The sequence below is a fragment of the Orbicella faveolata genome, unplaced genomic scaffold, assembly GCF_042242905.1.
Source record: "Orbicella faveolata isolate gen_17 unplaced genomic scaffold, um_ofav_v1 contig_46, whole genome shotgun sequence".
Lineage (NCBI taxonomy): Eukaryota > Metazoa > Cnidaria > Anthozoa > Scleractinia > Merulinidae > Orbicella > Orbicella faveolata.
This window is the reverse complement of record NW_028301576.1, coordinates 34,142,043-34,212,181: the sequence shown is the minus strand read 5'-3', so window position 1 is coordinate 34,212,181 and position 70,139 is coordinate 34,142,043. Positions and strand designations below refer to the sequence as shown.

General features: G+C 42.7%; 6 protein-coding genes across 6 annotated transcripts; all 6 read right to left on the bottom strand.

The window, feature by feature from the left end:
• Positions 1-24,634: 24,634 nt before the first annotated feature.
• On the bottom strand, positions 24,635-25,413 carry LOC149099958 (uncharacterized). The gene has a single exon (XM_089277600.1). The coding sequence runs from the start codon at positions 25,411-25,413 to the stop codon at positions 24,838-24,840; it is 576 nt and encodes a 191-aa protein (XP_089133726.1). The 3' UTR covers positions 24,635-24,837.
• A 10,505-nt stretch (positions 25,414-35,918) lies between these two features.
• Positions 35,919-36,787, bottom strand: LOC149099957 (uncharacterized). The gene has a single exon (XM_089276955.1). The coding sequence runs from the start codon at positions 36,785-36,787 to the stop codon at positions 36,212-36,214; it is 576 nt and encodes a 191-aa protein (XP_089133081.1). The 3' UTR covers positions 35,919-36,211.
• Positions 36,788-42,006: 5,219 nt separating this feature from the next.
• Positions 42,007-42,785, bottom strand: LOC149099956 (uncharacterized). The gene has a single exon (XM_089276953.1). The coding sequence runs from the start codon at positions 42,783-42,785 to the stop codon at positions 42,210-42,212; it is 576 nt and encodes a 191-aa protein (XP_089133079.1). The 3' UTR covers positions 42,007-42,209.
• A 5,219-nt stretch (positions 42,786-48,004) lies between these two features.
• LOC149099955 (uncharacterized) lies at positions 48,005-48,783 on the bottom strand. The gene has a single exon (XM_089276952.1). It carries the CDS (start codon positions 48,781-48,783, stop codon positions 48,208-48,210), a length of 576 nt encoding a protein of 191 aa, XP_089133078.1. The 3' UTR covers positions 48,005-48,207.
• An 11,127-nt stretch (positions 48,784-59,910) lies between these two features.
• On the bottom strand, positions 59,911-60,779 carry LOC149099954 (uncharacterized). Its single transcript, XM_089276951.1, has one exon. The coding sequence runs from the start codon at positions 60,777-60,779 to the stop codon at positions 60,204-60,206; it is 576 nt and encodes a 191-aa protein (XP_089133077.1). The 3' UTR covers positions 59,911-60,203.
• A 5,219-nt stretch (positions 60,780-65,998) lies between these two features.
• On the bottom strand, positions 65,999-66,777 carry LOC149099953 (uncharacterized). Its single transcript, XM_089276950.1, has one exon. It carries the CDS (start codon positions 66,775-66,777, stop codon positions 66,202-66,204), a length of 576 nt encoding a protein of 191 aa, XP_089133076.1. The 3' UTR covers positions 65,999-66,201.
• Positions 66,778-70,139: the final 3,362 nt, after the last annotated feature.

Here is a 70,139-nt window from a genome sequence, read left to right as displayed (position 1 = left end):
TGTGTTTTTCTCTATGTGTGTACTGCAGGCAACTTTACATTGATTTCATTAGTTTTGTTTTGTAGTTGAAGCGAATGCCTAACAGGAGGTAGTTTTTGGTAACTTTGATGTATTGCTATAAGGCCGCTTATCTTTGTATTGGAACATGACTGTTATCAACATTTGGTGGCTCCTAAAAGAGCCGTTTTGAGTTTGTTATTAAGCTGGGAGCTTAATGTTGTTTCTTCTCCGCCTTCTTGGGTAGAAGCACTGCTTGTATGTTGGGAAGAACTCCACCCTGAGCGATAGTCACACCAGCAAGAAGTTTGTTTAACTCTTCATCGTTTCGAACGGCTAACTGCAGGTGACGAGGGATGATCCTGGTTTTCTTGTTGTCCCGAGCAGCATTTCCAGCTAACTCGAGAATCTCAGCACTCAGATACTCCAGTACGGCAGCCAAGTAGACTGGAGCACCTGCGCCGACACGCTCGCCGTAGTTGCCTTTGCGAAGGAGACGATGGATACGACCAACAGGAAACTGAAGTCCTGCCCGCGATGAACGGCTCTTAGACTTGGTGCCCGGAGCTTTGCCTTTTCCTCGACCTGTCATTTTCACTTTCTGAATGTTCTCTTTGCTTGTTATCTCTGGCAAAGTTGAGTTGAACGATTTTGTTCTAGTCTAGTCAGCCCGAAACTATGACCCGGATTTTTATTTGATTTTTCTTCAAATCAGAGGATCAAAGCGCACCAATCAAAACCGCGCCGTACTCCGAACAAAAGATAATTAGCCGGCAAAATGCGCTGTCGGTAGCGTCGGCCTATGGGTAGTTGTCAGTTAATGAAATAACCAATCGGCGAAAGGCAATTTCGATCCGCATACTAATTAATCCTCCTGGATAATTTGTAATAAATAGCAGTTAAGTTACCGTGGCATGTTGAAAGCTGATCTCATCGGATCATCTAGAATTCCAAACAATTTTTCAGAGAAGCCAGATAAACATGGCACCGAAAGTTCCAGCAGCAAAGAAAGGCGAGAAGCGAGCGGGAAAAACTAAGTCGGCGGCAGTTGATGGTTCGGCCAAGAAAAAGAGGAAGGGAAAGAGAAAGGAGAGCTATGCGATCTACATCTACAAGGTCCTTAAGCAAGTTCATCCCGATACGGGTATTTCTAGCAAGGCCATGGGTATCATGAATTCGTTTGTGAATGATATCTTCGAGCGTATCGCCAATGAGTCTTCCCGCCTGGCGCACTACAACAAGAAGTCGACCATCAGCTCCCGCGAGATCCAGACCGCCATCAGGTTGCTTCTGCCCGGAGAACTTGCAAAGCATGCTGTCAGCGAAGGCACTAAGGCTGTCACCAAGTATACCAGCAGCAAGTAAACATCGACTCCAGCGTTGATTCACAACAAAAACGGCTCCTTTAGGAGCCACCACATGTCATAAAAAGCAATGTCCAACGTGTCAGTTCTTTAGTTATTAACCCCTTCTGCTCCTTTAATCGCCACACTACACAAGGCTTTCTTTTAAGCTTTCAGATTTGAGATAACTATTAGATTTAAGAGAAATATATACATAGAGTTTTTGTGTGTGTGTGTGTGTGTTTTTTTTGTTTTTGCAAAATAAAACTGTTTACAGCAATGAATGGCCCAGTTCAAGTTCTTTATGCTTTTCTTTATAAAGGATAGCTCGGAACGCTGCCTGTCAGTTTTTCACGCAAACTTTCCGTGTGCCGTCAACGTTTATCGTGGACTATTATAAGACTCCCCGCGAAAATCAACAAGCCAGTGGCACCTAATGTCATGTTCTCCGCGCGCGCATAATTTAACAGGCAGTTTCCGCGCGCTTAGCTTCCGTTTGTTACGTTGCAATGAACACTCGCACGAAGTATCATGTAATGGTTTTCACACTGAAGAAAGCCTATGCCCGAAGAGTTTGTGACTTTTCACAAGATGCTGAACCTTTGACATTTTTCAACCTTATCGGTTTTCAGTTTTTATTTTCTTTTGATTTTTTAGGCCGAAGTTCACGGCTAAGTTCACGTTCTCCGCACGCGCTCGAGTGTTTCACTCCATCTCTGGTCAAGCATCAGAGAAACTTATTAAACAACGCTCAAGTTCTCTTTTGTTTCGTTTTTTTTTTTTTTTGCGAGATCTATCTTACGTCTTATTGACAAGAGCATTTTCTTTGCAGCTTTCGGGCGTTGATCTTCGATTGCCTGTTTTTTTTTTTTTTTTTTATCCTGTGTGAGTGCGAGTGTGTGTGTTGCACCTAGTTTTACTTTGTTATTCCGTCAAATATATGGAGGGAAATATATGTTTTGTTTTTTTTTCAAGTTGGTCATTGCTTTTGTTTATTTGGTGGCTCCTAAAAGAGCCGTTTGGTTTACTGGACGCCGGGCGAAGATATCTCTTCGTTTACTTCTTCTTGGTCACCTTAGCTTTCTTGACTGCGGCCGGCTTTTTAACTTCTTTCTTTGTGCTAGGTTTCTTCGCAGCTACCTTCGGCTTTGTTGGTGACTTTGTGCCTGATGGCTTCTTGACTGCAGGCTTCTTGGACGTATCTTTCTTGGATGACGGACTTTTTGTAGAAGAGTTTTTCGTAGAAGAAGTCTCTTTCTTGGCCGCAGGTTTCTTTGTGGAAGCTTTCGTTGTAGCAGCGGGTTTCTTTGGCTTAGCCAGCGGCTTTTTACTCGGCGCAGCAGACTTTCTGGTCGGCTTTTTCTGCTCTTTTGGTAGCTTAAATGATCCTGAAGCTCCCACTCCCTTGGTGTGGATGAAGGTTCCATTGGCTGTACCCTTCTTCAGAGCTGTCTTGACGTGATGAGATGCTGTATCTCCCACCTTGTAGTTGGCCTTAACGTACTTCTCGATCGCTTGGCGTGAAGAACCGTTGCGATCTTTCAACGTGAGAATAGCAGTCTTAATCATCTCTTCGTATTTCGGATGTTCGGCAGGGGTTTTGGTCATCTTTCGCTTAGCGTTGTCTGACATTCTGCTAGTTTCTGTCGGTCTACTGAGCTGTGAATTGTGTGACTCTTTCGAGAAATTCGAGGCACGTTGTTAGCATTGTAAGTTTTTACTTGTAAACGCGGACCGCAGAGAGAACAAGCCCGGCAAAGTTAGTAACGGACGTTGTTATTCTGTGTTTCTTTCATGCAAATACTTGGCAATAAATTGCTTGGTACACAGTTTTATTTGAGTTTTTCATTGAAATACTTTATTAAAACCTTTTTAAAGAGACCGAGGTACAGTCTTTTTTCCAACAACACGATAAAACTCGAAGTGAATCGACCGACATGTAAAGGCAAACGCTGTCTAATGCGAAGAAACGCTAGAAAGAATGATATTGGACTGATGTTTTGTTGACGTTTGGTCAGTTTGTTGGTTGGTTAGTTTCATTGGTTTATTCGTTGATTTGTTAGTTATATCCTTCGTTTGTTCGTTGGTTTGTTTGTTCGTTCCTTCGCTCATTGTTCGTTCTTTCCTTCGTTTGTTGGTTCGTTTATTTGTTAGTTCTTTCCATCGTCTGTTTGTTGACTGGTTCGCGTATTGGTTAGTTCTATCCTTCGTTTGTTGGATTTTTCGTTCATTTGTTTGTTCGTTTTCAACACAGCTTTGGCGTCAGAAAAAGAAATGTGGAACGTGTTAAGACAGAACCTTGCTAAAAGTTAAGGGTACAATTTATTGGTCATTGACTTTATCTTCAAGTGGTGGCTCCTAAAGGAGCCGTTTTAGTTTTAAGTATGTGAAGCGTAAGCTCACTTAAGCACGCTCGCCTCTGATTCGTCTGGCCAACTGGATATCCTTTGGCATAATGGTGACACGTTTGGCGTGGATAGCGCACAGGTTGGTATCCTCAAACAAGCCCACTAGATAGGCTTCACTGGCCTCTTGGAGAGCTAGGACGGCAGAGCTTTGAAAGCGCAGGTCCGTTTTGAAATCCTGCGCAATCTCTCGCACAAGACGCTGAAAAGGCAGCTTGCGGATGAGTAGTTCTGTAGATTTCTGATAACGGCGAATTTCTCGGAGAGCAACTGTTCCGGGTCTGTAACGATGAGGTTTCTTGACACCACCAGTAGCAGGAGCGCTCTTCCGGGCTGCTTTTGTAGCTAACTGCTTACGAGGAGCTTTTCCACCAGTCGATTTTCGAGCCGTTTGCTTGGTACGAGCCATGACTGAAAGTAGAGATTTGACGTTTTGAAAGCGATCAAAAAGTTTTGATTTGTTTCACCACCATTGAGTAAAATCGATTTATAACAGAAAGCCCGTGATCCGATTGGCTGATTAATGACGCATGTGATTGGCTGTGAGAAATTTGCTTTTCTGTTGTGAAGAAGATGCGGCTGAACTTTCGATCTTAGGCAGCTTGTTGCTAGAAATTTGAAAATGACTCGAAAGCATGCGGAATATTACGGAATTGTGGGCACTGTGATATAGATATATATATATTTCCTGTTTAGTTTAAGTCTGACTTTGTTAACAAGAAATGAGAATTTCTCGTAACAGTTTTCCTTAACGGGCAAGTAAGTTATCCAAAGTAAGGCATGCCGAGTATAAATATTCATGAGACTGTCGGCAAAGCGTTCGCCTTTGCTTTGTTTTGAAAGTTATGTTTCCCGAGAGGTACAACTGGACAAACTAAAGCGCCAGCAAAGTCGGCAGGGTTCGTTAACTCGCAGTTTCGCTACTGGATTATCTAAAACAAGTCATGTCTGGACGCGGTAAAGGAGGCAAAGGTCTAGGAAAGGGCGGCGCTAAGCGTCATCGTAAAATTTTAAGAGACAACATCCAGGGCATAACCAAGCCTGCTATCCGTCGTCTAGCTCGCCGCGGTGGTGTGAAGCGTATCTCTGGTCTGATCTACGAAGAGACTCGCGGGGTCCTGAAAGTCTTCCTTGAGAACGTCATACGTGATGCTGTGACCTACACCGAGCACGCCAAACGAAAGACAGTGACAGCCATGGACGTGGTCTACGCTCTCAAACGCCAAGGACGTACTCTCTACGGATTTGGTGGTTAGGGAAGTGCCTGACTACAAGCTCCCCCTTAAAAAAACGGCTCCTTTAGGAGCCAACAAGTCTAACGAAAGTCCCGACCAGCAATAAATGCGATTCATTTTTAACAACAGCAACAAATAGTTCTATGTTGAACTTTAATTTGCGTTACGTTAGTGATGTAAAACAGAAGTTAAGAGTTGCAATAATAGCTGACATTATTTTTGATCAAAGTTCTGTGTATGTAAAGTGTTGGGTTTTAGGTGTCGAGCGTTGATCAAATTAAGCGCTTGCAAACAAGGCCGTCGAGATAAGAGTTAAATTATGGTGTGTGTTTTCAAGACCAATCTGTTAACAATTTTAAGTTGGAATAGTCTTTCAGTAGGCAAATGAGATGACTGAGACAACTATAACTTTTTTTTTTTATAAGAACGTTAAGGCTGAGATTAACCAAGATTTTAAGAACATTCTCCCAGAACATTCCTCGGGTTGAGAGTCGGTTAAGAACGTTTTTATTCCGCTAATCTGTCGATTAGATGACAAGCATAAAATAAGGGTGACAAAAAAATGTAAACTAACCCAACTACTTACGGACACGCTTTGTATAACATTAACAATGGTTTTCCTATTGCATGACACACATCTCGGCTTGTAGTAATCAGCAGTAGTTCTTATTCATAACTGTTGCATTCTTTCTGTAGCACGCGCCAGCGAATATCTAGATTTGCAAACTGCATGATGAATACACCCACATAGTAAATAAGTTTACTGCCGGACATTTGGATTGCTCTTTCGCTTTTGCCGCCTTCCTGGCCGAACCGAGCAGGACCACTAGACAACGTCTCGAACACTCGTAGGTACTTATTAGATCTTGTAATAAAAGCCGTAGAGAATATATATGAAAGTCACACAAGAGATTAACTCGCTAAGACTGTTTTAAGTCACTTTTATCGACTTCCAGCTGATAAATATAATACACTGGACTTTCGGTTTAAAACCAACGCGCGCATGCCTAATTATTGTACGCCTTGTGTTTTTCTCTATGTGTGTACTGCAGGCAACTTTACATTGATTTCATTAGTTTTGTTTTGTAGTTGAAGCGAATGCCTAACAGGAGGTAGTTTTTGGTAACTTTGATGTATTGCTATAAGGCCGCTTATCTTTGTATTGGAACATGACTGTTATCAACATTTGGTGGCTCCTAAAAGAGCCGTTTTGAGTTTGTTATTAAGCTGGGAGCTTAATGTTGTTTCTTCTCCGCCTTCTTGGGTAGAAGCACTGCTTGTATGTTGGGAAGAACTCCACCCTGAGCGATAGTCACACCAGCAAGAAGTTTGTTTAACTCTTCATCGTTTCGAACGGCTAACTGCAGGTGACGAGGGATGATCCTGGTTTTCTTGTTGTCCCGAGCAGCATTTCCAGCTAACTCGAGAATCTCAGCACTCAGATACTCCAGTACGGCAGCCAAGTAGACTGGAGCACCTGCGCCGACACGCTCGCCGTAGTTGCCTTTGCGAAGGAGACGATGGATACGACCAACAGGAAACTGAAGTCCTGCCCGCGATGAACGGCTCTTAGACTTGGTGCCCGGAGCTTTGCCTTTTCCTCGACCTGTCATTTTCACTTTCTGAATGTTCTCTTTGCTTGTTATCTCTGGCAAAGTTGAGTTGAACGATTTTGTTCTAGTCTAGTCAGCCCGAAACTATGACCCGGATTTTTATTTGATTTTTCTTCAAATCAGAGGATCAAAGCGCACCAATCAAAACCGCGCCGTACTCCGAACAAAAGATAATTAGCCGGCAAAATGCGCTGTCGGTAGCGTCGGCCTATGGGTAGTTGTCAGTTAATGAAATAACCAATCGGCGAAAGGCAATTTCGATCCGCATACTAATTAATCCTCCTGGATAATTTGTAATAAATAGCAGTTAAGTTACCGTGGCATGTTGAAAGCTGATCTCATCGGATCATCTAGAATTCCAAACAATTTTTCAGAGAAGCCAGATAAACATGGCACCGAAAGTTCCAGCAGCAAAGAAAGGCGAGAAGCGAGCGGGAAAAACTAAGTCGGCGGCAGTTGATGGTTCGGCCAAGAAAAAGAGGAAGGGAAAGAGAAAGGAGAGCTATGCGATCTACATCTACAAGGTCCTTAAGCAAGTTCATCCCGATACGGGTATTTCTAGCAAGGCCATGGGTATCATGAATTCGTTTGTGAATGATATCTTCGAGCGTATCGCCAATGAGTCTTCCCGCCTGGCGCACTACAACAAGAAGTCGACCATCAGCTCCCGCGAGATCCAGACCGCCATCAGGTTGCTTCTGCCCGGAGAACTTGCAAAGCATGCTGTCAGCGAAGGCACTAAGGCTGTCACCAAGTATACCAGCAGCAAGTAAACATCGACTCCAGCGTTGATTCACAACAAAAACGGCTCCTTTAGGAGCCACCACATGTCATAAAAAGCAATGTCCAACGTGTCAGTTCTTTAGTTATTAACCCCTTCTGCTCCTTTAATCGCCACACTACACAAGGCTTTCTTTTAAGCTTTCAGATTTGAGATAACTATTAGATTTAAGAGAAATATATACATAGAGTTTTTGTGTGTGTGTGTGTGTGTTTTTTTTGTTTTTGCAAAATAAAACTGTTTACAGCAATGAATGGCCCAGTTCAAGTTCTTTATGCTTTTCTTTATAAAGGATAGCTCGGAACGCTGCCTGTCAGTTTTTCACGCAAACTTTCCGTGTGCCGTCAACGTTTATCGTGGACTATTATAAGACTCCCCGCGAAAATCAACAAGCCAGTGGCACCTAATGTCATGTTCTCCGCGCGCGCATAATTTAACAGGCAGTTTCCGCGCGCTTAGCTTCCGTTTGTTACGTTGCAATGAACACTCGCACGAAGTATCATGTAATGGTTTTCACACTGAAGAAAGCCTATGCCCGAAGAGTTTGTGACTTTTCACAAGATGCTGAACCTTTGACATTTTTCAACCTTATCGGTTTTCAGTTTTTATTTTCTTTTGATTTTTTAGGCCGAAGTTCACGGCTAAGTTCACGTTCTCCGCACGCGCTCGAGTGTTTCACTCCATCTCTGGTCAAGCATCAGAGAAACTTATTAAACAACGCTCAAGTTCTCTTTTGTTTCGTTTTTTTTTTTTTTTGCGAGATCTATCTTACGTCTTATTGACAAGAGCATTTTCTTTGCAGCTTTCGGGCGTTGATCTTCGATTGCCTGTTTTTTTTTTTTTTTTTTATCCTGTGTGAGTGCGAGTGTGTGTGTTGCACCTAGTTTTACTTTGTTATTCCGTCAAATATATGGAGGGAAATATATGTTTTGTTTTTTTTTCAAGTTGGTCATTGCTTTTGTTTATTTGGTGGCTCCTAAAAGAGCCGTTTGGTTTACTGGACGCCGGGCGAAGATATCTCTTCGTTTACTTCTTCTTGGTCACCTTAGCTTTCTTGACTGCGGCCGGCTTTTTAACTTCTTTCTTTGTGCTAGGTTTCTTCGCAGCTACCTTCGGCTTTGTTGGTGACTTTGTGCCTGATGGCTTCTTGACTGCAGGCTTCTTGGACGTATCTTTCTTGGATGACGGACTTTTTGTAGAAGAGTTTTTCGTAGAAGAAGTCTCTTTCTTGGCCGCAGGTTTCTTTGTGGAAGCTTTCGTTGTAGCAGCGGGTTTCTTTGGCTTAGCCAGCGGCTTTTTACTCGGCGCAGCAGACTTTCTGGTCGGCTTTTTCTGCTCTTTTGGTAGCTTAAATGATCCTGAAGCTCCCACTCCCTTGGTGTGGATGAAGGTTCCATTGGCTGTACCCTTCTTCAGAGCTGTCTTGACGTGATGAGATGCTGTATCTCCCACCTTGTAGTTGGCCTTAACGTACTTCTCGATCGCTTGGCGTGAAGAACCGTTGCGATCTTTCAACGTGAGAATAGCAGTCTTAATCATCTCTTCGTATTTCGGATGTTCGGCAGGGGTTTTGGTCATCTTTCGCTTAGCGTTGTCTGACATTCTGCTAGTTTCTGTCGGTCTACTGAGCTGTGAATTGTGTGACTCTTTCGAGAAATTCGAGGCACGTTGTTAGCATTGTAAGTTTTTACTTGTAAACGCGGACCGCAGAGAGAACAAGCCCGGCAAAGTTAGTAACGGACGTTGTTATTCTGTGTTTCTTTCATGCAAATACTTGGGAATAAATTGCTTGGTACACAGTTTTATTTGAGTTTTTCATTGAAATACTTTATTAAAACCTTTTTAAAGAGACCGAGGTACAGTCTTTTTTCCAACAACACGATAAAACTCGAAGTGAATCGACCGACATGTAAAGGCAAACGCTGTCTAATGCGAAGAAACGCTAGAAAGAATGATATTGGACTGATGTTTTGTTGACGTTTGGTCAGTTTGTTGGTTGGTTAGTTTCATTGGTTTATTCGTTGATTTGTTAGTTATATCCTTCGTTTGTTCGTTGGTTTGTTTGTTCGTTCCTTCGCTCATTGTTCGTTCTTTCCTTCGTTTGTTGGTTCGTTTATTTGTTAGTTCTTTCCATCGTCTGTTTGTTGACTGGTTCGCGTATTGGTTAGTTCTATCCTTCGTTTGTTGGATTTTTCGTTCATTTGTTTGTTCGTTTTCAACACAGCTTTGGCGTCAGAAAAAGAAATGTGGAACGTGTTAAGACAGAACCTTGCTAAAAGTTAAGGGTACAATTTATTGGTCATTGACTTTATCTTCAAGTGGTGGCTCCTAAAGGAGCCGTTTTAGTTTTAAGTATGTGAAGCGTAAGCTCACTTAAGCACGCTCGCCTCTGATTCGTCTGGCCAACTGGATATCCTTTGGCATAATGGTGACACGTTTGGCGTGGATAGCGCACAGGTTGGTATCCTCAAACAAGCCCACTAGATAGGCTTCACTGGCCTCTTGGAGAGCTAGGACGGCAGAGCTTTGAAAGCGCAGGTCCGTTTTGAAATCCTGCGCAATCTCTCGCACAAGACGCTGAAAAGGCAGCTTGCGGATGAGTAGTTCTGTAGATTTCTGATAACGGCGAATTTCTCGGAGAGCAACTGTTCCGGGTCTGTAACGATGAGGTTTCTTGACACCACCAGTAGCAGGAGCGCTCTTCCGGGCTGCTTTTGTAGCTAGCTGCTTACGAGGAGCTTTTCCACCAGTCGATTTTCGAGCCGTTTGCTTGGTACGAGCCATGACTGAAAGTAGAGATTTGACGTTTTGAAAGCGATCAAAAAGTTTTGATTTGTTTCACCACCATTGAGTAAAATCGATTTATAACAGAAAGCCCGTGATCCGATTGGCTGATTAATGACGCATGTGATTGGCTGTGAGAAATTTGCTTTTCTGTTGTGAAGAAGATGCGGCTGAACTTTCGATCTTAGGCAGCTTGTTGCTAGAAATTTGAAAATGACTCGAAAGCATGCGGAATATTACGGAATTGTGGGCACTGTGATATAGATATATATATATTTCCTGTTTAGTTTAAGTCTGACTTTGTTAACAAGAAATGAGAATTTCTCGTAACAGTTTTCCTTAACGGGCAAGTAAGTTATCCAAAGTAAGGCATGCCGAGTATAAATATTCATGAGACTGTCGGCAAAGCGTTCGCCTTTGCTTTGTTTTGAAAGTTACGTTTCCCGAGAGGTACAACTGGACAAACTAAAGCGCCAGCAAAGTCGGCAGGGTTCGTTAACTCGCAGTTTCGCTACTGGATTATCTAAAACAAGTCATGTCTGGACGCGGTAAAGGAGGCAAAGGTCTAGGAAAGGGCGGCGCTAAGCGTCATCGTAAAATTTTAAGAGACAACATCCAGGGCATAACCAAGCCTGCTATCCGTCGTCTAGCTCGCCGCGGTGGTGTGAAGCGTATCTCTGGTCTGATCTACGAAGAGACTCGCGGAGTCCTGAAAGTCTTCCTTGAGAACGTCATACGTGATGCTGTGACCTACACCGAGCCGTAGTTGCCTTTGCGAAGGAGACGATGGATACGACCAACAGGAAACTGAAGTCCTGCCCGCGATGAACGGCTCTTAGACTTGGTGCCCGGAGCTTTGCCTTTTCCTCGACCTGTCATTTTCACTTTCTGAATGTTCTCTTTGCTTGTTATCTCTGGCAAAGTTGAGTTGAACGATTTTGTTCTAGTCTAGTCAGCCCGAAACTATGACCCGGATTTTTATTTGATTTTTCTTCAAATCAGAGGATCAAAGCGCACCAATCAAAACCGCGCCGTACTCCGAACAAAAGATAATTAGCCGGCAAAATGCGCTGTCGGTAGCGTCGGCCTATGGGTAGTTGTCAGTTAATGAAATAACCAATCGGCGAAAGGCAATTTCGATCCGCATACTAATTAATCCTCCTGGATAATTTGTAATAAATAGCAGTTAAGTTACCGTGGCATGTTGAAAGCTGATCTCATCGGATCATCTAGAATTCCAAACAATTTTTCAGAGAAGCCAGATAAACATGGCACCGAAAGTTCCAGCAGCAAAGAAAGGCGAGAAGCGAGCGGGAAAAACTAAGTCGGCGGCAGTTGATGGTTCGGCCAAGAAAAAGAGGAAGGGAAAGAGAAAGGAGAGCTATGCGATCTACATCTACAAGGTCCTTAAGCAAGTTCATCCCGATACGGGTATTTCTAGCAAGGCCATGGGTATCATGAATTCGTTTGTGAATGATATCTTCGAGCGTATCGCCAATGAGTCTTCCCGCCTGGCGCACTACAACAAGAAGTCGACCATCAGCTCCCGCGAGATCCAGACCGCCATCAGGTTGCTTCTGCCCGGAGAACTTGCAAAGCATGCTGTCAGCGAAGGCACTAAGGCTGTCACCAAGTATACCAGCAGCAAGTAAACATCGACTCCAGCGTTGATTCACAACAAAAACGGCTCCTTTAGGAGCCACCACATGTCATAAAAAGCAATGTCCAACGTGTCAGTTCTTTAGTTATTAACCCCTTCTGCTCCTTTAATCGCCACACTACACAAGGCTTTCTTTTAAGCTTTCAGATTTGAGATAACTATTAGATTTAAGAGAAATATATACATAGAGTTTTTGTGTGTGTGTGTGTGTGTTTTTTTTGTTTTTGCAAAATAAAACTGTTTACAGCAATGAATGGCCCAGTTCAAGTTCTTTATGCTTTTCTTTATAAAGGATAGCTCGGAACGCTGCCTGTCAGTTTTTCACGCAAACTTTCCGTGTGCCGTCAACGTTTATCGTGGACTATTATAAGACTCCCCGCGAAAATCAACAAGCCAGTGGCACCTAATGTCATGTTCTCCGCGCGCGCATAATTTAACAGGCAGTTTCCGCGCGCTTAGCTTCCGTTTGTTACGTTGCAATGAACACTCGCACGAAGTATCATGTAATGGTTTTCACACTGAAGAAAGCCTATGCCCGAAGAGTTTGTAACTTTTCACAAGATGCTGAACCTTTGACATTTTTCAACCTTATCGGTTTTCAGTTTTTATTTTCTTTTGATTTTTTAGACCGAAGTTCACGGCTAAGTTCACGTTCTCCGCACGCGCTCGAGTGTTTCACTCCATCTCTGGTCAAGCATCAGAGAAACTTATTAAACAACGCTCAAGATCTCTTTTGTTTGGTTTTTTTTTTTTTGCGAGATCTATCTTACGTCTTATTGACAAGAGCATTTTCTTTGTAGCTTTCGGGCGTTGATCTTCGATTGCCTGTTTTTTTTTTTTTTTTATCCTGTGTGAGTGCGAGTGTGTGTGTTGCACCTAGTTTTACTTTGTTATTCCGTCAAATAAATGGAGGGAAATATATGTTTTGTTTTTTTTTTTCAAGTTGGTCATTGCTTTTGTTTATTTGGTGGCTCCTAAAAGAGCCGTTTGGTTTACTGGACGCCGGGCGAAGATATCTCTTCGTTTACTTCTTCTTGGTCACCTTAGCTTTCTTGACTGCGGCCGGCTTTTTAACTTCTTTCTTTGTGCTAGGTTTCTTCGCAGCTACCTTCGGCTTTGTTGGTGACTTTGTGCCTGATGGCTTCTTGACTGCAGGCTTCTTGGACGTATCTTTCTTGGATGACGGACTTTTTGTAGAAGAGTTTTTCGTAGAAGAAGTCTCTTTCTTGGCCGCAGGTTTCTTTGTGGAAGCTTTCGTTGTAGCAGCGGGTTTCTTTGGCTTAGCCAGCGGCTTTTTACTCGGCGCAGCAGACTTTCTGGTCGGCTTTTTCTGCTCTTTTGGTAGCTTAAATGATCCTGAAGCTCCCACTCCCTTGGTGTGGATGAAGGTTCCATTGGCTGTACCCTTCTTCAGAGCTGTCTTGACGTGATGAGATGCTGTATCTCCCACCTTGTAGTTGGCCTTAACGTACTTCTCGATCGCTTGGCGTGAAGAACCGTTGCGATCTTTCAACGTGAGAATAGCAGTCTTAATCATCTCTTCGTATTTCGGATGTTCGGCAGGGGTTTTGGTCATCTTTCGCTTAGCGTTGTCTGACATTCTGCTAGTTTCTGTCGGTCTACTGAACTGTGAATTGTGTGACTCTTTCGAGAAATTCGAGGCACGTTGTTAGCATTGTAAGTTTTTACTTGTAAACGCGGACCGCAGAGAGAACAAGCCCGGCAAAGTTAGTAACGGACGTTGTTATTCTGTGTTTCTTTCATGCAAATACTTGGGAATAAATTGCTTGGTACACAGTTTTATTTGAGTTTTTCATTGAAATACTTTATTAAAACCTTTTTAAAGAGACCGAGGTACAGTCTTTTTTCCAACAACACGATAAAACTCGAAGTGAATCGACCGACATGTAAAGGCAAACGCTGTCTAATGCGAAGAAACGCTAGAAAGAATGATATTGGACTGATGTTTTGTTGACGTTTGGTCAGTTTGTTGGTTGGTTAGTTTCATTGGTTTATTCGTTGATTTGTTAGTTCTATCCTTCGTTTGTTCGTTGGTTTGTTTGTTCGTTCGTTCCTTCGCTCATTGTTCGTTCTTTCCTTCGTTTGTTGGTTCGTTTATTTGTTAGTTCTTTCCATCGTCTGTTTGTTGACTGGTTCGCGTATTCGTTAGTTCTATCCTTCGTTTGTTGGATTTTTCGTTCATTTGTTTGTTCGTTTTCAACACAGCTTTGACGTCAGAAAAAGAAATGTGGAACGTGTTAAGACAGAACCTTGCTAAAAGTTAAGGGTACAATTTATTGGTCATTGACTTTATCTTCAAGTGGTGGCTCCTAAAGGAGCCGTTTTAGTTTTAAGTATGTGAAGCGTAAGCTCACTTAAGCACGCTCGCCTCTGATTCGTCTGGCCAACTGGATATCCTTTGGCATAATGGTGACACGTTTGGCGTGGATAGCGCACAGGTTGGTATCCTCAAACAAGCCCACTAGATAGGCTTCACTGGCCTCTTGGAGAGCTAGGACGGCAGAGCTTTGAAAGCGCAGGTCCGTTTTGAAATCCTGCGCAATCTCTCGCACAAGACGCTGAAAAGGCAGCTTGCGGATGAGTAGTTCTGTAGATTTCTGATAACGGCGAATTTCTCGGAGAGCAACTGTTCCGGGTCTGTAACGATGAGGTTTCTTGACACCACCAGTAGCAGGAGCGCTCTTCCGGGCTGCTTTTGTAGCTAGCTGCTTACGAGGAGCTTTTCCACCAGTCGATTTTCGAGCCGTTTGCTTGGTACGAGCCATGACTGAAAGTAGAGATTTGACGTTTTGAAAGCGATCAAAAAGTTTTGATTTGTTTCACCACCATTGAGTAAAATCGATTTATAACAGAAAGCCCGTGATCCGATTGGCTGATTAATGACGCATGTGATTGGCTGTGAGAAATTTGCTTTTCTGTTGTGAAGAAGATGCGGCTGAACTTTCGATCTTAGGCAGCTTGTTGCTAGAAATTTGAAAATGACTCGAAAGCATGCGGAATATTACGGAATTGTGGGCACTGTGATATAGATATATATATATTTCCTGTTTAGTTTAAGTCTGACTTTGTTAACAAGAAATGAGAATTTCTCGTAACAGTTTTCCTTAACGGGCAAGTAAGTTATCCAAAGTAAGGCATGCCGAGTATAAATATTCATGAGACTGTCGGCAAAGCGTTCGCCTTTGCTTTGTTTTGAAAGTTACGTTTCCCGAGAGGTACAACTGGACAAACTAAAGCGCCAGCAAAGTCGGCAGGGTTCGTTAACTCGCAGTTTCGCTACTGGATTATCTAAAACAAGTCATGTCTGGACGCGGTAAAGGAGGCAAAGGTCTAGGAAAGGGCGGCGCTAAGCGTCATCGTAAAATTTTAAGAGACAACATCCAGGGCATAACCAAGCCTGCTATCCGTCGTCTAGCTCGCCGCGGTGGTGTGAAGCGTATCTCTGGTCTGATCTACGAAGAGACTCGCGGAGTCCTGAAAGTCTTCCTTGAGAACGTCATACGTGATGCTGTGACCTACACCGAGCACGCCAAACGAAAGACAGTGACAGCCATGGACGTGGTCTACGCTCTCAAACGCCAAGGACGTACTCTCTACGGATTTGGTGGTTAGGGAAGTGCCTGACTACAAGCTCCCCCTTAAAAAAACGGCTCCTTTAGGAGCCAACAAGTCTAACGAAAGTCCCGACCAGCAATAAATGCGATTCATTTTTAACAACAGCAACAAACAGTTCTATGTTGAACTTTAATTTGCGTTACCTTAGTGATGTAAAACAGAAGTTAAGAGTTGCAATAACAGCTGACATTTTTTTTGATCAAAGTTCTGTGTATGTAAAGTGTTGGGTTTTAGGTGTCGAGCGTTGATCAAATTAAGCGCTTGCAAACAAGGCCGTCGAGATAAGAGTTAAATTATGGTGTGTGTTTTCAAGACCAATCTGTTAACAATTTTAAGTTGGAATAGTCTTTCAGTAGGCAAATGAGATGACTGAGACAACTATAACTTTTTTTTTTATAAGAACGTTAAGGCTGAGATTAACCAAGATTTTAAGAACATTCTCCCAGAACATTCCTCGGGTTGAGAGTCGGTTAAGAACGTTTTTATTCCGCTACTCTGTCGATTAGATGACAAGCATAAAATAAGGGTGACAAAAAAATGTAAACTAACCCAACTACTTACGGGCACGCTTTGTATAACATTAACAATGGTTTTCCTATTGCATGACACACATCTCGGCTTGTAGTAATCAGCAGTAGTTCTTATTCATAACTGTTGCATTCTTTCTGTAGCACGCGCCAGCGAATATCTAGATTTGCAAACTGCATGATGAATACACCCACATAGTAAATAAGTTTACTGCCGGACATTTGGATTGCTCTTTCGCTTTTGCCGCCTTCCTGGCCGAACCGAGCAGGACCACTAGACAACGTCTCGAACACTCGTAGGTACTTATTAGATCTTGTAATAAAAGCCGTAGAGAATATATATGAAAGTCACACAAGAGATTAACTCGCTAAGACTGTTTTAAGTCACTTTTATCGACTTCCAGCTGATAAATATAATACACTGGACTTTCGGTTTAAAACCAACGCGCGCATGCCTAATTATTGTACGCCTTGTGTTTTTCTCTATGTGTGTACTGCAGGCAACTTTACATTGATTTCATTAGTTTTGTTTTGTAGTTGAAGCGAATGCCTAACAGGAGGTAGTTTTTGGTAACTTTGATGTATTGCTATAAGGCCGCTTATCTTTGTATTGGAACATGACTGTTATCAACATTTGGTGGCTCCTAAAAGAGCCGTTTTGAGTTTGTTATTAAGCTGGGAGCTTAATGTTGTTTCTTCTCCGCCTTCTTGGGTAGAAGCACTGCTTGTATGTTGGGAAGAACTCCACCCTGAGCGATAGTCACACCAGCAAGAAGTTTGTTTAACTCTTCATCGTTTCGAACGGCTAACTGCAGGTGACGAGGGATGATCCTGGTTTTCTTGTTGTCCCGAGCAGCATTTCCAGCTAACTCGAGAATCTCAGCACTCAGATACTCCAGTACGGCAGCCAAGTAGACTGGAGCACCTGCGCCGACACGCTCGCCGTAGTTGCCTTTGCGAAGGAGACGATGGATACGACCAACAGGAAACTGAAGTCCTGCCCGCGATGAACGGCTCTTAGACTTGGTGCCCGGAGCTTTGCCTTTTCCTCGACCTGTCATTTTCACTTTCTGAATGTTCTCTTTGCTTGTTATCTCTGGCAAAGTTGAGTTGAACGATTTTGTTCTAGTCTAGTCAGCCCGAAACTATGACCCGGATTTTTATTTGATTTTTCTTCAAATCAGAGGATCAAAGCGCACCAATCAAAACCGCGCCGTACTCCGAACAAAAGATAATTAGCAGGCAAAATGCGCTGTCGGTAGCGTCGGCCTATGGGTAGTTGTCAGTTAATGAAATAACCAATCGGCGAAAGGCAATTTCGATCCGCATACTAATTAATCCTCCTGGATAATTTGTAATAAATAGCAGTTAAGTTACCGTGGCATGTTGAAAGCTGATCTCATCGGATCATCTAGAATTCCAAACAATTTTTCAGAGAAGCCAGATAAACATGGCACCGAAAGTTCCAGCAGCAAAGAAAGGCGAGAAGCGAGCGGGAAAAACTAAGTCGGCGGCAGTTGATGGTTCGGCCAAGAAAAAGAGGAAGGGAAAGAGAAAGGAGAGCTATGCGATCTACATCTACAAGGTCCTTAAGCAAGTTCATCCCGATACGGGTATTTCTAGCAAGGCCATGGGTATCATGAATTCGTTTGTGAATGATATCTTCGAGCGTATCGCCAATGAGTCTTCCCGCCTGGCGCACTACAACAAGAAGTCGACCATCAGCTCCCGCGAGATCCAGACCGCCATCAGGTTGCTTCTGCCCGGAGAACTTGCAAAGCATGCTGTCAGCGAAGGCACTAAGGCTGTCACCAAGTATACCAGCAGCAAGTAAACATCGACTCCAGCGTTGATTCACAACAAAAACGGCTCCTTTAGGAGCCACCACATGTCATAAAAAGCAATGTCCAACGTGTCAGTTCTTTAGTTATTAACCCCTTCTGCTCCTTTAATCGCCACACTACACAAGGCTTTCTTTTAAGCTTTCAGATTTGAGATAACTATTAGATTTAAGAGAAATATATACATAGAGTTTTTGTGTGTGTGTGTTTTTTTTTTTTGCAAAATAAAACTGTTTACAGCAATGAATGGCCCAGTTCAAGTTCTTTATGCTTTTCTTTATAAAGGATAGCTCGGAACGCTGCCTGTCAGTTTTTCACGCAAACTTTCCGTGTGCCGTCAACGTTTATCGTGGACTATTATAAGACTCCCCGCGAAAATCAACAAGCCAGTGGCACCTAATGTCATGTTCTCCGCGCGCGCATAATTTAACAGGCAGTTTCCGCGCGCTTAGCTTCCGTTTGTTACGTTGCAATGAACACTCGCACGAAGTATCATGTAATGGTTTTCACACTGAAGAAAGCCTATGCCCGAAGAGTTTGTAACTTTTCACAAGATGCTGAACCTTTGACATTTTTCAACCTTATCGGTTTTCAGTTTTTATTTTCTTTTGATTTTTTAGACCGAAGTTCACGGCTAAGTTCACGTTCTCCGCACGCGCTCGAGTGTTTCACTCCATCTCTGGTCAAGCATCAGAGAAACTTATTAAACAACGCTCAAGATCTCTTTTGTTTGGTTTTTTTTTTTTTGCGAGATCTATCTTACGTCTTATTGACAAGAGCATTTTCTTTGTAGCTTTCGGGCGTTGATCTTCGATTGCCTGTTTTTTTTTTTTTTTTATCCTGTGTGAGTGCGAGTGTGTGTGTTGCACCTAGTTTTACTTTGTTATTCCGTCAAATATATGGAGGGAAATATATGTTTTGTTTTTTTTTTTCAAGTTGGTCATTGCTTTTGTTTATTTGGTGGCTCCTAAAAGAGCCGTTTGGTTTACTGGACGCCGGGCGAAGATATCTCTTCGTTTACTTCTTCTTGGTCACCTTAGCTTTCTTGACTGCGGCCGGCTTTTTAACTTCTTTCTTTGTGCTAGGTTTCTTCGCAGCTACCTTCGGCTTTGTTGGTGACTTTGTGCCTGATGGCTTCTTGACTGCAGGCTTCTTGGACGTATCTTTCTTGGATGACGGACTTTTTGTAGAAGAGTTTTTCGTAGAAGAAGTCTCTTTCTTGGCCGCAGGTTTCTTTGTGGAAGCTTTCGTTGTAGCAGCGGGTTTCTTTGGCTTAGCCAGCGGCTTTTTACTCGGCGCAGCAGACTTTCTGGTCGGCTTTTTCTGCTCTTTTGGTAGCTTAAATGATCCTGAAGCTCCCACTCCCTTGGTGTGGATGAAGGTTCCATTGGCTGTACCCTTCTTCAGAGCTGTCTTGACGTGATGAGATGCTGTATCTCCCACCTTGTAGTTGGCCTTAACGTACTTCTCGATCGCTTGGCGTGAAGAACCGTTGCGATCTTTCAACGTGAGAATAGCAGTCTTAATCATCTCTTCGTATTTCGGATGTTCGGCAGGGGTTTTGGTCATCTTTCGCTTAGCGTTGTCTGACATTCTGCTAGTTTCTGTCGGTCTACTGAACTGTGAATTGTGTGACTCTTTCGAGAAATTCGAGGCACGTTGTTAGCATTGTAAGTTTTTACTTGTAAATGCGGACCGCAGAGAGAACAAGCCCGGCAAAGTTAGTAACGGACGTTGTTATTCTGTGTTTCTTTCATGCAAATACTTGGGAATAAATTGCTTGGTACACAGTTTTATTTGAGTTTTTCATTGAAATACTTTATTAAAACCTTTTTAAAGAGACCGAGGTACAGTCTTTTTTCCAACAACACGATAAAACTCGAAGTGAATCGACCGACATGTAAAGGCAAACGCTGTCTAATGCGAAGAAACGCTAGAAAGAATGATATTGGACTGATGTTTTGTTGACGTTTGGTCAGTTTGTTGGTTGGTTAGTTTCATTGGTTTATTCGTTGATTTGTTAGTTCTATCCTTCGTTTGTTCGTTGGTTTGTTTGTTCGTTCGTTCCTTCGCTCATTGTTCGTTCTTTCCTTCGTTTGTTGGTTCGTTTATTTGTTAGTTCTTTCCATCGTCTGTTTGTTGACTGGTTCGCGTATTCGTTAGTTCTATCCTTCGTTTGTTGGATTTTTCGTTCATTTGTTTGTTCGTTTTCAACACAGCTTTGACGTCAGAAAAAGAAATGTGGAACGTGTTAAGACAGAACCTTGCTAAAAGTTAAGGGTACAATTTATTGGTCATTGACTTTATCTTCAAGTGGTGGCTCCTAAAGGAGCCGTTTTAGTTTTAAGTATGTGAAGCGTAAGCTCACTTAAGCACGCTCGCCTCTGATTCGTCTGGCCAACTGGATATCCTTTGGCATAATGGTGACACGTTTGGCGTGGATAGCGCACAGGTTGGTATCCTCAAACAAGCCCACTAGATAGGCTTCACTGGCCTCTTGGAGAGCTAGGACGGCAGAGCTTTGAAAGCGCAGGTCCGTTTTGAAATCCTGCGCAATCTCTCGCACAAGACGCTGAAAAGGCAGCTTGCGGATGAGTAGTTCTGTAGATTTCTGATAACGGCGAATTTCTCGGAGAGCAACTGTTCCGGGTCTGTAACGATGAGGTTTCTTGACACCACCAGTAGCAGGAGCGCTCTTCCGGGCTGCTTTTGTAGCTAGCTGCTTACGAGGAGCTTTTCCACCAGTCGATTTTCGAGCCGTTTGCTTGGTACGAGCCATGACTGAAAGTAGAGATTTGACGTTTTGAAAGCGATCAAAAAGTTTTGATTTGTTTCACCACCATTGAGTAAAATCGATTTATAACAGAAAGCCCGTGATCCGATTGGCTGATTAATGACGCATGTGATTGGCTGTGAGAAATTTGCTTTTCTGTTGTGAAGAAGATGCGGCTGAACTTTCGATCTTAGGCAGCTTGTTGCTAGAAATTTGAAAATGACTCGAAAGCATGCGGAATATTACGGAATTGTGGGCACTGTGATATAGATATATATATATTTCCTGTTTAGTTTAAGTCTGACTTTGTTAACAAGAAATGAGAATTTCTCGTAACAGTTTTCCTTAACGGGCAAGTAAGTTATCCAAAGTAAGGCATGCCGAGTATAAATATTCATGAGACTGTCGGCAAAGCGTTCGCCTTTGCTTTGTTTTGAAAGTTACGTTTCCCGAGAGGTACAACTGGACAAACTAAAGCGCCAGCAAAGTCGGCAGGGTTCGTTAACTCGCAGTTTCGCTACTGGATTATCTAAAACAAGTCATGTCTGGACGCGGTAAAGGAGGCAAAGGTCTAGGAAAGGGCGGCGCTAAGCGTCATCGTAAAATTTTAAGAGACAACATCCAGGGCATAACCAAGCCTGCTATCCGTCGTCTAGCTCGCCGCGGTGGTGTGAAGCGTATCTCTGGTCTGATCTACGAAGAGACTCGCGGAGTCCTGAAAGTCTTCCTTGAGAACGTCATACGTGATGCTGTGACCTACACCGAGCACGCCAAACGAAAGACAGTGACAGCCATGGACGTGGTCTACGCTCTCAAACGCCAAGGACGTACTCTCTACGGATTTGGTGGTTAGGGAAGTGCCTGACTACAAGCTCCCCCTTAAAAAAACGGCTCCTTTAGGAGCCAACAAGTCTAACGAAAGTCCCGACCAGCAATAAATGCGATTCATTTTTAACAACAGCAACAAACAGTTCTATGTTGAACTTTAATTTGCGTTACCTTAGTGATGTAAAACAGAAGTTAAGAGTTGCAATAACAGCTGACATTTTTTTTGATCAAAGTTCTGTGTATGTAAAGTGTTGGGTTTTAGGTGTCGAGCGTTGATCAAATTAAGCGCTTGCAAACAAGGCCGTCGAGATAAGAGTTAAATTATGGTGTGTGTTTTCAAGACCAATCTGTTAACAATTTTAAGTTGGAATAGTCTTTCAGTAGGCAAATGAGATGACTGAGACAACTATAACTTTTTTTTTTATAAGAACGTTAAGGCTGAGATTAACCAAGATTTTAAGAACATTCTCCCAGAACATTCCTCGGGTTGAGAGTCGGTTAAGAACGTTTTTATTCCGCTACTCTGTCGATTAGATGACAAGCATAAAATAAGGGTGACAAAAAAATGTAAACTAACCCAACTACTTACGGGCACGCTTTGTATAACATTAACAATGGTTTTCCTATTGCATGACACACATCTCGGCTTGTAGTAATCAGCAGTAGTTCTTATTCATAACTGTTGCATTCTTTCTGTAGCACGCGCCAGCGAATATCTAGATTTGCAAACTGCATGATGAATACACCCACATAGTAAATAAGTTTACTGCCGGACATTTGGATTGCTCTTTCGCTTTTGCCGCCTTCCTGGCCGAACCGAGCAGGACCACTAGACAACGTCTCGAACACTCGTAGGTACTTATTAGATCTTGTAATAAAAGCCGTAGAGAATATATATGAAAGTCACACAAGAGATTAACTCGCTAAGACTGTTTTAAGTCACTTTTATCGACTTCCAGCTGATAAATATAATACACTGGACTTTCGGTTTAAAACCAACGCGCGCATGCCTAATTATTGTACGCCTTGTGTTTTTCTCTATGTGTGTACTGCAGGCAACTTTACATTGATTTCATTAGTTTTGTTTTGTAGTTGAAGCGAATGCCTAACAGGAGGTAGTTTTTGGTAACTTTGATGTATTGCTATAAGGCCGCTTATCTTTGTATTGGAACATGACTGTTATCAACATTTGGTGGCTCCTAAAAGAGCCGTTTTGAGTTTGTTATTAAGCTGGGAGCTTAATGTTGTTTCTTCTCCGCCTTCTTGGGTAGAAGCACTGCTTGTATGTTGGGAAGAACTCCACCCTGAGCGATAGTCACACCAGCAAGAAGTTTGTTTAACTCTTCATCGTTTCGAACGGCTAACTGCAGGTGACGAGGGATGATCCTGGTTTTCTTGTTGTCCCGAGCAGCATTTCCAGCTAACTCGAGAATCTCAGCACTCAGATACTCCAGTACGGCAGCCAAGTAGACTGGAGCACCTGCGCCGACACGCTCGCCGTAGTTGCCTTTGCGAAGGAGACGATGGATACGACCAACAGGAAACTGAAGTCCTGCCCGGGATGAACGGCTCTTAGACTTGGTGCCCGGAGCTTTGCCTTTTCCTCGACCTGTCATTTTCACTTTCTGAATGTTCTCTTTGCTTGTTATCTCTGGCAAAGTTGAGTTGAACGATTTTGTTCTAGTCTAGTCAGCCCGAAACTATGACCCGGATTTTTATTTGATTTTTCTTCAAATCAGAGGATCAAAGCGCACCAATCAAAACCGCGCCGTACTCCGAACAAAAGATAATTAGCAGGCAAAATGCGCTGTCGGTAGCGTCGGCCTATGGGTAGTTGTCAGTTAATGAAATAACCAATCGGCGAAAGGCAATTTCGATCCGCATACTAATTAATCCTCCTGGATAATTTGTAATAAATAGCAGTTAAGTTACCGTGGCATGTTCAAAGCTGATCTCATCGGATCATCTAGAATTCCAAACAATTTTTCAGAGAAGCCAGATAAACATGGCACCGAAAGTTCCAGCAGCAAAGAAAGGCGAGAAGCGAGCGGGAAAAACTAAGTCGGCGGCAGTTGATGGTTCGGCCAAGAAAAAGAGGAAGGGAAAGAGAAAGGAGAGCTATGCGATCTACATCTACAAGGTCCTTAAGCAAGTTCATCCCGATACGGGTATTTCTAGCAAGGCCATGGGTATCATGAATTCGTTTGTGAATGATATCTTCGAGCGTATCGCCAATGAGTCTTCCCGCCTGGCGCACTACAACAAGAAGTCGACCATCAGCTCCCGCGAGATCCAGACCGCCATCAGGTTGCTTCTGCCCGGAGAACTTGCAAAGCATGCTGTCAGCGAAGGCACTAAGGCTGTCACCAAGTATACCAGCAGCAAGTAAACATCGACTCCAGCGTTGATTCACAACAAAAACGGCTCCTTTAGGAGCCACCACATGTCATAAAAAGCAATGTCCAACGTGTCAGTTCTTTAGTTATTAATCCCTTCTGCTCCTTTAATCGCCACACTACACAAGGCTTTCTTTTAAGCTTTCAGATTTGAGATAACTATTAGATTTAAGAGAAATATATACATAGAGTTTTTGTGTGTGTGTGTTTTTTTTTTTTTGCAAAATAAAACTGTTTACAGCAATGAATGGCCCAGTTCAAGTTCTTTATGCTTTTCTTTATAAAGGATAGCTCGGAACGCTGCCTGTCAGTTTTTCACGCAAACTTTCCGTGTGCCGTCAACGTTTATCGTGGACTATTATAAGACTCCCCGCGAAAATCAACAAGCCAGTGGCACCTAATGTCATGTTCTCCGCGCGCGCATAATTTAACAGGCAGTTTCCGCGCGCTTAGCTTCCGTTTGTTACGTTGCAATGAACACTCGCACGAAGTATCATGTAATGGTTTTCACACTGAAGAAAGCCTATGCCCGAAGAGTTTGTAACTTTTCACAAGATGCTGAACCTTTGACATTTTTCAACCTTATCGGTTTTCAGTTTTTATTTTCTTTTGATTTTTTAGACCGAAGTTCACGGCTAAGTTCACGTTCTCCGCACGCGCTCGAGTGTTTCACTCCATCTCTGGTCAAGCATCAGAGAAACTTATTAAACAACGCTCAAGATCTCTTTTGTTTGGTTTTTTTTTTTTTGCGAGATCTATCTTACGTCTTATTGACAAGAGCATTTTCTTTGTAGCTTTCGGGCGTTGATCTTCGATTGCCTGTTTTTTTTTTTTTTTTATCCTGTGTGAGTGCGAGTGTGTGTGTTGCACCTAGTTTTACTTTGTTATTCCGTCAAATATATGGAGGGAAATATATGTTTTGTTTTTTTTTTTCAAGTTGGTCATTGCTTTTGTTTATTTGGTGGCTCCTAAAAGAGCCGTTTGGTTTACTGGACGCCGGGCGAAGATATCTCTTCGTTTACTTCTTCTTGGTCACCTTAGCTTTCTTGACTGCGGCCGGCTTTTTAACTTCTTTCTTTGTGCTAGGTTTCTTCGCAGCTACCTTCGGCTTTGTTGGTGACTTTGTGCCTGATGGCTTCTTGACTGCAGGCTTCTTGGACGTATCTTTCTTGGATGACGGACTTTTTGTAGAAGAGTTTTTCGTAGAAGAAGTCTCTTTCTTGGCCGCAGGTTTCTTTGTGGAAGCTTTCGTTGTAGCAGCGGGTTTCTTTGGCTTAGCCAGCGGCTTTTTACTCGGCGCAGCAGACTTTCTGGTCGGCTTTTTCTGCTCTTTTGGTAGCTTAAATGATCCTGAAGCTCCCACTCCCTTGGTGTGGATGAAGGTTCCATTGGCTGTACCCTTCTTCAGAGCTGTCTTGACGTGATGAGATGCTGTATCTCCCACCTTGTAGTTGGCCTTAACGTACTTCTCGATCGCTTGGCGTGAAGAACCGTTGCGATCTTTCAACGTGAGAATAGCAGTCTTAATCATCTCTTCGTATTTCGGATGTTCGGCAGGGGTTTTGGTCATCTTTCGCTTAGCGTTGTCTGACATTCTGCTAGTTTCTGTCGGTCTACTGAACTGTGAATTGTGTGACTCTTTCGAGAAATTCGAGGCACGTTGTTAGCATTGTAAGTTTTTACTTGTAAATGCGGACCGCAGAGAGAACAAGCCCGGCAAAGTTAGTAACGGACGTTGTTATTCTGTGTTTCTTTCATGCAAATACTTGGGAATAAATTGCTTGGTACACAGTTTTATTTGAGTTTTTCATTGAAATACTTTATTAAAACCTTTTTAAAGAGACCGAGGTACAGTCTTTTTTCCAACAACACGATAAAACTCGAAGTGAATCGACCGACATGTAAAGGCAAACGCTGTCTAATGCGAAGAAACGCTAGAAAGAATGATATTGGACTGATGTTTTGTTGACGTTTGGTCAGTTTGTTGGTTGGTTAGTTTCATTGGTTTATTCGTTGATTTGTTAGTTCTATCCTTCGTTTGTTCGTTGGTTTGTTTGTTCGTTCGTTCCTTCGCTCATTGTTCGTTCTTTCCTTCGTTTGTTGGTTCGTTTATTTGTTAGTTCTTTCCATCGTCTGTTTGTTGACTGGTTCGCGTATTCGTTAGTTCTATCCTTCGTTTGTTGGATTTTTCGTTCATTTGTTTGTTCGTTTTCAACACAGCTTTGACGTCAGAAAAAGAAATGTGGAACGTGTTAAGACAGAACCTTGCTAAAAGTTAAGGGTACAATTTATTGGTCATTGACTTTATCTTCAAGTGGTGGCTCCTAAAGGAGCCGTTTTAGTTTTAAGTATGTGAAGCGTAAGCTCACTTAAGCACGCTCGCCTCTGATTCGTCTGGCCAACTGGATATCCTTTGGCATAATGGTGACACGTTTGGCGTGGATAGCGCACAGGTTGGTATCCTCAAACAAGCCCACTAGATAGGCTTCACTGGCCTCTTGGAGAGCTAGGACGGCAGAGCTTTGAAAGCGCAGGTCCGTTTTGAAATCCTGCGCAATCTCTCGCACAAGACGCTGAAAAGGCAGCTTGCGGATGAGTAGTTCTGTAGATTTCTGATAACGGCGAATTTCTCGGAGAGCAACTGTTCCGGGTCTGTAACGATGAGGTTTCTTGACACCACCAGTAGCAGGAGCGCTCTTCCGGGCTGCTTTTGTAGCTAGCTGCTTACGAGGAGCTTTTCCACCAGTCGATTTTCGAGCCGTTTGCTTGGTACGAGCCATGACTGAAAGTAGAGATTTGACGTTTTGAAAGCGATCAAAAAGTTTTGATTTGTTTCACCACCATTGAGTAAAATCGATTTATAACAGAAAGCCCGTGATCCGATTGGCTGATTAATGACGCATGTGATTGGCTGTGAGAAATTTGCTTTTCTGTTGTGAAGAAGATGCGGCTGAACTTTCGATCTTAGGCAGCTTGTTGCTAGAAATTTGAAAATGACTCGAAAGCATGCGGAATATTACGGAATTGTGGGCACTGTGATATAGATATATATATATTTCCTGTTTAGTTTAAGTCTGACTTTGTTAACAAGAAATGAGAATTTCTCGTAACAGTTTTCCTTAACGGGCAAGTAAGTTATCCAAAGTAAGGCATGCCGAGTATAAATATTCATGAGACTGTCGGCAAAGCGTTCGCCTTTGCTTTGTTTTGAAAGTTACGTTTCCCGAGAGGTACAACTGGACAAACTAAAGCGCCAGCAAAGTCGGCAGGGTTCGTTAACTCGCAGTTTCGCTACTGGATTATCTAAAACAAGTCATGTCTGGACGCGGTAAAGGAGGCAAAGGTCTAGGAAAGGGCGGCGCTAAGCGTCATCGTAAAATTTTAAGAGACAACATCCAGGGCATAACCAAGCCTGCTATCCGTCGTCTAGCTCGCCGCGGTGGTGTGAAGCGTATCTCTGGTCTGATCTACGAAGAGACTCGCGGAGTCCTGAAAGTCTTCCTTGAGAACGTCATACGTGATGCTGTGACCTACACCGAGCACGCCAAACGAAAGACAGTGACAGCCATGGACGTGGTCTACGCTCTCAAACGCCAAGGACGTACTCTCTACGGATTTGGTGGTTAGGGAAGTGCCTGACTACAAGCTCCCCCTTAAAAAAACGGCTCCTTTAGGAGCCAACAAGTCTAACGAAAGTCCCGACCAGCAATAAATGCGATTCATTTTTAACAACAGCAACAAACAGTTCTATGTTGAACTTTAATTTGCGTTACCTTAGTGATGTAAAACAGAAGTTAAGAGTTGCAATAACAGCTGACATTTTTTTTGATCAAAGTTCTGTGTATGTAAAGTGTTGGGTTTTAGGTGTCGAGCGTTGATCAAATTAAGCGCTTGCAAACAAGGCCGTCGAGATAAGAGTTAAATTATGGTGTGTGTTTTCAAGACCAATCTGTTAACAATTTTAAGTTGGAATAGTCTTTCAGTAGGCAAATGAGATGACTGAGACAACTATAACTTTTTTTTTTATAAGAACGTTAAGGCTGAGATTAACCAAGATTTTAAGAACATTCTCCCAGAACATTCCTCGGGTTGAGAGTCGGTTAAGAACGTTTTTATTCCGCTACTCTGTCGATTAGATGACAAGCATAAAATAAGGGTGACAAAAAAATGTAAACTAACCCAACTACTTACGGGCACGCTTTGTATAACATTAACAATGGTTTTCCTATTGCATGACACACATCTCGGCTTGTAGTAATCAGCAGTAGTTCTTATTCATAACTGTTGCATTCTTTCTGTAGCACGCGCCAGCGAATATCTAGATTTGCAAACTGCATGATGAATACACCCACATAGTAAATAAGTTTACTGCCGGACATTTGGATTGCTCTTTCGCTTTTGCCGCCTTCCTGGCCGAACCGAGCAGGACCACTAGACAACGTCTCGAACACTCGTAGGTACTTATTAGATCTTGTAATAAAAGCCGTAGAGAATATATATGAAAGTCACACAAGAGATTAACTCGCTAAGACTGTTTTAAGTCACTTTTATCGACTTCCAGCTGATAAATATAATACACTGGACTTTCGGTTTAAAACCAACGCGCGCATGCCTAATTATTGTACGCCTTGTGTTTTTCTCTATGTGTGTACTGCAGGCAACTTTACATTGATTTCATTAGTTTTGTTTTGTAGTTGAAGCGAATGCCTAACAGGAGGTAGTTTTTGGTAACTTTGATGTATTGCTATAAGGCCGCTTATCTTTGTATTGGAACATGACTGTTATCAACATTTGGTGGCTCCTAAAAGAGCCGTTTTGAGTTTGTTATTAAGCTGGGAGCTTAATGTTGTTTCTTCTCCGCCTTCTTGGGTAGAAGCACTGCTTGTATGTTGGGAAGAACTCCACCCTGAGCGATAGTCACACCAGCAAGAAGTTTGTTTAACTCTTCATCGTTTCGAACGGCTAACTGCAGGTGACGAGGGATGATCCTGGTTTTCTTGTTGTCCCGAGCAGCATTTCCAGCTAACTCGAGAATCTCAGCACTCAGATACTCCAGTACGGCAGCCAAGTAGACTGGAGCACCTGCGCCGACACGCTCGCCGTAGTTGCCTTTGCGAAGGAGACGATGGATACGACCAACAGGAAACTGAAGTCCTGCCCGGGATGAACGGCTCTTAGACTTGGTGCCCGGAGCTTTGCCTTTTCCTCGACCTGTCATTTTCACTTTCTGAATGTTCTCTTTGCTTGTTATCTCTGGCAAAGTTGAGTTGAACGATTTTGTTCTAGTCTAGTCAGCCCGAAACTATGACCCGGATTTTTATTTGATTTTTCTTCAAATCAGAGGATCAAAGCGCACCAATCAAAACCGCGCCGTACTCCGAACAAAAGATAATTAGCAGGCAAAATGCGCTGTCGGTAGCGTCGGCCTATGGGTAGTTGTCAGTTAATGAAATAACCAATCGGCGAAAGGCAATTTCGATCCGCATACTAATTAATCCTCCTGGATAATTTGTAATAAATAGCAGTTAAGTTACCGTGGCATGTTCAAAGCTGATCTCATCGGATCATCTAGAATTCCAAACAATTTTTCAGAGAAGCCAGATAAACATGGCACCGAAAGTTCCAGCAGCAAAGAAAGGCGAGAAGCGAGCGGGAAAAACTAAGTCGGCGGCAGTTGATGGTTCGGCCAAGAAAAAGAGGAAGGGAAAGAGAAAGGAGAGCTATGCGATCTACATCTACAAGGTCCTTAAGCAAGTTCATCCCGATACGGGTATTTCTAGCAAGGCCATGGGTATCATGAATTCGTTTGTGAATGATATCTTCGAGCGTATCGCCAATGAGTCTTCCCGCCTGGCGCACTACAACAAGAAGTCGACCATCAGCTCCCGCGAGATCCAGACCGCCATCAGGTTGCTTCTGCCCGGAGAACTTGCAAAGCATGCTGTCAGCGAAGGCACTAAGGCTGTCACCAAGTATACCAGCAGCAAGTAAACATCGACTCCAGCGTTGATTCACAACAAAAACGGCTCCTTTAGGAGCCACCACATGTCATAAAAAGCAATGTCCAACGTGTCAGTTCTTTAGTTATTAATCCCTTCTGCTCCTTTAATCGCCACACTACACAAGGCTTTCTTTTAAGCTTTCAGATTTGAGATAACTATTAGATTTAAGAGAAATATATACATAGAGTTTTTGTGTGTGTGTGTTTTTTTTTTTTTGCAAAATAAAACTGTTTACAGCAATGAATGGCCCAGTTCAAGTTCTTTATGCTTTTCTTTATAAAGGATAGCTCGGAACGCTGCCTGTCAGTTTTTCACGCAAACTTTCCGTGTGCCGTCAACGTTTATCGTGGACTATTATAAGACTCCCCGCGAAAATCAACAAGCCAGTGGCACCTAATGTCATGTTCTCCGCGCGCGCATAATTTAACAGGCAGTTTCCGCGCGCTTAGCTTCCGTTTGTTACGTTGCAATGAACACTCGCACGAAGTATCATGTAATGGTTTTCACACTGAAGAAAGCCTATGCCCGAAGAGTTTGTAACTTTTCACAAGATGCTGAACCTTTGACATTTTTCAACCTTATCGGTTTTCAGTTTTTATTTTCTTTTGATTTTTTAGACCGAAGTTCACGGCTAAGTTCACGTTCTCCGCACGCGCTCGAGTGTTTCACTCCATCTCTGGTCAAGCATCAGAGAAACTTATTAAACAACGCTCAAGATCTCTTTTGTTTGGTTTTTTTTTTTTTGCGAGATCTATCTTACGTCTTATTGACAAGAGCATTTTCTTTGTAGCTTTCGGGCGTTGATCTTCGATTGCCTGTTTTTTTTTTTTTTTTATCCTGTGTGAGTGCGAGTGTGTGTGTTGCACCTAGTTTTACTTTGTTATTCCGTCAAATATATGGAGGGAAATATATGTTTTGTTTTTTTTTTTCAAGTTGGTCATTGCTTTTGTTTATTTGGTGGCTCCTAAAAGAGCCGTTTGGTTTACTGGACGCCGGGCGAAGATATCTCTTCGTTTACTTCTTCTTGGTCACCTTAGCTTTCTTGACTGCGGCCGGCTTTTTAACTTCTTTCTTTGTGCTAGGTTTCTTCGCAGCTACCTTCGGCTTTGTTGGTGACTTTGTGCCTGATGGCTTCTTGACTGCAGGCTTCTTGGACGTATCTTTCTTGGATGACGGACTTTTTGTAGAAGAGTTTTTCGTAGAAGAAGTCTCTTTCTTGGCCGCAGGTTTCTTTGTGGAAGCTTTCGTTGTAGCAGCGGGTTTCTTTGGCTTAGCCAGCGGCTTTTTACTCGGCGCAGCAGACTTTCTGGTCGGCTTTTTCTGCTCTTTTGGTAGCTTAAATGATCCTGAAGCTCCCACTCCCTTGGTGTGGATGAAGGTTCCATTGGCTGTACCCTTCTTCAGAGCTGTCTTGACGTGATGAGATGCTGTATCTCCCACCTTGTAGTTGGCCTTAACGTACTTCTCGATCGCTTGGCGTGAAGAACCGTTGCGATCTTTCAACGTGAGAATAGCAGTCTTAATCATCTCTTCGTATTTCGGATGTTCGGCAGGGGTTTTGGTCATCTTTCGCTTAGCGTTGTCTGACATTCTGCTAGTTTCTGTCGGTCTACTGAACTGTGAATTGTGTGACTCTTTCGAGAAATTCGAGGCACGTTGTTAGCATTGTAAGTTTTTACTTGTAAATGCGGACCGCAGAGAGAACAAGCCCGGCAAAGTTAGTAACGGACGTTGTTATTCTGTGTTTCTTTCATGCAAATACTTGGGAATAAATTGCTTGGTACACAGTTTTATTTGAGTTTTTCATTGAAATACTTTATTAAAACCTTTTTAAAGAGACCGAGGTACAGTCTTTTTTCCAACAACACGATAAAACTCGAAGTGAATCGACCGACATGTAAAGGCAAACGCTGTCTAATGCGAAGAAACGCTAGAAAGAATGATATTGGACTGATGTTTTGTTGACGTTTGGTCAGTTTGTTGGTTGGTTAGTTTCATTGGTTTATTCGTTGATTTGTTAGTTCTATCCTTCGTTTGTTCGTTGGTTTGTTTGTTCGTTCGTTCCTTCGCTCATTGTTCGTTCTTTCCTTCGTTTGTTGGTTCGTTTATTTGTTAGTTCTTTCCATCGTCTGTTTGTTGACTGGTTCGCGTATTCGTTAGTTCTATCCTTCGTTTGTTGGATTTTTCGTTCATTTGTTTGTTCGTTTTCAACACAGCTTTGACGTCAGAAAAAGAAATGTGGAACGTGTTAAGACAGAACCTTGCTAAAAGTTAAGGGTACAATTTATTGGTCATTGACTTTATCTTCAAGTGGTGGCTCCTAAAGGAGCCGTTTTAGTTTTAAGTATGTGAAGCGTAAGCTCACTTAAGCACGCTCGCCTCTGATTCGTCTGGCCAACTGGATATCCTTTGGCATAATGGTGACACGTTTGGCGTGGATAGCGCACAGGTTGGTATCCTCAAACAAGCCCACTAGATAGGCTTCACTGGCCTCTTGGAGAGCTAGGACGGCAGAGCTTTGAAAGCGCAGGTCCGTTTTGAAATCCTGCGCAATCTCTCGCACAAGACGCTGAAAAGGCAGCTTGCGGATGAGTAGTTCTGTAGATTTCTGATAACGGCGAATTTCTCGGAGAGCAACTGTTCCGGGTCTGTAACGATGAGGTTTCTTGACACCACCAGTAGCAGGAGCGCTCTTCCGGGCTGCTTTTGTAGCTAGCTGCTTACGAGGAGCTTTTCCACCAGTCGATTTTCGAGCCGTTTGCTTGGTACGAGCCATGACTGAAAGTAGAGATTTGACGTTTTGAAAGCGATCAAAAAGTTTTGATTTGTTTCACCACCATTGAGTAAAATCGATTTATAACAGAAAGCCCGTGATCCGATTGGCTGATTAATGACGCATGTGATTGGCTGTGAGAAATTTGCTTTTCTGTTGTGAAGAAGATGCGGCTGAACTTTCGATCTTAGGCAGCTTGTTGCTAGAAATTTGAAAATGACTCGAAAGCATGCGGAATATTACGGAATTGTGGGCACTGTGATATAGATATATATATATTTCCTGTTTAGTTTAAGTCTGACTTTGTTAACAAGAAATGAGAATTTCTCGTAACAGTTTTCCTTAACGGGCAAGTAAGTTATCCAAAGTAAGGCATGCCGAGTATAAATATTCATGAGACTGTCGGCAAAGCGTTCGCCTTTGCTTTGTTTTGAAAGTTACGTTTCCCGAGAGGTACAACTGGACAAACTAAAGCGCCAGCAAAGTCGGCAGGGTTCGTTAACTCGCAGTTTCGCTACTGGATTATCTAAAACAAGTCATGTCTGGACGCGGTAAAGGAGGCAAAGGTCTAGGAAAGGGCGGCGCTAAGCGTCATCGTAAAATTTTAAGAGACAACATCCAGGGCATAACCAAGCCTGCTATCCGTCGTCTAGCTCGCCGCGGTGGTGTGAAGCGTATCTCTGGTCTGATCTACGAAGAGACTCGCGGAGTCCTGAAAGTCTTCCTTGAGAACGTCATACGTGATGCTGTGACCTACACCGAGCACGCCAAACGAAAGACAGTGACAGCCATGGACGTGGTCTACGCTCTCAAACGCCAAGGACGTACTCTCTACGGATTTGGTGGTTAGGGAAGTGCCTGACTACAAGCTCCCCCTTAAAAAAACGGCTCCTTTAGGAGCCAACAAGTCTAACGAAAGTCCCGACCAGCAATAAATGCGATTCATTTTTAACAACAGCAACAAACAGTTCTATGTTGAACTTTAATTTGCGTTACCTTAGTGATGTAAAACAGAAGTTAAGAGTTGCAATAACAGCTGACATTTTTTTTGATCAAAGTTCTGTGTATGTAAAGTGTTGGGTTTTAGGTGTCGAGCGTTGATCAAATTAAGCGCTTGCAAACAAGGCCGTCGAGATAAGAGTTAAATTATGGTGTGTGTTTTCAAGACCAATCTGTTAACAATTTTAAGTTGGAATAGTCTTTCAGTAGGCAAATGAGATGACTGAGACAACTATAACTTTTTTTTTTATAAGAACGTTAAGGCTGAGATTAACCAAGATTTTAAGAACATTCTCCCAGAACATTCCTCGGGTTGAGAGTCGGTTAAGAACGTTTTTATTCCGCTACTCTGTCGATTAGATGACAAGCATAAAATAAGGGTGACAAAAAAATGTAAACTAACCCAACTACTTACGGGCACGCTTTGTATAACATTAACAATGGTTTTCCTATTGCATGACACACATCTCGGCTTGTAGTAATCAGCAGTAGTTCTTATTCATAACTGTTGCATTCTTTCTGTAGCACGCGCCAGCGAATATCTAGATTTGCAAACTGCATGATGAATACACCCACATAGTAAATAAGTTTACTGCCGGACATTTGGATTGCTCTTTCGCTTTTGCCGCCTTCCTGGCCGAACCGAGCAGGACCACTAGACAACGTCTCGAACACTCGTAGGTACTTATTAGATCTTGTAATAAAAGCCGTAGAGAATATATATGAAAGTCACACAAGAGATTAACTCGCTAAGACTGTTTTAAGTCACTTTTATCGACTTCCAGCTGATAAATATAATACACTGGACTTTCGGTTTAAAACCAACGCGCGCATGCCTAATTATTGTACGCCTTGTGTTTTTCTCTATGTGTGTACTGCAGGCAACTTTACATTGATTTCATTAGTTTTGTTTTGTAGTTGAAGCGAATGCCTAACAGGAGGTAGTTTTTGGTAACTTTGATGTATTGCTATAAGGCCGCTTATCTTTGTATTGGAACATGACTGTTATCAACATTTGGTGGCTCCTAAAAGAGCCGTTTTGAGTTTGTTATTAAGCTGGGAGCTTAATGTTGTTTCTTCTCCGCCTTCTTGGGTAGAAGCACTGCTTGTATGTTGGGAAGAACTCCACCCTGAGCGATAGTCACACCAGCAAGAAGTTTGTTTAACTCTTCATCGTTTCGAACGGCTAACTGCAGGTGACGAGGGATGATCCTGGTTTTCTTGTTGTCCCGAGCAGCATTTCCAGCTAACTCGAGAATCTCAGCACTCAGATACTCCAGTACGGCAGCCAAGTAGACTGGAGCACCTGCGCCGACACGCTCGCCGTAGTTGCCTTTGCGAAGGAGACGATGGATACGACCAACAGGAAACTGAAGTCCTGCCCGGGATGAACGGCTCTTAGACTTGGTGCCCGGAGCTTTGCCTTTTCCTCGACCTGTCATTTTCACTTTCTGAATGCACTACAACAAGAAGTCGACCATCAGCTCCCGCGAGATCCAGACCGCCATCAGGTTGCTTCTGCCCGGAGAACTTGCAAAGCATGCTGTCAGCGAAGGCACTAAGGCTGTCACCAAGTATACCAGCAGCAAGTAAACATCGACTCCAGCGTTGATTCACAACAAAAACGGCTCCTTTAGGAGCCACCACATGTCATAAAAAGCAATGTCCAACGTGTCAGTTCTTTAGTTATTAATCCCTTCTGCTCCTTTAATCGCCACACTACACAAGGCTTTCTTTTAAGCTTTCAGATTTGAGATAACTATTAGATTTAAGAGAAATATATACATAGAGTTTTTGTGTGTGTGTGTTTTTTTTTTTTTGCAAAATAAAACTGTTTACAGCAATGAATGGCCCAGTTCAAGTTCTTTATGCTTTTCTTTATAAAGGATAGCTCGGAACGCTGCCTGTCAGTTTTTCACGCAAACTTTCCGTGTGCCGTCAACGTTTATCGTGGACTATTATAAGACTCCCCGCGAAAATCAACAAGCCAGTGGCACCTAATGTCATGTTCTCCGCGCGCGCATAATTTAACAGGCAGTTTCCGCGCGCTTAGCTTCCGTTTGTTACGTTGCAATGAACACTCGCACGAAGTATCATGTAATGGTTTTCACACTGAAGAAAGCCTATGCCCGAAGAGTTTGTAACTTTTCACAAGATGCTGAACCTTTGACATTTTTCAACCTTATCGGTTTTCAGTTTTTATTTTCTTTTGATTTTTTAGACCGAAGTTCACGGCTAAGTTCACGTTCTCCGCACGCGCTCGAGTGTTTCACTCCATCTCTGGTCAAGCATCAGAGAAACTTATTAAACAACGCTCAAGATCTCTTTTGTTTGGTTTTTTTTTTTTTGCGAGATCTATCTTACGTCTTATTGACAAGAGCATTTTCTTTGTAGCTTTCGGGCGTTGATCTTCGATTGCCTGTTTTTTTTTTTTTTTTATCCTGTGTGAGTGCGAGTGTGTGTGTTGCACCTAGTTTTACTTTGTTATTCCGTCAAATATATGGAGGGAAATATATGTTTTGTTTTTTTTTTTCAAGTTGGTCATTGCTTTTGTTTATTTGGTGGCTCCTAAAAGAGCCGTTTGGTTTACTGGACGCCGGGCGAAGATATCTCTTCGTTTACTTCTTCTTGGTCACCTTAGCTTTCTTGACTGCGGCCGGCTTTTTAACTTCTTTCTTTGTGCTAGGTTTCTTCGCAGCTACCTTCGGCTTTGTTGGTGACTTTGTGCCTGATGGCTTCTTGACTGCAGGCTTCTTGGACGTATCTTTCTTGGATGACGGACTTTTTGTAGAAGAGTTTTTCGTAGAAGAAGTCTCTTTCTTGGCCGCAGGTTTCTTTGTGGAAGCTTTCGTTGTAGCAGCGGGTTTCTTTGGCTTAGCCAGCGGCTTTTTACTCGGCGCAGCAGACTTTCTGGTCGGCTTTTTCTGCTCTTTTGGTAGCTTAAATGATCCTGAAGCTCCCACTCCCTTGGTGTGGATGAAGGTTCCATTGGCTGTACCCTTCTTCAGAGCTGTCTTGACGTGATGAGATGCTGTATCTCCCACCTTGTAGTTGGCCTTAACGTACTTCTCGATCGCTTGGCGTGAAGAACCGTTGCGATCTTTCAACGTGAGAATAGCAGTCTTAATCATCTCTTCGTATTTCGGATGTTCGGCAGGGGTTTTGGTCATCTTTCGCTTAGCGTTGTCTGACATTCTGCTAGTTTCTGTCGGTCTACTGAACTGTGAATTGTGTGACTCTTTCGAGAAATTCGAGGCACGTTGTTAGCATTGTAAGTTTTTACTTGTAAATGCGGACCGCAGAGAGAACAAGCCCGGCAAAGTTAGTAACGGACGTTGTTATTCTGTGTTTCTTTCATGCAAATACTTGGGAATAAATTGCTTGGTACACAGTTTTATTTGAGTTTTTCATTGAAATACTTTATTAAAACCTTTTTAAAGAGACCGAGGTACAGTCTTTTTTCCAACAACACGATAAAACTCGAAGTGAATCGACCGACATGTAAAGGCAAACGCTGTCTAATGCGAAGAAACGCTAGAAAGAATGATATTGGACTGATGTTTTGTTGACGTTTGGTCAGTTTGTTGGTTGGTTAGTTTCATTGGTTTATTCGTTGATTTGTTAGTTCTATCCTTCGTTTGTTCGTTGGTTTGTTTGTTCGTTCGTTCCTTCGCTCATTGTTCGTTCTTTCCTTCGTTTGTTGGTTCGTTTATTTGTTAGTTCTTTCCATCGTCTGTTTGTTGACTGGTTCGCGTATTCGTTAGTTCTATCCTTCGTTTGTTGGATTTTTCGTTCATTTGTTTGTTCGTTTTCAACACAGCTTTGACGTCAGAAAAAGAAATGTGGAACGTGTTAAGACAGAACCTTGCTAAAAGTTAAGGGTACAATTTATTGGTCATTGACTTTATCTTCAAGTGGTGGCTCCTAAAGGAGCCGTTTTAGTTTTAAGTATGTGAAGCGTAAGCTCACTTAAGCACGCTCGCCTCTGATTCGTCTGGCCAACTGGATATCCTTTGGCATAATGGTGACACGTTTGGCGTGGATAGCGCACAGGTTGGTATCCTCAAACAAGCCCACTAGATAGGCTTCACTGGCCTCTTGGAGAGCTAGGACGGCAGAGCTTTGAAAGCGCAGGTCCGTTTTGAAATCCTGCGCAATCTCTCGCACAAGACGCTGAAAAGGCAGCTTGCGGATGAGTAGTTCTGTAGATTTCTGATAACGGCGAATTTCTCGGAGAGCAACTGTTCCGGGTCTGTAACGATGAGGTTTCTTGACACCACCAGTAGCAGGAGCGCTCTTCCGGGCTGCTTTTGTAGCTAGCTGCTTACGAGGAGCTTTTCCACCAGTCGATTTTCGAGCCGTTTGCTTGGTACGAGCCATGACTGAAAGTAGAGATTTGACGTTTTGAAAGCGATCAAAAAGTTTTGATTTGTTTCACCACCATTGAGTAAAATCGATTTATAACAGAAAGCCCGTGATCCGATTGGCTGATTAATGACGCATGTGATTGGCTGTGAGAAATTTGCTTTTCTGTTGTGAAGAAGATGCGGCTGAACTTTCGATCTTAGGCAGCTTGTTGCTAGAAATTTGAAAATGACTCGAAAGCATGCGGAATATTACGGAATTGTGGGCACTGTGATATAGATATATATATATTTCCTGTTTAGTTTAAGTCTGACTTTGTTAACAAGAAATGAGAATTTCTCGTAACAGTTTTCCTTAACGGGCAAGTAAGTTATCCAAAGTAAGGCATGCCGAGTATAAATATTCATGAGACTGTCGGCAAAGCGTTCGCCTTTGCTTTGTTTTGAAAGTTACGTTTCCCGAGAGGTACAACTGGACAAACTAAAGCGCCAGCAAAGTCGGCAGGGTTCGTTAACTCGCAGTTTCGCTACTGGATTATCTAAAACAAGTCATGTCTGGACGCGGTAAAGGAGGCAAAGGTCTAGGAAAGGGCGGCGCTAAGCGTCATCGTAAAATTTTAAGAGACAACATCCAGGGCATAACCAAGCCTGCTATCCGTCGTCTAGCTCGCCGCGGTGGTGTGAAGCGTATCTCTGGTCTGATCTACGAAGAGACTCGCGGAGTCCTGAAAGTCTTCCTTGAGAACGTCATACGTGATGCTGTGACCTACACCGAGCACGCCAAACGAAAGACAGTGACAGCCATGGACGTGGTCTACGCTCTCAAACGCCAAGGACGTACTCTCTACGGATTTGGTGGTTAGGGAAGTGCCTGACTACAAGCTCCCCCTTAAAAAAACGGCTCCTTTAGGAGCCAACAAGTCTAACGAAAGTCCCGACCAGCAATAAATGCGATTCATTTTTAACAACAGCAACAAACAGTTCTATGTTGAACTTTAATTTGCGTTACCTTAGTGATGTAAAACAGAAGTTAAGAGTTGCAATAACAGCTGACATTTTTTTTGATCAAAGTTCTGTGTATGTAAAGTGTTGGGTTTTAGGTGTCGAGCGTTGATCAAATTAAGCGCTTGCAAACAAGGCCGTCGAGATAAGAGTTAAATTATGGTGTGTGTTTTCAAGACCAATCTGTTAACAATTTTAAGTTGGAATAGTCTTTCAGTAGGCAAATGAGATGACTGAGACAACTATAACTTTTTTTTTTATAAGAACGTTAAGGCTGAGATTAACCAAGATTTTAAGAACATTCTCCCAGAACATTCCTCGGGTTGAGAGTCGGTTAAGAACGTTTTTATTCCGCTACTCTGTCGATTAGATGACAAGCATAAAATAAGGGTGACAAAAAAATGTAAACTAACCCAACTACTTACGGGCACGCTTTGTATAACATTAACAATGGTTTTCCTATTGCATGACACACATCTCGGCTTGTAGTAATCAGCAGTAGTTCTTATTCATAACTGTTGCATTCTTTCTGTAGCACGCGCCAGCGAATATCTAGATTTGCAAACTGCATGATGAATACACCCACATAGTAAATAAGTTTACTGCCGGACATTTGGATTGCTCTTTCGCTTTTGCCGCCTTCCTGGCCGAACCGAGCAGGACCACTAGACAACGTCTCGAACACTCGTAGGTACTTATTAGATCTTGTAATAAAAGCCGTAGAGAATATATATGAAAGTCACACAAGAGATTAACTCGCTAAGACTGTTTTAAGTCACTTTTATCGACTTCCAGCTGATAAATATAATACACTGGACTTTCGGTTTAAAACCAACGCGCGCATGCCTAATTATTGTACGCCTTGTGTTTTTCTCTATGTGTGTACTGCAGGCAACTTTACATTGATTTCATTAGTTTTGTTTTGTAGTTGAAGCGAATGCCTAACAGGAGGTAGTTTTTGGTAACTTTGATGTATTGCTATAAGGCCGCTTATCTTTGTATTGGAACATGACTGTTATCAACATTTGGTGGCTCCTAAAAGAGCCGTTTTGAGTTTGTTATTAAGCTGGGAGCTTAATGTTGTTTCTTCTCCGCCTTCTTGGGTAGAAGCACTGCTTGTATGTTGGGAAGAACTCCACCCTGAGCGATAGTCACACCAGCAAGAAGTTTGTTTAACTCTTCATCGTTTCGAACGGCTAACTGCAGGTGACGAGGGATGATCCTGGTTTTCTTGTTGTCCCGAGCAGCATTTCCAGCTAACTCGAGAATCTCAGCACTCAGATACTCCAGTACGGCAGCCAAGTAGACTGGAGCACCTGCGCCGACACGCTCGCCGTAGTTGCCTTTGCGAAGGAGACGATGGATACGACCAACAGGAAACTGAAGTCCTGCCCGGGATGAACGGCTCTTAGACTTGGTGCCCGGAGCTTTGCCTTTTCCTCGACCTGTCATTTTCACTTTCTGAATGTTCTCTTTGCTTGTTATCTCTGGCAAAGTTGAGTTGAACGATTTTGTTCTAGTCTAGTCAGCCCGAAACTATGACCCGGATTTTTATTTGATTTTTCTTCAAATCAGAGGATCAAAGCGCACCAATCAAAACCGCGCCGTACTCCGAACAAAAGATAATTAGCAGGCAAAATGCGCTGTCGGTAGCGTCGGCCTATGGGTAGTTGTCAGTTAATGAAATAACCAATCGGCGAAAGGCAATTTCGATCCGCATACTAATTAATCCTCCTGGATAATTTGTAATAAATAGCAGTTAAGTTACCGTGGCATGTTCAAAGCTGATCTCATCGGATCATCTAGAATTCCAAACAATTTTTCAGAGAAGCCAGATAAACATGGCACCGAAAGTTCCAGCAGCAAAGAAAGGCGAGAAGCGAGCGGGAAAAACTAAGTCGGCGGCAGTTGATGGTTCGGCCAAGAAAAAGAGGAAGGGAAAGAGAAAGGAGAGCTATGCGATCTACATCTACAAGGTCCTTAAGCAAGTTCATCCCGATACGGGTATTTCTAGCAAGGCCATGGGTATCATGAATTCGTTTGTGAATGATATCTTCGAGCGTATCGCCAATGAGTCTTCCCGCCTGGCGCACTACAACAAGAAGTCGACCATCAGCTCCCGCGAGATCCAGACCGCCATCAGGTTGCTTCTGCCCGGAGAACTTGCAAAGCATGCTGTCAGCGAAGGCACTAAGGCTGTCACCAAGTATACCAGCAGCAAGTAAACATCGACTCCAGCGTTGATTCACAACAAAAACGGCTCCTTTAGGAGCCACCACATGTCATAAAAAGCAATGTCCAACGTGTCAGTTCTTTAGTTATTAATCCCTTCTGCTCCTTTAATCGCCACACTACACAAGGCTTTCTTTTAAGCTTTCAGATTTGAGATAACTATTAGATTTAAGAGAAATATATACATAGAGTTTTTGTGTGTGTGTGTTTTTTTTTTTTTGCAAAATAAAACTGTTTACAGCAATGAATGGCCCAGTTCAAGTTCTTTATGCTTTTCTTTATAAAGGATAGCTCGGAACGCTGCCTGTCAGTTTTTCACGCAAACTTTCCGTGTGCCGTCAACGTTTATCGTGGACTATTATAAGACTCCCCGCGAAAATCAACAAGCCAGTGGCACCTAATGTCATGTTCTCCGCGCGCGCATAATTTAACAGGCAGTTTCCGCGCGCTTAGCTTCCGTTTGTTACGTTGCAATGAACACTCGCACGAAGTATCATGTAATGGTTTTCACACTGAAGAAAGCCTATGCCCGAAGAGTTTGTAACTTTTCACAAGATGCTGAACCTTTGACATTTTTCAACCTTATCGGTTTTCAGTTTTTATTTTCTTTTGATTTTTTAGACCGAAGTTCACGGCTAAGTTCACGTTCTCCGCACGCGCTCGAGTGTTTCACTCCATCTCTGGTCAAGCATCAGAGAAACTTATTAAACAACGCTCAAGATCTCTTTTGTTTGGTTTTTTTTTTTTTGCGAGATCTATCTTACGTCTTATTGACAAGAGCATTTTCTTTGTAGCTTTCGGGCGTTGATCTTCGATTGCCTGTTTTTTTTTTTTTTTTATCCTGTGTGAGTGCGAGTGTGTGTGTTGCACCTAGTTTTACTTTGTTATTCCGTCAAATATATGGAGGGAAATATATGTTTTGTTTTTTTTTTTCAAGTTGGTCATTGCTTTTGTTTATTTGGTGGCTCCTAAAAGAGCCGTTTGGTTTACTGGACGCCGGGCGAAGATATCTCTTCGTTTACTTCTTCTTGGTCACCTTAGCTTTCTTGACTGCGGCCGGCTTTTTAACTTCTTTCTTTGTGCTAGGTTTCTTCGCAGCTACCTTCGGCTTTGTTGGTGACTTTGTGCCTGATGGCTTCTTGACTGCAGGCTTCTTGGACGTATCTTTCTTGGATGACGGACTTTTTGTAGAAGAGTTTTTCGTAGAAGAAGTCTCTTTCTTGGCCGCAGGTTTCTTTGTGGAAGCTTTCGTTGTAGCAGCGGGTTTCTTTGGCTTAGCCAGCGGCTTTTTACTCGGCGCAGCAGACTTTCTGGTCGGCTTTTTCTGCTCTTTTGGTAGCTTAAATGATCCTGAAGCTCCCACTCCCTTGGTGTGGATGAAGGTTCCATTGGCTGTACCCTTCTTCAGAGCTGTCTTGACGTGATGAGATGCTGTATCTCCCACCTTGTAGTTGGCCTTAACGTACTTCTCGATCGCTTGGCGTGAAGAACCGTTGCGATCTTTCAACGTGAGAATAGCAGTCTTAATCATCTCTTCGTATTTCGGATGTTCGGCAGGGGTTTTGGTCATCTTTCGCTTAGCGTTGTCTGACATTCTGCTAGTTTCTGTCGGTCTACTGAACTGTGAATTGTGTGACTCTTTCGAGAAATTCGAGGCACGTTGTTAGCATTGTAAGTTTTTACTTGTAAATGCGGACCGCAGAGAGAACAAGCCCGGCAAAGTTAGTAACGGACGTTGTTATTCTGTGTTTCTTTCATGCAAATACTTGGGAATAAATTGCTTGGTACACAGTTTTATTTGAGTTTTTCATTGAAATACTTTATTAAAACCTTTTTAAAGAGACCGAGGTACAGTCTTTTTTCCAACAACACGATAAAACTCGAAGTGAATCGACCGACATGTAAAGGCAAACGCTGTCTAATGCGAAGAAACGCTAGAAAGAATGATATTGGACTGATGTTTTGTTGACGTTTGGTCAGTTTGTTGGTTGGTTAGTTTCATTGGTTTATTCGTTGATTTGTTAGTTCTATCCTTCGTTTGTTCGTTGGTTTGTTTGTTCGTTCGTTCCTTCGCTCATTGTTCGTTCTTTCCTTCGTTTGTTGGTTCGTTTATTTGTTAGTTCTTTCCATCGTCTGTTTGTTGACTGGTTCGCGTATTCGTTAGTTCTATCCTTCGTTTGTTGGATTTTTCGTTCATTTGTTTGTTCGTTTTCAACACAGCTTTGACGTCAGAAAAAGAAATGTGGAACGTGTTAAGACAGAACCTTGCTAAAAGTTAAGGGTACAATTTATTGGTCATTGACTTTATCTTCAAGTGGTGGCTCCTAAAGGAGCCGTTTTAGTTTTAAGTATGTGAAGCGTAAGCTCACTTAAGCACGCTCGCCTCTGATTCGTCTGGCCAACTGGATATCCTTTGGCATAATGGTGACACGTTTGGCGTGGATAGCGCACAGGTTGGTATCCTCAAACAAGCCCACTAGATAGGCTTCACTGGCCTCTTGGAGAGCTAGGACGGCAGAGCTTTGAAAGCGCAGGTCCGTTTTGAAATCCTGCGCAATCTCTCGCACAAGACGCTGAAAAGGCAGCTTGCGGATGAGTAGTTCTGTAGATTTCTGATAACGGCGAATTTCTCGGAGAGCAACTGTTCCGGGTCTGTAACGATGAGGTTTCTTGACACCACCAGTAGCAGGAGCGCTCTTCCGGGCTGCTTTTGTAGCTAGCTGCTTACGAGGAGCTTTTCCACCAGTCGATTTTCGAGCCGTTTGCTTGGTACGAGCCATGACTGAAAGTAGAGATTTGACGTTTTGAAAGCGATCAAAAAGTTTTGATTTGTTTCACCACCATTGAGTAAAATCGATTTATAACAGAAAGCCCGTGATCCGATTGGCTGATTAATGACGCATGTGATTGGCTGTGAGAAATTTGCTTTTCTGTTGTGAAGAAGATGCGGCTGAACTTTCGATCTTAGGCAGCTTGTTGCTAGAAATTTGAAAATGACTCGAAAGCATGCGGAATATTACGGAATTGTGGGCACTGTGATATAGATATATATATATTTCCTGTTTAGTTTAAGTCTGACTTTGTTAACAAGAAATGAGAATTTCTCGTAACAGTTTTCCTTAACGGGCAAGTAAGTTATCCAAAGTAAGGCATGCCGAGTATAAATATTCATGAGACTGTCGGCAAAGCGTTCGCCTTTGCTTTGTTTTGAAAGTTACGTTTCCCGAGAGGTACAACTGGACAAACTAAAGCGCCAGCAAAGTCGGCAGGGTTCGTTAACTCGCAGTTTCGCTACTGGATTATCTAAAACAAGTCATGTCTGGACGCGGTAAAGGAGGCAAAGGTCTAGGAAAGGGCGGCGCTAAGCGTCATCGTAAAATTTTAAGAGACAACATCCAGGGCATAACCAAGCCTGCTATCCGTCGTCTAGCTCGCCGCGGTGGTGTGAAGCGTATCTCTGGTCTGATCTACGAAGAGACTCGCGGAGTCCTGAAAGTCTTCCTTGAGAACGTCATACGTGATGCTGTGACCTACACCGAGCACGCCAAACGAAAGACAGTGACAGCCATGGACGTGGTCTACGCTCTCAAACGCCAAGGACGTACTCTCTACGGATTTGGTGGTTAGGGAAGTGCCTGACTACAAGCTCCCCCTTAAAAAAACGGCTCCTTTAGGAGCCAACAAGTCTAACGAAAGTCCCGACCAGCAATAAATGCGATTCATTTTTAACAACAGCAACAAACAGTTCTATGTTGAACTTTAATTTGCGTTACCTTAGTGATGTAAAACAGAAGTTAAGAGTTGCAATAACAGCTGACATTTTTTTTGATCAAAGTTCTGTGTATGTAAAGTGTTGGGTTTTAGGTGTCGAGCGTTGATCAAATTAAGCGCTTGCAAACAAGGCCGTCGAGATAAGAGTTAAATTATGGTGTGTGTTTTCAAGACCAATCTGTTAACAATTTTAAGTTGGAATAGTCTTTCAGTAGGCAAATGAGATGACTGAGACAACTATAACTTTTTTTTTTATAAGAACGTTAAGGCTGAGATTAACCAAGATTTTAAGAACATTCTCCCAGAACATTCCTCGGGTTGAGAGTCGGTTAAGAACGTTTTTATTCCGCTACTCTGTCGATTAGATGACAAGCATAAAATAAGGGTGACAAAAAAATGTAAACTAACCCAACTACTTACGGGCACGCTTTGTATAACATTAACAATGGTTTTCCTATTGCATGACACACATCTCGGCTTGTAGTAATCAGCAGTAGTTCTTATTCATAACTGTTGCATTCTTTCTGTAGCACGCGCCAGCGAATATCTAGATTTGCAAACTGCATGATGAATACACCCACATAGTAAATAAGTTTACTGCCGGACATTTGGATTGCTCTTTCGCTTTTGCCGCCTTCCTGGCCGAACCGAGCAGGACCACTAGACAACGTCTCGAACACTCGTAGGTACTTATTAGATCTTGTAATAAAAGCCGTAGAGAATATATATGAAAGTCACACAAGAGATTAACTCGCTAAGACTGTTTTAAGTCACTTTTATCGACTTCCAGCTGATAAATATAATACACTGGACTTTCGGTTTAAAACCAACGCGCGCATGCCTAATTATTGTACGCCTTGTGTTTTTCTCTATGTGTGTACTGCAGGCAACTTTACATTGATTTCATTAGTTTTGTTTTGTAGTTGAAGCGAATGCCTAACAGGAGGTAGTTTTTGGTAACTTTGATGTATTGCTATAAGGCCGCTTATCTTTGTATTGGAACATGACTGTTATCAACATTTGGTGGCTCCTAAAAGAGCCGTTTTGAGTTTGTTATTAAGCTGGGAGCTTAATGTTGTTTCTTCTCCGCCTTCTTGGGTAGAAGCACTGCTTGTATGTTGGGAAGAACTCCACCCTGAGCGATAGTCACACCAGCAAGAAGTTTGTTTAACTCTTCATCGTTTCGAACGGCTAACTGCAGGTGACGAGGGATGATCCTGGTTTTCTTGTTGTCCCGAGCAGCATTTCCAGCTAACTCGAGAATCTCAGCACTCAGATACTCCAGTACGGCAGCCAAGTAGACTGGAGCACCTGCGCCGACACGCTCGCCGTAGTTGCCTTTGCGAAGGAGACGATGGATACGACCAACAGGAAACTGAAGTCCTGCCCGGGATGAACGGCTCTTAGACTTGGTGCCCGGAGCTTTGCCTTTTCCTCGACCTGTCATTTTCACTTTCTGAATGTTCTCTTTGCTTGTTATCTCTGGCAAAGTTGAGTTGAACGATTTTGTTCTAGTCTAGTCAGCCCGAAACTATGACCCGGATTTTTATTTGATTTTTCTTCAAATCAGAGGATCAAAGCGCACCAATCAAAACCGCGCCGTACTCCGAACAAAAGATAATTAGCAGGCAAAATGCGCTGTCGGTAGCGTCGGCCTATGGGTAGTTGTCAGTTAATGAAATAACCAATCGGCGAAAGGCAATTTCGATCCGCATACTAATTAATCCTCCTGGATAATTTGTAATAAATAGCAGTTAAGTTACCGTGGCATGTTCAAAGCTGATCTCATCGGATCATCTAGAATTCCAAACAATTTTTCAGAGAAGCCAGATAAACATGGCACCGAAAGTTCCAGCAGCAAAGAAAGGCGAGAAGCGAGCGGGAAAAACTAAGTCGGCGGCAGTTGATGGTTCGGCCAAGAAAAAGAGGAAGGGAAAGAGAAAGGAGAGCTATGCGATCTACATCTACAAGGTCCTTAAGCAAGTTCATCCCGATACGGGTATTTCTAGCAAGGCCATGGGTATCATGAATTCGTTTGTGAATGATATCTTCGAGCGTATCGCCAATGAGTCTTCCCGCCTGGCGCACTACAACAAGAAGTCGACCATCAGCTCCCGCGAGATCCAGACCGCCATCAGGTTGCTTCTGCCCGGAGAACTTGCAAAGCATGCTGTCAGCGAAGGCACTAAGGCTGTCACCAAGTATACCAGCAGCAAGTAAACATCGACTCCAGCGTTGATTCACAACAAAAACGGCTCCTTTAGGAGCCACCACATGTCATAAAAAGCAATGTCCAACGTGTCAGTTCTTTAGTTATTAATCCCTTCTGCTCCTTTAATCGCCACACTACACAAGGCTTTCTTTTAAGCTTTCAGATTTGAGATAACTATTAGATTTAAGAGAAATATATACATAGAGTTTTTGTGTGTGTGTGTTTTTTTTTTTTTGCAAAATAAAACTGTTTACAGCAATGAATGGCCCAGTTCAAGTTCTTTATGCTTTTCTTTATAAAGGATAGCTCGGAACGCTGCCTGTCAGTTTTTCACGCAAACTTTCCGTGTGCCGTCAACGTTTATCGTGGACTATTATAAGACTCCCCGCGAAAATCAACAAGCCAGTGGCACCTAATGTCATGTTCTCCGCGCGCGCATAATTTAACAGGCAGTTTCCGCGCGCTTAGCTTCCGTTTGTTACGTTGCAATGAACACTCGCACGAAGTATCATGTAATGGTTTTCACACTGAAGAAAGCCTATGCCCGAAGAGTTTGTAACTTTTCACAAGATGCTGAACCTTTGACATTTTTCAACCTTATCGGTTTTCAGTTTTTATTTTCTTTTGATTTTTTAGACCGAAGTTCACGGCTAAGTTCACGTTCTCCGCACGCGCTCGAGTGTTTCACTCCATCTCTGGTCAAGCATCAGAGAAACTTATTAAACAACGCTCAAGATCTCTTTTGTTTGGTTTTTTTTTTTTTGCGAGATCTATCTTACGTCTTATTGACAAGAGCATTTTCTTTGTAGCTTTCGGGCGTTGATCTTCGATTGCCTGTTTTTTTTTTTTTTTTATCCTGTGTGAGTGCGAGTGTGTGTGTTGCACCTAGTTTTACTTTGTTATTCCGTCAAATATATGGAGGGAAATATATGTTTTGTTTTTTTTTTTCAAGTTGGTCATTGCTTTTGTTTATTTGGTGGCTCCTAAAAGAGCCGTTTGGTTTACTGGACGCCGGGCGAAGATATCTCTTCGTTTACTTCTTCTTGGTCACCTTAGCTTTCTTGACTGCGGCCGGCTTTTTAACTTCTTTCTTTGTGCTAGGTTTCTTCGCAGCTACCTTCGGCTTTGTTGGTGACTTTGTGCCTGATGGCTTCTTGACTGCAGGCTTCTTGGACGTATCTTTCTTGGATGACGGACTTTTTGTAGAAGAGTTTTTCGTAGAAGAAGTCTCTTTCTTGGCCGCAGGTTTCTTTGTGGAAGCTTTCGTTGTAGCAGCGGGTTTCTTTGGCTTAGCCAGCGGCTTTTTACTCGGCGCAGCAGACTTTCTGGTCGGCTTTTTCTGCTCTTTTGGTAGCTTAAATGATCCTGAAGCTCCCACTCCCTTGGTGTGGATGAAGGTTCCATTGGCTGTACCCTTCTTCAGAGCTGTCTTGACGTGATGAGATGCTGTATCTCCCACCTTGTAGTTGGCCTTAACGTACTTCTCGATCGCTTGGCGTGAAGAACCGTTGCGATCTTTCAACGTGAGAATAGCAGTCTTAATCATCTCTTCGTATTTCGGATGTTCGGCAGGGGTTTTGGTCATCTTTCGCTTAGCGTTGTCTGACATTCTGCTAGTTTCTGTCGGTCTACTGAACTGTGAATTGTGTGACTCTTTCGAGAAATTCGAGGCACGTTGTTAGCATTGTAAGTTTTTACTTGTAAATGCGGACCGCAGAGAGAACAAGCCCGGCAAAGTTAGTAACGGACGTTGTTATTCTGTGTTTCTTTCATGCAAATACTTGGGAATAAATTGCTTGGTACACAGTTTTATTTGAGTTTTTCATTGAAATACTTTATTAAAACCTTTTTAAAGAGACCGAGGTACAGTCTTTTTTCCAACAACACGATAAAACTCGAAGTGAATCGACCGACATGTAAAGGCAAACGCTGTCTAATGCGAAGAAACGCTAGAAAGAATGATATTGGACTGATGTTTTGTTGACGTTTGGTCAGTTTGTTGGTTGGTTAGTTTCATTGGTTTATTCGTTGATTTGTTAGTTCTATCCTTCGTTTGTTCGTTGGTTTGTTTGTTCGTTCGTTCCTTCGCTCATTGTTCGTTCTTTCCTTCGTTTGTTGGTTCGTTTATTTGTTAGTTCTTTCCATCGTCTGTTTGTTGACTGGTTCGCGTATTCGTTAGTTCTATCCTTCGTTTGTTGGATTTTTCGTTCATTTGTTTGTTCGTTTTCAACACAGCTTTGACGTCAGAAAAAGAAATGTGGAACGTGTTAAGACAGAACCTTGCTAAAAGTTAAGGGTACAATTTATTGGTCATTGACTTTATCTTCAAGTGGTGGCTCCTAAAGGAGCCGTTTTAGTTTTAAGTATGTGAAGCGTAAGCTCACTTAAGCACGCTCGCCTCTGATTCGTCTGGCCAACTGGATATCCTTTGGCATAATGGTGACACGTTTGGCGTGGATAGCGCACAGGTTGGTATCCTCAAACAAGCCCACTAGATAGGCTTCACTGGCCTCTTGGAGAGCTAGGACGGCAGAGCTTTGAAAGCGCAGGTCCGTTTTGAAATCCTGCGCAATCTCTCGCACAAGACGCTGAAAAGGCAGCTTGCGGATGAGTAGTTCTGTAGATTTCTGATAACGGCGAATTTCTCGGAGAGCAACTGTTCCGGGTCTGTAACGATGAGGTTTCTTGACACCACCAGTAGCAGGAGCGCTCTTCCGGGCTGCTTTTGTAGCTAGCTGCTTACGAGGAGCTTTTCCACCAGTCGATTTTCGAGCCGTTTGCTTGGTACGAGCCATGACTGAAAGTAGAGATTTGACGTTTTGAAAGCGATCAAAAAGTTTTGATTTGTTTCACCACCATTGAGTAAAATCGATTTATAACAGAAAGCCCGTGATCCGATTGGCTGATTAATGACGCATGTGATTGGCTGTGAGAAATTTGCTTTTCTGTTGTGAAGAAGATGCGGCTGAACTTTCGATCTTAGGCAGCTTGTTGCTAGAAATTTGAAAATGACTCGAAAGCATGCGGAATATTACGGAATTGTGGGCACTGTGATATAGATATATATATATTTCCTGTTTAGTTTAAGTCTGACTTTGTTAACAAGAAATGAGAATTTCTCGTAACAGTTTTCCTTAACGGGCAAGTAAGTTATCCAAAGTAAGGCATGCCGAGTATAAATATTCATGAGACTGTCGGCAAAGCGTTCGCCTTTGCTTTGTTTTGAAAGTTACGTTTCCCGAGAGGTACAACTGGACAAACTAAAGCGCCAGCAAAGTCGGCAGGGTTCGTTAACTCGCAGTTTCGCTACTGGATTATCTAAAACAAGTCATGTCTGGACGCGGTAAAGGAGGCAAAGGTCTAGGAAAGGGCGGCGCTAAGCGTCATCGTAAAATTTTAAGAGACAACATCCAGGGCATAACCAAGCCTGCTATCCGTCGTCTAGCTCGCCGCGGTGGTGTGAAGCGTATCTCTGGTCTGATCTACGAAGAGACTCGCGGAGTCCTGAAAGTCTTCCTTGAGAACGTCATACGTGATGCTGTGACCTACACCGAGCACGCCAAACGAAAGACAGTGACAGCCATGGACGTGGTCTACGCTCTCAAACGCCAAGGACGTACTCTCTACGGATTTGGTGGTTAGGGAAGTGCCTGACTACAAGCTCCCCCTTAAAAAAACGGCTCCTTTAGGAGCCAACAAGTCTAACGAAAGTCCCGACCAGCAATAAATGCGATTCATTTTTAACAACAGCAACAAACAGTTCTATGTTGAACTTTAATTTGCGTTACCTTAGTGATGTAAAACAGAAGTTAAGAGTTGCAATAACAGCTGACATTTTTTTTGATCAAAGTTCTGTGTATGTAAAGTGTTGGGTTTTAGGTGTCGAGCGTTGATCAAATTAAGCGCTTGCAAACAAGGCCGTCGAGATAAGAGTTAAATTATGGTGTGTGTTTTCAAGACCAATCTGTTAACAATTTTAAGTTGGAATAGTCTTTCAGTAGGCAAATGAGATGACTGAGACAACTATAACTTTTTTTTTTATAAGAACGTTAAGGCTGAGATTAACCAAGATTTTAAGAACATTCTCCCAGAACATTCCTCGGGTTGAGAGTCGGTTAAGAACGTTTTTATTCCGCTACTCTGTCGATTAGATGACAAGCATAAAATAAGGGTGACAAAAAAATGTAAACTAACCCAACTACTTACGGGCACGCTTTGTATAACATTAACAATGGTTTTCCTATTGCATGACACACATCTCGGCTTGTAGTAATCAGCAGTAGTTCTTATTCATAACTGTTGCATTCTTTCTGTAGCACGCGCCAGCGAATATCTAGATTTGCAAACTGCATGATGAATACACCCACATAGTAAATAAGTTTACTGCCGGACATTTGGATTGCTCTTTCGCTTTTGCCGCCTTCCTGGCCGAACCGAGCAGGACCACTAGACAACGTCTCGAACACTCGTAGGTACTTATTAGATCTTGTAATAAAAGCCGTAGAGAATATATATGAAAGTCACACAAGAGATTAACTCGCTAAGACTGTTTTAAGTCACTTTTATCGACTTCCAGCTGATAAATATAATACACTGGACTTTCGGTTTAAAACCAACGCGCGCATGCCTAATTATTGTACGCCTTGTGTTTTTCTCTATGTGTGTACTGCAGGCAACTTTACATTGATTTCATTAGTTTTGTTTTGTAGTTGAAGCGAATGCCTAACAGGAGGTAGTTTTTGGTAACTTTGATGTATTGCTATAAGGCCGCTTATCTTTGTATTGGAACATGACTGTTATCAACATTTGGTGGCTCCTAAAAGAGCCGTTTTGAGTTTGTTATTAAGCTGGGAGCTTAATGTTGTTTCTTCTCCGCCTTCTTGGGTAGAAGCACTGCTTGTATGTTGGGAAGAACTCCACCCTGAGCGATAGTCACACCAGCAAGAAGTTTGTTTAACTCTTCATCGTTTCGAACGGCTAACTGCAGGTGACGAGGGATGATCCTGGTTTTCTTGTTGTCCCGAGCAGCATTTCCAGCTAACTCGAGAATCTCAGCACTCAGATACTCCAGTACGGCAGCCAAGTAGACTGGAGCACCTGCGCCGACACGCTCGCCGTAGTTGCCTTTGCGAAGGAGACGATGGATACGACCAACAGGAAACTGAAGTCCTGCCCGGGATGAACGGCTCTTAGACTTGGTGCCCGGAGCTTTGCCTTTTCCTCGACCTGTCATTTTCACTTTCTGAATGTTCTCTTTGCTTGTTATCTCTGGCAAAGTTGAGTTGAACGATTTTGTTCTAGTCTAGTCAGCCCGAAACTATGACCCGGATTTTTATTTGATTTTTCTTCAAATCAGAGGATCAAAGCGCACCAATCAAAACCGCGCCGTACTCCGAACAAAAGATAATTAGCAGGCAAAATGCGCTGTCGGTAGCGTCGGCCTATGGGTAGTTGTCAGTTAATGAAATAACCAATCGGCGAAAGGCAATTTCGATCCGCATACTAATTAATCCTCCTGGATAATTTGTAATAAATAGCAGTTAAGTTACCGTGGCATGTTCAAAGCTGATCTCATCGGATCATCTAGAATTCCAAACAATTTTTCAGAGAAGCCAGATAAACATGGCACCGAAAGTTCCAGCAGCAAAGAAAGGCGAGAAGCGAGCGGGAAAAACTAAGTCGGCGGCAGTTGATGGTTCGGCCAAGAAAAAGAGGAAGGGAAAGAGAAAGGAGAGCTATGCGATCTACATCTACAAGGTCCTTAAGCAAGTTCATCCCGATACGGGTATTTCTAGCAAGGCCATGGGTATCATGAATTCGTTTGTGAATGATATCTTCGAGCGTATCGCCAATGAGTCTTCCCGCCTGGCGCACTACAACAAGAAGTCGACCATCAGCTCCCGCGAGATCCAGACCGCCATCAGGTTGCTTCTGCCCGGAGAACTTGCAAAGCATGCTGTCAGCGAAGGCACTAAGGCTGTCACCAAGTATACCAGCAGCAAGTAAACATCGACTCCAGCGTTGATTCACAACAAAAACGGCTCCTTTAGGAGCCACCACATGTCATAAAAAGCAATGTCCAACGTGTCAGTTCTTTAGTTATTAATCCCTTCTGCTCCTTTAATCGCCACACTACACAAGGCTTTCTTTTAAGCTTTCAGATTTGAGATAACTATTAGATTTAAGAGAAATATATACATAGAGTTTTTGTGTGTGTGTGTTTTTTTTTTTTTGCAAAATAAAACTGTTTACAGCAATGAATGGCCCAGTTCAAGTTCTTTATGCTTTTCTTTATAAAGGATAGCTCGGAACGCTGCCTGTCAGTTTTTCACGCAAACTTTCCGTGTGCCGTCAACGTTTATCGTGGACTATTATAAGACTCCCCGCGAAAATCAACAAGCCAGTGGCACCTAATGTCATGTTCTCCGCGCGCGCATAATTTAACAGGCAGTTTCCGCGCGCTTAGCTTCCGTTTGTTACGTTGCAATGAACACTCGCACGAAGTATCATGTAATGGTTTTCACACTGAAGAAAGCCTATGCCCGAAGAGTTTGTAACTTTTCACAAGATGCTGAACCTTTGACATTTTTCAACCTTATCGGTTTTCAGTTTTTATTTTCTTTTGATTTTTTAGACCGAAGTTCACGGCTAAGTTCACGTTCTCCGCACGCGCTCGAGTGTTTCACTCCATCTCTGGTCAAGCATCAGAGAAACTTATTAAACAACGCTCAAGATCTCTTTTGTTTGGTTTTTTTTTTTTTGCGAGATCTATCTTACGTCTTATTGACAAGAGCATTTTCTTTGTAGCTTTCGGGCGTTGATCTTCGATTGCCTGTTTTTTTTTTTTTTTTATCCTGTGTGAGTGCGAGTGTGTGTGTTGCACCTAGTTTTACTTTGTTATTCCGTCAAATATATGGAGGGAAATATATGTTTTGTTTTTTTTTTTCAAGTTGGTCATTGCTTTTGTTTATTTGGTGGCTCCTAAAAGAGCCGTTTGGTTTACTGGACGCCGGGCGAAGATATCTCTTCGTTTACTTCTTCTTGGTCACCTTAGCTTTCTTGACTGCGGCCGGCTTTTTAACTTCTTTCTTTGTGCTAGGTTTCTTCGCAGCTACCTTCGGCTTTGTTGGTGACTTTGTGCCTGATGGCTTCTTGACTGCAGGCTTCTTGGACGTATCTTTCTTGGATGACGGACTTTTTGTAGAAGAGTTTTTCGTAGAAGAAGTCTCTTTCTTGGCCGCAGGTTTCTTTGTGGAAGCTTTCGTTGTAGCAGCGGGTTTCTTTGGCTTAGCCAGCGGCTTTTTACTCGGCGCAGCAGACTTTCTGGTCGGCTTTTTCTGCTCTTTTGGTAGCTTAAATGATCCTGAAGCTCCCACTCCCTTGGTGTGGATGAAGGTTCCATTGGCTGTACCCTTCTTCAGAGCTGTCTTGACGTGATGAGATGCTGTATCTCCCACCTTGTAGTTGGCCTTAACGTACTTCTCGATCGCTTGGCGTTAAGAACCGTTGCGATCTTTCAACGTGAGAATAGCAGTCTTAATCATCTCTTCGTATTTCGGATGTTCGGCAGGGGTTTTGGTCATCTTTCGCTTAGCGTTGTCTGACATTCTGCTAGTTTCTGTCGGTCTACTGAACTGTGAATTGTGTGACTCTTTCGAGAAATTCGAGGCACGTTGTTAGCATTGTAAGTTTTTACTTGTAAATGCGGACCGCAGAGAGAACAAGCCCGGCAAAGTTAGTAACGGACGTTGTTATTCTGTGTTTCTTTCATGCAAATACTTGGGAATAAATTGCTTGGTACACAGTTTTATTTGAGTTTTTCATTGAAATACTTTATTAAAACCTTTTTAAAGAGACCGAGGTACAGTCTTTTTTCCAACAACACGATAAAACTCGAAGTGAATCGACCGACATGTAAAGGCAAACGCTGTCTAATGCGAAGAAACGCTAGAAAGAATGATATTGGACTGATGTTTTGTTGACGTTTGGTCAGTTTGTTGGTTGGTTAGTTTCATTGGTTTATTCGTTGATTTGTTAGTTCTATCCTTCGTTTGTTCGTTGGTTTGTTTGTTCGTTCGTTCCTTCGCTCATTGTTCGTTCTTTCCTTCGTTTGTTGGTTCGTTTATTTGTTAGTTCTTTCCATCGTCTGTTTGTTGACTGGTTCGCGTATTCGTTAGTTCTATCCTTCGTTTGTTGGATTTTTCGTTCATTTGTTTGTTCGTTTTCAACACAGCTTTGACGTCAGAAAAAGAAATGTGGAACGTGTTAAGACAGAACCTTGCTAAAAGTTAAGGGTACAATTTATTGGTCATTGACTTTATCTTCAAGTGGTGGCTCCTAAAGGAGCCGTTTTAGTTTTAAGTATGTGAAGCGTAAGCTCACTTAAGCACGCTCGCCTCTGATTCGTCTGGCCAACTGGATATCCTTTGGCATAATGGTGACACGTTTGGCGTGGATAGCGCACAGGTTGGTATCCTCAAACAAGCCCACTAGATAGGCTTCACTGGCCTCTTGGAGAGCTAGGACGGCAGAGCTTTGAAAGCGCAGGTCCGTTTTGAAATCCTGCGCAATCTCTCGCACAAGACGCTGAAAAGGCAGCTTGCGGATGAGTAGTTCTGTAGATTTCTGATAACGGCGAATTTCTCGGAGAGCAACTGTTCCGGGTCTGTAACGATGAGGTTTCTTGACACCACCAGTAGCAGGAGCGCTCTTCCGGGCTGCTTTTGTAGCTAGCTGCTTACGAGGAGCTTTTCCACCAGTCGATTTTCGAGCCGTTTGCTTGGTACGAGCCATGACTGAAAGTAGAGATTTGACGTTTTGAAAGCGATCAAAAAGTTTTGATTTGTTTCACCACCATTGAGTAAAATCGATTTATAACAGAAAGCCCGTGATCCGATTGGCTGATTAATGACGCATGTGATTGGCTGTGAGAAATTTGCTTTTCTGTTGTGAAGAAGATGCGGCTGAACTTTCGATCTTAGGCAGCTTGTTGCTAGAAATTTGAAAATGACTCGAAAGCATGCGGAATATTACGGAATTGTGGGCACTGTGATATAGATATATATATATTTCCTGTTTAGTTTAAGTCTGACTTTGTTAACAAGAAATGAGAATTTCTCGTAACAGTTTTCCTTAACGGGCAAGTAAGTTATCCAAAGTAAGGCATGCCGAGTATAAATATTCATGAGACTGTCGGCAAAGCGTTCGCCTTTGCTTTGTTTTGAAAGTTACGTTTCCCGAGAGGTACAACTGGACAAACTAAAGCGCCAGCAAAGTCGGCAGGGTTCGTTAACTCGCAGTTTCGCTACTGGATTATCTAAAACAAGTCATGTCTGGACGCGGTAAAGGAGGCAAAGGTCTAGGAAAGGGCGGCGCTAAGCGTCATCGTAAAATTTTAAGAGACAACATCCAGGGCATAACCAAGCCTGCTATCCGTCGTCTAGCTCGCCGCGGTGGTGTGAAGCGTATCTCTGGTCTGATCTACGAAGAGACTCGCGGAGTCCTGAAAGTCTTCCTTGAGAACGTCATACGTGATGCTGTGACCTACACCGAGCACGCCAAACGAAAGACAGTGACAGCCATGGACGTGGTCTACGCTCTCAAACGCCAAGGACGTACTCTCTACGGATTTGGTGGTTAGGGAAGTGCCTGACTACAAGCTCCCCCTTAAAAAAACGGCTCCTTTAGGAGCCAACAAGTCTAACGAAAGTCCCGACCAGCAATAAATGCGATTCATTTTTAACAACAGCAACAAACAGTTCTATGTTGAACTTTAATTTGCGTTACCTTAGTGATGTAAAACAGAAGTTAAGAGTTGCAATAACAGCTGACATTTTTTTTGATCAAAGTTCTGTGTATGTAAAGTGTTGGGTTTTAGGTGTCGAGCGTTGATCAAATTAAGCGCTTGCAAACAAGGCCGTCGAGATAAGAGTTAAATTATGGTGTGTGTTTTCAAGACCAATCTGTTAACAATTTTAAGTTGGAATAGTCTTTCAGTAGGCAAATGAGATGACTGAGACAACTATAACTTTTTTTTTTATAAGAACGTTAAGGCTGAGATTAACCAAGATTTTAAGAACATTCTCCCAGAACATTCCTCGGGTTGAGAGTCGGTTAAGAACGTTTTTATTCCGCTACTCTGTCGATTAGATGACAAGCATAAAATAAGGGTGACAAAAAAATGTAAACTAACCCAACTACTTACGGGCACGCTTTGTATAACATTAACAATGGTTTTCCTATTGCATGACACACATCTCGGCTTGTAGTAATCAGCAGTAGTTCTTATTCATAACTGTTGCATTCTTTCTGTAGCACGCGCCAGCGAATATCTAGATTTGCAAACTGCATGATGAATACACCCACATAGTAAATAAGTTTACTGCCGGACATTTGGATTGCTCTTTCGCTTTTGCCGCCTTCCTGGCCGAACCGAGCAGGACCACTAGACAACGTCTCGAACACTCGTAGGTACTTATTAGATCTTGTAATAAAAGCCGTAGAGAATATATATGAAAGTCACACAAGAGATTAACTCGCTAAGACTGTTTTAAGTCACTTTTATCGACTTCCAGCTGATAAATATAATACACTGGACTTTCGGTTTAAAACCAACGCGCGCATGCCTAATTATTGTACGCCTTGTGTTTTTCTCTATGTGTGTACTGCAGGCAACTTTACATTGATTTCATTAGTTTTGTTTTGTAGTTGAAGCGAATGCCTAACAGGAGGTAGTTTTTGGTAACTTTGATGTATTGCTATAAGGCCGCTTATCTTTGTATTGGAACATGACTGTTATCAACATTTGGTGGCTCCTAAAAGAGCCGTTTTGAGTTTGTTATTAAGCTGGGAGCTTAATGTTGTTTCTTCTCCGCCTTCTTGGGTAGAAGCACTGCTTGTATGTTGGGAAGAACTCCACCCTGAGCGATAGTCACACCAGCAAGAAGTTTGTTTAACTCTTCATCGTTTCGAACGGCTAACTGCAGGTGACGAGGGATGATCCTGGTTTTCTTGTTGTCCCGAGCAGCATTTCCAGCTAACTCGAGAATCTCAGCACTCAGATACTCCAGTACGGCAGCCAAGTAGACTGGAGCACCTGCGCCGACACGCTCGCCGTAGTTGCCTTTGCGAAGGAGACGATGGATACGACCAACAGGAAACTGAAGTCCTGCCCGGGATGAACGGCTCTTAGACTTGGTGCCCGGAGCTTTGCCTTTTCCTCGACCTGTCATTTTCACTTTCTGAATGTTCTCTTTGCTTGTTATCTCTGGCAAAGTTGAGTTGAACGATTTTGTTCTAGTCTAGTCAGCCCGAAACTATGACCCGGATTTTTATTTGATTTTTCTTCAAATCAGAGGATCAAAGCGCACCAATCAAAACCGCGCCGTACTCCGAACAAAAGATAATTAGCAGGCAAAATGCGCTGTCGGTAGCGTCGGCCTATGGGTAGTTGTCAGTTAATGAAATAACCAATCGGCGAAAGGCAATTTCGATCCGCATACTAATTAATCCTCCTGGATAATTTGTAATAAATAGCAGTTAAGTTACCGTGGCATGTTCAAAGCTGATCTCATCGGATCATCTAGAATTCCAAACAATTTTTCAGAGAAGCCAGATAAACATGGCACCGAAAGTTCCAGCAGCAAAGAAAGGCGAGAAGCGAGCGGGAAAAACTAAGTCGGCGGCAGTTGATGGTTCGGCCAAGAAAAAGAGGAAGGGAAAGAGAAAGGAGAGCTATGCGATCTACATCTACAAGGTCCTTAAGCAAGTTCATCCCGATACGGGTATTTCTAGCAAGGCCATGGGTATCATGAATTCGTTTGTGAATGATATCTTCGAGCGTATCGCCAATGAGTCTTCCCGCCTGGCGCACTACAACAAGAAGTCGACCATCAGCTCCCGCGAGATCCAGACCGCCATCAGGTTGCTTCTGCCCGGAGAACTTGCAAAGCATGCTGTCAGCGAAGGCACTAAGGCTGTCACCAAGTATACCAGCAGCAAGTAAACATCGACTCCAGCGTTGATTCACAACAAAAACGGCTCCTTTAGGAGCCACCACATGTCATAAAAAGCAATGTCCAACGTGTCAGTTCTTTAGTTATTAATCCCTTCTGCTCCTTTAATCGCCACACTACACAAGGCTTTCTTTTAAGCTTTCAGATTTGAGATAACTATTAGATTTAAGAGAAATATATACATAGAGTTTTTGTGTGTGTGTGTTTTTTTTTTTTTGCAAAATAAAACTGTTTACAGCAATGAATGGCCCAGTTCAAGTTCTTTATGCTTTTCTTTATAAAGGATAGCTCGGAACGCTGCCTGTCAGTTTTTCACGCAAACTTTCCGTGTGCCGTCAACGTTTATCGTGGACTATTATAAGACTCCCCGCGAAAATCAACAAGCCAGTGGCACCTAATGTCATGTTCTCCGCGCGCGCATAATTTAACAGGCAGTTTCCGCGCGCTTAGCTTCCGTTTGTTACGTTGCAATGAACACTCGCACGAAGTATCATGTAATGGTTTTCACACTGAAGAAAGCCTATGCCCGAAGAGTTTGTAACTTTTCACAAGATGCTGAACCTTTGACATTTTTCAACCTTATCGGTTTTCAGTTTTTATTTTCTTTTGATTTTTTAGACCGAAGTTCACGGCTAAGTTCACGTTCTCCGCACGCGCTCGAGTGTTTCACTCCATCTCTGGTCAAGCATCAGAGAAACTTATTAAACAACGCTCAAGATCTCTTTTGTTTGGTTTTTTTTTTTTTGCGAGATCTATCTTACGTCTTATTGACAAGAGCATTTTCTTTGTAGCTTTCGGGCGTTGATCTTCGATTGCCTGTTTTTTTTTTTTTTTTATCCTGTGTGAGTGCGAGTGTGTGTGTTGCACCTAGTTTTACTTTGTTATTCCGTCAAATATATGGAGGGAAATATATGTTTTGTTTTTTTTTTTCAAGTTGGTCATTGCTTTTGTTTATTTGGTGGCTCCTAAAAGAGCCGTTTGGTTTACTGGACGCCGGGCGAAGATATCTCTTCGTTTACTTCTTCTTGGTCACCTTAGCTTTCTTGACTGCGGCCGGCTTTTTAACTTCTTTCTTTGTGCTAGGTTTCTTCGCAGCTACCTTCGGCTTTGTTGGTGACTTTGTGCCTGATGGCTTCTTGACTGCAGGCTTCTTGGACGTATCTTTCTTGGATGACGGACTTTTTGTAGAAGAGTTTTTCGTAGAAGAAGTCTCTTTCTTGGCCGCAGGTTTCTTTGTGGAAGCTTTCGTTGTAGCAGCGGGTTTCTTTGGCTTAGCCAGCGGCTTTTTACTCGGCGCAGCAGACTTTCTGGTCGGCTTTTTCTGCTCTTTTGGTAGCTTAAATGATCCTGAAGCTCCCACTCCCTTGGTGTGGATGAAGGTTCCATTGGCTGTACCCTTCTTCAGAGCTGTCTTGACGTGATGAGATGCTGTATCTCCCACCTTGTAGTTGGCCTTAACGTACTTCTCGATCGCTTGGCGTGAAGAACCGTTGCGATCTTTCAACGTGAGAATAGCAGTCTTAATCATCTCTTCGTATTTCGGATGTTCGGCAGGGGTTTTGGTCATCTTTCGCTTAGCGTTGTCTGACATTCTGCTAGTTTCTGTCGGTCTACTGAACTGTGAATTGTGTGACTCTTTCGAGAAATTCGAGGCACGTTGTTAGCATTGTAAGTTTTTACTTGTAAATGCGGACCGCAGAGAGAACAAGCCCGGCAAAGTTAGTAACGGACGTTGTTATTCTGTGTTTCTTTCATGCAAATACTTGGGAATAAATTGCTTGGTACACAGTTTTATTTGAGTTTTTCATTGAAATACTTTATTAAAACCTTTTTAAAGAGACCGAGGTACAGTCTTTTTTCCAACAACACGATAAAACTCGAAGTGAATCGACCGACATGTAAAGGCAAACGCTGTCTAATGCGAAGAAACGCTAGAAAGAATGATATTGGACTGATGTTTTGTTGACGTTTGGTCAGTTTGTTGGTTGGTTAGTTTCATTGGTTTATTCGTTGATTTGTTAGTTCTATCCTTCGTTTGTTCGTTGGTTTGTTTGTTCGTTCGTTCCTTCGCTCATTGTTCGTTCTTTCCTTCGTTTGTTGGTTCGTTTATTTGTTAGTTCTTTCCATCGTCTGTTTGTTGACTGGTTCGCGTATTCGTTAGTTCTATCCTTCGTTTGTTGGATTTTTCGTTCATTTGTTTGTTCGTTTTCAACACAGCTTTGACGTCAGAAAAAGAAATGTGGAACGTGTTAAGACAGAACCTTGCTAAAAGTTAAGGGTACAATTTATTGGTCATTGACTTTATCTTCAAGTGGTGGCTCCTAAAGGAGCCGTTTTAGTTTTAAGTATGTGAAGCGTAAGCTCACTTAAGCACGCTCGCCTCTGATTCGTCTGGCCAACTGGATATCCTTTGGCATAATGGTGACACGTTTGGCGTGGATAGCGCACAGGTTGGTATCCTCAAACAAGCCCACTAGATAGGCTTCACTGGCCTCTTGGAGAGCTAGGACGGCAGAGCTTTGAAAGCGCAGGTCCGTTTTGAAATCCTGCGCAATCTCTCGCACAAGACGCTGAAAAGGCAGCTTGCGGATGAGTAGTTCTGTAGATTTCTGATAACGGCGAATTTCTCGGAGAGCAACTGTTCCGGGTCTGTAACGATGAGGTTTCTTGACACCACCAGTAGCAGGAGCGCTCTTCCGGGCTGCTTTTGTAGCTAGCTGCTTACGAGGAGCTTTTCCACCAGTCGATTTTCGAGCCGTTTGCTTGGTACGAGCCATGACTGAAAGTAGAGATTTGACGTTTTGAAAGCGATCAAAAAGTTTTGATTTGTTTCACCACCATTGAGTAAAATCGATTTATAACAGAAAGCCCGTGATCCGATTGGCTGATTAATGACGCATGTGATTGGCTGTGAGAAATTTGCTTTTCTGTTGTGAAGAAGATGCGGCTGAACTTTCGATCTTAGGCAGCTTGTTGCTAGAAATTTGAAAATGACTCGAAAGCATGCGGAATATTACGGAATTGTGGGCACTGTGATATAGATATATATATATTTCCTGTTTAGTTTAAGTCTGACTTTGTTAACAAGAAATGAGAATTTCTCGTAACAGTTTTCCTTAACGGGCAAGTAAGTTATCCAAAGTAAGGCATGCCGAGTATAAATATTCATGAGACTGTCGGCAAAGCGTTCGCCTTTGCTTTGTTTTGAAAGTTACGTTTCCCGAGAGGTACAACTGGACAAACTAAAGCGCCAGCAAAGTCGGCAGGGTTCGTTAACTCGCAGTTTCGCTACTGGATTATCTAAAACAAGTCATGTCTGGACGCGGTAAAGGAGGCAAAGGTCTAGGAAAGGGCGGCGCTAAGCGTCATCGTAAAATTTTAAGAGACAACATCCAGGGCATAACCAAGCCTGCTATCCGTCGTCTAGCTCGCCGCGGTGGTGTGAAGCGTATCTCTGGTCTGATCTACGAAGAGACTCGCGGAGTCCTGAAAGTCTTCCTTGAGAACGTCATACGTGATGCTGTGACCTACACCGAGCACGCCAAACGAAAGACAGTGACAGCCATGGACGTGGTCTACGCTCTCAAACGCCAAGGACGTACTCTCTACGGATTTGGTGGTTAGGGAAGTGCCTGACTACAAGCTCCCCCTTAAAAAAACGGCTCCTTTAGGAGCCAACAAGTCTAACGAAAGTCCCGACCAGCAATAAATGCGATTCATTTTTAACAACAGCAACAAACAGTTCTATGTTGAACTTTAATTTGCGTTACCTTAGTGATGTAAAACAGAAGTTAAGAGTTGCAATAACAGCTGACATTTTTTTTGATCAAAGTTCTGTGTATGTAAAGTGTTGGGTTTTAGGTGTCGAGCGTTGATCAAATTAAGCGCTTGCAAACAAGGCCGTCGAGATAAGAGTTAAATTATGGTGTGTGTTTTCAAGACCAATCTGTTAACAATTTTAAGTTGGAATAGTCTTTCAGTAGGCAAATGAGATGACTGAGACAACTATAACTTTTTTTTTTATAAGAACGTTAAGGCTGAGATTAACCAAGATTTTAAGAACATTCTCCCAGAACATTCCTCGGGTTGAGAGTCGGTTAAGAACGTTTTTATTCCGCTACTCTGTCGATTAGATGACAAGCATAAAATAAGGGTGACAAAAAAATGTAAACTAACCCAACTACTTACGGGCACGCTTTGTATAACATTAACAATGGTTTTCCTATTGCATGACACACATCTCGGCTTGTAGTAATCAGCAGTAGTTCTTATTCATAACTGTTGCATTCTTTCTGTAGCACGCGCCAGCGAATATCTAGATTTGCAAACTGCATGATGAATACACCCACATAGTAAATAAGTTTACTGCCGGACATTTGGATTGCTCTTTCGCTTTTGCCGCCTTCCTGGCCGAACCGAGCAGGACCACTAGACAACGTCTCGAACACTCGTAGGTACTTATTAGATCTTGTAATAAAAGCCGTAGAGAATATATATGAAAGTCACACAAGAGATTAACTCGCTAAGACTGTTTTAAGTCACTTTTATCGACTTCCAGCTGATAAATATAATACACTGGACTTTCGGTTTAAAACCAACGCGCGCATGCCTAATTATTGTACGCCTTGTGTTTTTCTCTATGTGTGTACTGCAGGCAACTTTACATTGATTTCATTAGTTTTGTTTTGTAGTTGAAGCGAATGCCTAACAGGAGGTAGTTTTTGGTAACTTTGATGTATTGCTATAAGGCCGCTTATCTTTGTATTGGAACATGACTGTTATCAACATTTGGTGGCTCCTAAAAGAGCCGTTTTGAGTTTGTTATTAAGCTGGGAGCTTAATGTTGTTTCTTCTCCGCCTTCTTGGGTAGAAGCACTGCTTGTATGTTGGGAAGAACTCCACCCTGAGCGATAGTCACACCAGCAAGAAGTTTGTTTAACTCTTCATCGTTTCGAACGGCTAACTGCAGGTGACGAGGGATGATCCTGGTTTTCTTGTTGTCCCGAGCAGCATTTCCAGCTAACTCGAGAATCTCAGCACTCAGATACTCCAGTACGGCAGCCAAGTAGACTGGAGCACCTGCGCCGACACGCTCGCCGTAGTTGCCTTTGCGAAGGAGACGATGGATACGACCAACAGGAAACTGAAGTCCTGCCCGGGATGAACGGCTCTTAGACTTGGTGCCCGGAGCTTTGCCTTTTCCTCGACCTGTCATTTTCACTTTCTGAATGTTCTCTTTGCTTGTTATCTCTGGCAAAGTTGAGTTGAACGATTTTGTTCTAGTCTAGTCAGCCCGAAACTATGACCCGGATTTTTATTTGATTTTTCTTCAAATCAGAGGATCAAAGCGCACCAATCAAAACCGCGCCGTACTCCGAACAAAAGATAATTAGCAGGCAAAATGCGCTGTCGGTAGCGTCGGCCTATGGGTAGTTGTCAGTTAATGAAATAACCAATCGGCGAAAGGCAATTTCGATCCGCATACTAATTAATCCTCCTGGATAATTTGTAATAAATAGCAGTTAAGTTACCGTGGCATGTTCAAAGCTGATCTCATCGGATCATCTAGAATTCCAAACAATTTTTCAGAGAAGCCAGATAAACATGGCACCGAAAGTTCCAGCAGCAAAGAAAGGCGAGAAGCGAGCGGGAAAAACTAAGTCGGCGGCAGTTGATGGTTCGGCCAAGAAAAAGAGGAAGGGAAAGAGAAAGGAGAGCTATGCGATCTACATCTACAAGGTCCTTAAGCAAGTTCATCCCGATACGGGTATTTCTAGCAAGGCCATGGGTATCATGAATTCGTTTGTGAATGATATCTTCGAGCGTATCGCCAATGAGTCTTCCCGCCTGGCGCACTACAACAAGAAGTCGACCATCAGCTCCCGCGAGATCCAGACCGCCATCAGGTTGCTTCTGCCCGGAGAACTTGCAAAGCATGCTGTCAGCGAAGGCACTAAGGCTGTCACCAAGTATACCAGCAGCAAGTAAACATCGACTCCAGCGTTGATTCACAACAAAAACGGCTCCTTTAGGAGCCACCACATGTCATAAAAAGCAATGTCCAACGTGTCAGTTCTTTAGTTATTAATCCCTTCTGCTCCTTTAATCGCCACACTACACAAGGCTTTCTTTTAAGCTTTCAGATTTGAGATAACTATTAGATTTAAGAGAAATATATACATAGAGTTTTTGTGTGTGTGTGTTTTTTTTTTTTTGCAAAATAAAACTGTTTACAGCAATGAATGGCCCAGTTCAAGTTCTTTATGCTTTTCTTTATAAAGGATAGCTCGGAACGCTGCCTGTCAGTTTTTCACGCAAACTTTCCGTGTGCCGTCAACGTTTATCGTGGACTATTATAAGACTCCCCGCGAAAATCAACAAGCCAGTGGCACCTAATGTCATGTTCTCCGCGCGCGCATAATTTAACAGGCAGTTTCCGCGCGCTTAGCTTCCGTTTGTTACGTTGCAATGAACACTCGCACGAAGTATCATGTAATGGTTTTCACACTGAAGAAAGCCTATGCCCGAAGAGTTTGTAACTTTTCACAAGATGCTGAACCTTTGACATTTTTCAACCTTATCGGTTTTCAGTTTTTATTTTCTTTTGATTTTTTAGACCGAAGTTCACGGCTAAGTTCACGTTCTCCGCACGCGCTCGAGTGTTTCACTCCATCTCTGGTCAAGCATCAGAGAAACTTATTAAACAACGCTCAAGATCTCTTTTGTTTGGTTTTTTTTTTTTTGCGAGATCTATCTTACGTCTTATTGACAAGAGCATTTTCTTTGTAGCTTTCGGGCGTTGATCTTCGATTGCCTGTTTTTTTTTTTTTTTTATCCTGTGTGAGTGCGAGTGTGTGTGTTGCACCTAGTTTTACTTTGTTATTCCGTCAAATATATGGAGGGAAATATATGTTTTGTTTTTTTTTTTCAAGTTGGTCATTGCTTTTGTTTATTTGGTGGCTCCTAAAAGAGCCGTTTGGTTTACTGGACGCCGGGCGAAGATATCTCTTCGTTTACTTCTTCTTGGTCACCTTAGCTTTCTTGACTGCGGCCGGCTTTTTAACTTCTTTCTTTGTGCTAGGTTTCTTCGCAGCTACCTTCGGCTTTGTTGGTGACTTTGTGCCTGATGGCTTCTTGACTGCAGGCTTCTTGGACGTATCTTTCTTGGATGACGGACTTTTTGTAGAAGAGTTTTTCGTAGAAGAAGTCTCTTTCTTGGCCGCAGGTTTCTTTGTGGAAGCTTTCGTTGTAGCAGCGGGTTTCTTTGGCTTAGCCAGCGGCTTTTTACTCGGCGCAGCAGACTTTCTGGTCGGCTTTTTCTGCTCTTTTGGTAGCTTAAATGATCCTGAAGCTCCCACTCCCTTGGTGTGGATGAAGGTTCCATTGGCTGTACCCTTCTTCAGAGCTGTCTTGACGTGATGAGATGCTGTATCTCCCACCTTGTAGTTGGCCTTAACGTACTTCTCGATCGCTTGGCGTGAAGAACCGTTGCGATCTTTCAACGTGAGAATAGCAGTCTTAATCATCTCTTCGTATTTCGGATGTTCGGCAGGGGTTTTGGTCATCTTTCGCTTAGCGTTGTCTGACATTCTGCTAGTTTCTGTCGGTCTACTGAACTGTGAATTGTGTGACTCTTTCGAGAAATTCGAGGCACGTTGTTAGCATTGTAAGTTTTTACTTGTAAATGCGGACCGCAGAGAGAACAAGCCCGGCAAAGTTAGTAACGGACGTTGTTATTCTGTGTTTCTTTCATGCAAATACTTGGGAATAAATTGCTTGGTACACAGTTTTATTTGAGTTTTTCATTGAAATACTTTATTAAAACCTTTTTAAAGAGACCGAGGTACAGTCTTTTTTCCAACAACACGATAAAACTCGAAGTGAATCGACCGACATGTAAAGGCAAACGCTGTCTAATGCGAAGAAACGCTAGAAAGAATGATATTGGACTGATGTTTTGTTGACGTTTGGTCAGTTTGTTGGTTGGTTAGTTTCATTGGTTTATTCGTTGATTTGTTAGTTCTATCCTTCGTTTGTTCGTTGGTTTGTTTGTTCGTTCGTTCCTTCGCTCATTGTTCGTTCTTTCCTTCGTTTGTTGGTTCGTTTATTTGTTAGTTCTTTCCATCGTCTGTTTGTTGACTGGTTCGCGTATTCGTTAGTTCTATCCTTCGTTTGTTGGATTTTTCGTTCATTTGTTTGTTCGTTTTCAACACAGCTTTGACGTCAGAAAAAGAAATGTGGAACGTGTTAAGACAGAACCTTGCTAAAAGTTAAGGGTACAATTTATTGGTCATTGACTTTATCTTCAAGTGGTGGCTCCTAAAGGAGCCGTTTTAGTTTTAAGTATGTGAAGCGTAAGCTCACTTAAGCACGCTCGCCTCTGATTCGTCTGGCCAACTGGATATCCTTTGGCATAATGGTGACACGTTTGGCGTGGATAGCGCACAGGTTGGTATCCTCAAACAAGCCCACTAGATAGGCTTCACTGGCCTCTTGGAGAGCTAGGACGGCAGAGCTTTGAAAGCGCAGGTCCGTTTTGAAATCCTGCGCAATCTCTCGCACAAGACGCTGAAAAGGCAGCTTGCGGATGAGTAGTTCTGTAGATTTCTGATAACGGCGAATTTCTCGGAGAGCAACTGTTCCGGGTCTGTAACGATGAGGTTTCTTGACACCACCAGTAGCAGGAGCGCTCTTCCGGGCTGCTTTTGTAGCTAGCTGCTTACGAGGAGCTTTTCCACCAGTCGATTTTCGAGCCGTTTGCTTGGTACGAGCCATGACTGAAAGTAGAGATTTGACGTTTTGAAAGCGATCAAAAAGTTTTGATTTGTTTCACCACCATTGAGTAAAATCGATTTATAACAGAAAGCCCGTGATCCGATTGGCTGATTAATGACGCATGTGATTGGCTGTGAGAAATTTGCTTTTCTGTTGTGAAGAAGATGCGGCTGAACTTTCGATCTTAGGCAGCTTGTTGCTAGAAATTTGAAAATGACTCGAAAGCATGCGGAATATTACGGAATTGTGGGCACTGTGATATAGATATATATATATTTCCTGTTTAGTTTAAGTCTGACTTTGTTAACAAGAAATGAGAATTTCTCGTAACAGTTTTCCTTAACGGGCAAGTAAGTTATCCAAAGTAAGGCATGCCGAGTATAAATATTCATGAGACTGTCGGCAAAGCGTTCGCCTTTGCTTTGTTTTGAAAGTTACGTTTCCCGAGAGGTACAACTGGACAAACTAAAGCGCCAGCAAAGTCGGCAGGGTTCGTTAACTCGCAGTTTCGCTACTGGATTATCTAAAACAAGTCATGTCTGGACGCGGTAAAGGAGGCAAAGGTCTAGGAAAGGGCGGCGCTAAGCGTCATCGTAAAATTTTAAGAGACAACATCCAGGGCATAACCAAGCCTGCTATCCGTCGTCTAGCTCGCCGCGGTGGTGTGAAGCGTATCTCTGGTCTGATCTACGAAGAGACTCGCGGAGTCCTGAAAGTCTTCCTTGAGAACGTCATACGTGATGCTGTGACCTACACCGAGCACGCCAAACGAAAGACAGTGACAGCCATGGACGTGGTCTACGCTCTCAAACGCCAAGGACGTACTCTCTACGGATTTGGTGGTTAGGGAAGTGCCTGACTACAAGCTCCCCCTTAAAAAAACGGCTCCTTTAGGAGCCAACAAGTCTAACGAAAGTCCCGACCAGCAATAAATGCGATTCATTTTTAACAACAGCAACAAACAGTTCTATGTTGAACTTTAATTTGCGTTACCTTAGTGATGTAAAACAGAAGTTAAGAGTTGCAATAACAGCTGACATTTTTTTTGATCAAAGTTCTGTGTATGTAAAGTGTTGGGTTTTAGGTGTCGAGCGTTGATCAAATTAAGCGCTTGCAAACAAGGCCGTCGAGATAAGAGTTAAATTATGGTGTGTGTTTTCAAGACCAATCTGTTAACAATTTTAAGTTGGAATAGTCTTTCAGTAGGCAAATGAGATGACTGAGACAACTATAACTTTTTTTTTTATAAGAACGTTAAGGCTGAGATTAACCAAGATTTTAAGAACATTCTCCCAGAACATTCCTCGGGTTGAGAGTCGGTTAAGAACGTTTTTATTCCGCTACTCTGTCGATTAGATGACAAGCATAAAATAAGGGTGACAAAAAAATGTAAACTAACCCAACTACTTACGGGCACGCTTTGTATAACATTAACAATGGTTTTCCTATTGCATGACACACATCTCGGCTTGTAGTAATCAGCAGTAGTTCTTATTCATAACTGTTGCATTCTTTCTGTAGCACGCGCCAGCGAATATCTAGATTTGCAAACTGCATGATGAATACACCCACATAGTAAATAAGTTTACTGCCGGACATTTGGATTGCTCTTTCGCTTTTGCCGCCTTCCTGGCCGAACCGAGCAGGACCACTAGACAACGTCTCGAACACTCGTAGGTACTTATTAGATCTTGTAATAAAAGCCGTAGAGAATATATATGAAAGTCACACAAGAGATTAACTCGCTAAGACTGTTTTAAGTCACTTTTATCGACTTCCAGCTGATAAATATAATACACTGGACTTTCGGTTTAAAACCAACGCGCGCATGCCTAATTATTGTACGCCTTGTGTTTTTCTCTATGTGTGTACTGCAGGCAACTTTACATTGATTTCATTAGTTTTGTTTTGTAGTTGAAGCGAATGCCTAACAGGAGGTAGTTTTTGGTAACTTTGATGTATTGCTATAAGGCCGCTTATCTTTGTATTGGAACATGACTGTTATCAACATTTGGTGGCTCCTAAAAGAGCCGTTTTGAGTTTGTTATTAAGCTGGGAGCTTAATGTTGTTTCTTCTCCGCCTTCTTGGGTAGAAGCACTGCTTGTATGTTGGGAAGAACTCCACCCTGAGCGATAGTCACACCAGCAAGAAGTTTGTTTAACTCTTCATCGTTTC

What these genes read in the sequence shown, in the direction of transcription:
- LOC149099958 (XM_089277600.1), bottom strand. Translation starts at nt 25,413, where the DNA reads ATGTCAGACAACGCTAAGCGAAAGATGACCAAAACCCCTGCCGAACAT.
- LOC149099957 (XM_089276955.1), bottom strand. Translation starts at nt 36,787, where the DNA reads ATGTCAGACAACGCTAAGCGAAAGATGACCAAAACCCCTGCCGAACAT.
- LOC149099956 (XM_089276953.1), bottom strand. Translation starts at nt 42,785, where the DNA reads ATGTCAGACAACGCTAAGCGAAAGATGACCAAAACCCCTGCCGAACAT.
- LOC149099955 (XM_089276952.1), bottom strand. Translation starts at nt 48,783, where the DNA reads ATGTCAGACAACGCTAAGCGAAAGATGACCAAAACCCCTGCCGAACAT.
- LOC149099954 (XM_089276951.1), bottom strand. Translation starts at nt 60,779, where the DNA reads ATGTCAGACAACGCTAAGCGAAAGATGACCAAAACCCCTGCCGAACAT.
- LOC149099953 (XM_089276950.1), bottom strand. Translation starts at nt 66,777, where the DNA reads ATGTCAGACAACGCTAAGCGAAAGATGACCAAAACCCCTGCCGAACAT.